At 41.4% G+C, this 72,089-nt stretch overlaps 1 protein-coding gene across 4 annotated transcripts; it reads left to right on the top strand.

The window, feature by feature from the left end:
• The first annotated feature begins 28,390 nt into the window (after positions 1-28,390).
• Positions 28,391-66,076, top strand: LOC148778207 (SLAM family member 8-like). Of its 4 annotated transcripts, XR_016037326.1 has the most exons (8): positions 28,391-28,627; positions 30,664-30,744; positions 34,099-34,479; positions 60,610-60,906; positions 62,485-62,616; positions 63,231-63,313; positions 63,586-64,952; positions 65,633-66,076. XR_016037326.1 is itself a non-coding variant. In XM_088835897.1 (7 exons), exons 1-7 carry the CDS (start codon positions 28,555-28,557, stop codon positions 63,676-63,678), a joined length of 1,140 nt encoding a protein of 379 aa, XP_088692023.1. In that variant the 5' UTR covers positions 28,391-28,554; the 3' UTR covers positions 63,679-66,076. The 4 variants fall into 4 exon arrangements, 3 of the variants coding, with proteins under 3 accessions (XP_088692023.1, XP_088692025.1, XP_088692024.1); XM_088835897.1 differs by having other exon boundaries at positions 63,586-66,076; XM_088835899.1 differs by lacking the exon at positions 62,485-62,616 and having other exon boundaries at positions 63,586-66,076.
• The last annotated feature ends 6,013 nt before the right edge of the window (positions 66,077-72,089 follow it).

Raw genomic sequence — 72,089 nt, 5'->3', positions numbered from 1 at the left:
TGATCAACATCACTAATTATTAGAGAAACGCAAATCAAAACTACATGAGAGATCACATCATACCAGTCAGGAAAGAAAAGGAAACCTTCCTAAATATTAAAACAGAGTATGTGTTGTCACTGATTCTGTGCTCAAGTCCCCAACTGATTAAACTCCTTCTTCGGGTTATAAGACATGTTTGATTAAATCTCCACACCAAGTTTCCAGGTCACTTGAGTGAAGAGGCTATGCCAACATCTAAAATAACAGAATGGCACCATTTTCTTCCCTGACAGATACTGTATTCAGAGGTGAGCATGAATCTTCTTCCACTGCGCTTGCCAGCACATATCAGGAGACTGATGACAGCTGATCCTCCCACCCTGCACCCAGCGCCAAGAGTGGTTCCCAGTAGTTTGTCATTGTGTATATACTGGACTTTCACTCTTTCAATCAGAAAAGTTGTGGTTACTTTTTAATCCCACCTGTGAGAGTAAAAAGGCATCCACAGTAGGCTTTTAACTAGCCAGCTTCTTTAAGACCCTCCAAGTGTTTTCAGGTCTACAAAGTATGCACCGTACTTCAAAAAGCAATAAGACAAATAGTACAATCATTATTCTGAAGGCTGCAAAAGTTGTGTAGGCATACATGGTGTAATTTTTAGTTACAATGTGTGGTACTGTTTCTATTATATAATCGTATGAACTGCTTTTTTCCTACATAATTATCTATTCAGCCAAGTTTTAGTTGAACATGAAACCATCCTTGTACCACTGCTGATAGCTGGTAATAGCTCTTTGATAGCAGCTTTTATTCTACTGTAGAAATTATCCTTGAACTGGAAAACAGTCCACAGTCTAAGTCCAGCCATTAAATACTTCCAAATTTATGAATAGTCTTTTCCAACTTCTGTGTCACTTTTGGTTAAAATTTTATTTTTTGTTGTAAGGAATTCTGCCTCTGTGATTTAAAGTCTCTTCATGGGGTAGCAAAGAGTCGGACATGACTGAGCGACTGAACTGACTGACTGACTCCCATTTGATGAAAGTGATGAATTCCAGCCAAAGTGACAAAAAGAAACAGTATAACAGCGATCCTCGAGGCCATCAGCACCTCCATCTTTCCTTCTTCCACGTGTCACCAGCGCTACTTTGCTAAGGGCTCATTTCTGAACTTGGATGATGTCGGGAAAGCTGGCCAGGTGCCTCTGATACAGTGCTAACAGGTCCCTGATGGGGTCCACACCCTGCCTGGGCTGCTCAGTGAGAGCTCACGAATGGCTTCCTAGCATCTCCAGTGAAGGCAATGGTGGGCCCGGGCCGCCGTCGCCTATCAGGCCAGGCTAAGGGGCATGGATCACGTTCACGCACGAGGCGAGAAGAGGCCTGGGTCCCCGTGTTTGTTGTCCCCTCAAACCAGCCCTCAATGTCCTGCTAGCTGCACAAGCTCAGCATCTCGTGTTTCCACAACATGATTGCGCCCAGTTTCTTCCGCCTGAAGTTGTTCAGCGCCTGGGTGTGCAGCTGCATGGTCCTGACGCCTCCACGCGCTGCCCCCAACTCCCCGTGCCCAGAGCCTGGCGACCGCCTGAGGAGCCCACTGTGGGGCCCGCTCTAGGGTGCAGGGAGAGGAGAGCCCCAAAGGCAATGCACACTACTCGGCCCCTGCCCACCAGAGGCGCTCTCCGCACAGCTCTGCTTGCATTTTTTGGTTTTTAGTGAGGATAGTTTTAGAATATGGATCAACACTGTTTCAAGGGCCAAAATATAGTGATACCCAGGCAGAGTAATTAGTGGTAGATATGTTTTACACGTGGGGCTGGAGATGTTCATCAATTGCCTAGATTCTGATAAACAAGTCATTCTATATCTGCCAAACCTACAGAGAACGTAGAGTGTCCTTGACTTCCCTCCTCCATATATTCCCTAGGCAGAGGCTCAGGAAAAAGAAAGGGTAAACAGTGTGACATAATAAATAATACATTATTAGACTGGGATGAGGCCAGCTGGCAATACCAGGCTTGATGAGAGTCAAAAGCAGATCTAAGTATGTGAATGGTTTCACCCCATAGAAGGAGCTGTTTTGGGGAAGAACGTATTCTTTTTTCTCTCTCTTTTTAATTTGCTGATTTTTAACTGAAGGACAATTGCTTTACAATATTGTGTTGGTTTCTGCCATACATCAGCATGAATCAGCCATAGGCATACATACCTCACCTACCTCTTGGACTTCCCTCCCACCTGCCACCCCCTAGGTTGTTACAGAGCTGGGATTTGAGTTCCCAGCAAATTCCCATTGGCTATCTATTATAAATATGGTAGTGTATACATTTCCCTGCTACTATGCATTTGTCCCACCCTCTCCTTCCTACCTCCCCCATTCCCCACCTAGGTCTGTTCTCTATGTATCCCTCTCCATTCAGTTCAGTTCAATCACTTAGTCGTGTCGGACTCTTTGCAACCCCAAGGACTGTAGCACTCCAGGCCTCCCTGTCCGTCACGAACTCCCAGAGTTTACCCAAACTCATGTCCACTGAGTCAGTGATGCCATCCAACCATCTCATCCTCTGTTGTCCCCTACTCCTCCTGCCTTCAATCTTTCCCAGCATCAGGGTCTTTTCAAATGAGTCAACTCTTAGCATGATGTGGCCAAAGTATTGGAGTTTCAGCCTCAACATCATTCCTTCCAATGAACACTCAGATCTCCTTTAGGATGGACTGGTTGGATCTCCTTGTAGTCCAAGCAACTCTCAAGAGTCTTCTCCAACACCACAGTTCAAAAGCATCAATTCTTTGGCACTCAGCTTTCTTTAGATCTAACTCTCACATCCATACATGACTACGGGAAAAATCATAGCCTTGACTAGATGGACCTTTGTTGGCAAAGTAATGTCACTGCTTTTTTTTTAATTTATTTATTTTAATTGGAGGCTAATTACTTTACATTATTGTATTGGTTTTGCCATACATTGACATGAATCTGCCCCAGGTGTACATGAGTTCCGCATCTTGAACCCCCCTCCCACCTCCCTCCCCATTCCATCCCTCTGGTTCATCCCAGTACACCAGCCCTGAGCATCCTGTATCATACATTGAACCTGGACTGGCACTTTTTAATATGCTGTCTAGGTTGGTCATAACTTTTCTTCCAAGGAGCAAGCGTCTTTTTATTTCATGGCTGCAGTCACCATCTGCAGTGATTTTGGAGCCCAAAAAAATAAAGTCTGACACTGTTTCCACTGTTTCCCCATCTATTTCCCATGAAGTGATGGGATCTGATGCCATGATCTTAGTTGTCTGAATGTTGAGCTTTAAGCCAACTTTTTCACTCTCCTCTTTCATTTTCATCAAGAGGCTCTTTAGTTCTTCTTCACTTTATGCCAAAAAGGTGGTGTGATCTGCATATCTGAGGTTATTGATATTCCTCCCTGCAATCTTGATTCCAGCCTGTGCTTCATCCAGCCCAGCATTTCTCATGATGTACTCTGCATATAGGTTAAATAAGCAGGGTGACAATATACAACCTTGACGTACTCATTTTCCTATTTGGAACCAGTCTGTTGTACCATGTCCAGTTCTAACTGTTGCTTCCTGACCTGCATACAGGCTTCCAAGAGGAAAGTCAGGTGGTCTGGTATTCCCATTTCTTTCAGAATTTTCCAGTGTATTGTGGTCCAGACAGTCAAAGGCTTTGGCATAGTCAATAAAGCAGAAATAAATATCTTTTGGAACTCTCTTGCTTTTTCCATGATCCAGCAGATGTTGGCAATTTGATCTCTGGTGACTTTGCCTTTTCCAGCTTGAACATCTGGAAATTCACAGTTCACGTATTACTGAAGCCTGGCTTGGAGAATTTTGAGCATTACTAGAGTGTGAGGTGAGTGCAATTGTGCGGTAGTTTGAGCATTCTTTGGTATTGCCTCTCTTAGGGATTGGAATGAAAACCGACCTTTTCCAGTCCTGTGGCCTGCAAATAGGTTCATCAGTACCATCTTTCTTGATTCCATATATATATATATATATTAATATATAATATCGGTTTTTCTCTTTCTGACTTATTTCACTTTATATAATGTGTTCTAGGTTCATCCATCTCATTAGAGCTGACTCAAATGCATTATTATTTTTTTTAATGGCTGAGCAATAACTCATTGTATAAATGTACCACAGCTTCTTTATCCATTCATCTGTCGATGGACATCTAGGTTGCTTCCATGTCCTTGTAAATGGAAGCTATTGTAAATAGTGCTGCAGTGAACATTAGGGTACATGTGTCTTTTTCAATTTTGGTTTCTTCAGGGTATATGCCTAGTAGTAGGATTGCTGGGTCGTATGGGGCTTCTTAGGTGGCACTAGTGGTAAAGAACCCACCTGCCAATGTAGGACATGTAAGAGATGCAAGTTCAATCCCTGAGTCAGGAAGATCCCCTGGGGCAGGGCATGGCAATCCACTCTGGTATTCTTGCTTGGACAATTCCCTGGACAGAGTAGCCTGGAGGGCTATAGTCTATAGTGTCGCAAAGAGTCGGACACAACTGAAGCAACTTGGCAAATTCACACATGGTAGTTTTATTCCTAGTTTTTTATTATTTAAGGAATCTCCATAATCTCTTCCATAGTGGCTGTGTCAATTAACATTCCCACCAACAGTGCAAAAGGGTTCCTATTTCTACACATTCTCTCCAGCATTTATTGATTGTGGATTTTTTTATGATGGCCATTCTGACCAGTGAGAGGTGATTTTGTAGTTATAGTTTTGACTTGCATTTCTCTAGTAATGAGCAGTGTTAATCATCTTTTCATGTGTTTAATAGCCATCTGTATGTCTACTTGATGGTCTTCTTGTTTCTTGAAGTAGAATTCTATTGCTATAAACTTCCCTCTTAGAACTGCTTTTGCTGCATCCCATAGGTTTTGAGTTGTCGTGTTTTATTGTCATTTGTTTCTAGGAATTTATTTCCCTTTTTACTTCTATGGTAAGCCATTTGTTATTTAGAAGTATATTGTTTAATCTCAATGAGTTTTGTTTTTTAGTTTTTTTCCTATAATTTGTTATTTAGAAGTATATTGTTTAATCTCAATGAGTTTTGTTTTTTAGTTTTTTTCCTATAATTTATCTAGTCTCTTAGCATTGTGGTCAGAAAAGATGCTTGATATGACTTTGATTTTCTTAAATTTACTGAGACTTGCTTTGCAACCCAAGATGTGGTCTACCCTGCAGAATGTTCTACGTGCACTTGAGAAGAAAGTGTATTCTGCATTTGGATGAAATGCCCTGAGGATATCAATTATGTCCATCTGGTCTAGTGTGTCATTTAAGGCTTGTGTTTCCTTGTAAATTTTCTGTTTTGATACTCTGCCTGTGGGTGTAAGTGGGGTGTTAAATTCCCTTACTGTTATTGTGTTACTGTTAAGTTTCCCTTTTATGTCTGTTAGTCTTTGCCTTATGTAATAGGTGTTCCCATGTTGGGTGCAATACTTAAAATTGCTATGTCTTCTTCTTGGATTGATCCCTTGATCATTATGCAATGTACTTTGGAAGGACATATTCTTCCATTACTCATGTGGTAGGTTTTGAGGAGTTTAGTGGTAGATGTCAGTATCATTTCCAGGGCACCATGGACTCTGAGGGTCAGTAAGGAAGAAAGTGTCAACTCCTTATTGGAGCTGCTATCTCAAATGATGGGGAAATTAACAAAACTGCCCTCTCTAAATAAAATTCCAAATGATATAGAGGAGTCTCTGCCCCATCTTATCTTTTATCTCTCTTTTAATTGTTGAGGTAATGTAGGAGCATATCATGCACTCAAATCTTCACTACAGAGGCTAGAAACCTAGGGAAAAGTTATTCAGTTCCCCATCCACTGCACATATGAAGTAATTGCATTTCTTGTTGTCTGACCTGACTTTCCTCATCCTTGTCCACAAGTATAAAATCCAGTTTGCTTATCCGTTTGCTTAGGTTTATGACATTTCTTTCTGGTAAGTGAAACATCCCCTATGTGTGAGCAAATATGTTACACAAACACATTCACATTTTCCATTAACTATAAACACTGAAACACTGGCTCAAAAAATATAGAACTGAGTTGGATGAAGGACTTAGTATGTGCCTGTATTAATTATTTACCATCCCCAAGGACCATTTCTTTAATTTATCTTTTTATTGAAGGATAATTGCTTTACAGAATTTTGTTGTTTTCATCAAACCTCAACATGAATCTGCCATAGGTATTCATATACCCCCTCCCTTTTGAACCTCTCTCCCATCTCCCTCCCCTTTCCATCCCTCCAAGTTGATGAGGAGTCCCTGGCTGAGTTTCCTGAGCCACAAAGCAAATTCCCACTGACTATCTATTTTACATATGGAAATATAAGTTTCCACATTACATCTCACCCTCTCCTCCCCTCTCCCCATGTTCATAAGTCTATTCTCTGTGTCTATTTCTCCATTGCTCTCCTGTAAATAAATTCTTCAGTACCGTTTTTCTAGATTCCATATATGTGCTTTAGAATACAATATTTATCTTTCTCTGACTCACTTCATTCTGTATAAGTTCTAGGTTCATTGACCTCATCAGAACTGACTCAAATGCATTCCTTTTTATGATCGAGTAATATTTCATTGCTAAAGCTGAAACTCCAAAACTTTGGCCACCTCATGCGAAGAGTTGACTCACTGGAAAAGACTCTGATGCTGGGAGGGATTGGGGGCAGGCGGAGAAGGGGACGACAGAGAAGTAGATGGCTGGATGGCATCACCGACTCGATGGACATGAGTTTGAGCGAACTCCGGGAGTTGGTGATGGACAGGGAGGCCTGGCACGCTGTGATTCATGGGGTCTCAAAGAGTCAGTCATGACTGAGCGACTGAACTGAACTGAACTGATACAGGGTTATCGTTACCATCTTTCTAAATTCCATATATATGCATTAGTATACTGTATCGGTGTTTTTCTTTCTGGCTTACTTCACTCTGTATAATAGGCTCTAGTTTCATCCACCTCATTAGAACTGATTCAAATGCATTATTTTTAATGGCTGAGTAGTACTCCATTGTGTATGTGTACCACAGCTTTCTTATCCATTCGTCTGCAGATGGACATCTTTTTTTTTTTAATGTTTTTGTGTTTTTTTTTTAATTGGAGGCAAATTACTTTACATTAATATATTGGTTGGTTTTGCCATACACTGACACAAATCTGCCCTGGGTGTACATGTGTTTCCCCTCTTGAACCCCCCTCCCACCTCCCTCTTCCCCATATCCTCCCTCCAGGTCATCCCCGTGCACCAGCCCCAAGCATCCTGTATCATGGGTCAAACCTGGACTGATTCATTTCACATATGATAATATACATGCTACAATGCCATTCTCTCAAATCATCCCACCTTCACCCTCTCCCACAGAATCCCAAAGACTGTTCTATACACCTAAGTCTCTTTTGCTGTCTCATATACAGGGTTAAGGTTACCATCTTTCTAAATTCCATATATATGCGTTAGTATGCTGTATTGATGCTTTTCTTTCAGGCTGACTTCACTCTGTATAATAGGCTCTAGTTTCATCCACCTCATTAGAACTGATTCAAATGCATTCTTTTTAATGGCTGAGTAGTACTCCATTGTGTATATGTACCACAACTTTCTTATCCATTTGTCTGCAGATGGACATCTAGGTTGCTTCCATGTGCTTGCTGTTATAAACAGTGCTGCAATGAACACTGGAGTACCTGCAGCTTGTAAACAGCTGGTGGGAAGGTTTTGGATCTTCTTCCTTAGTCACACTGCCCCTGGGTTTCAATTGTGGCTTTATTTCCACCTACGCATGTGGGTCATACACTAGGGTTTGCTCCTGAGGCTGCCCTGGAGGGCTTGGTTTTGTCCCTGTGAGGGCCAGGTGTGGAGGTGGTGCAGTTGCTTGGGTTGCAGAAGTTCTGGTAGCACCAGGTACTCAGGGGAGTTGGTGGCTAGGGCATCAGGAAATACAGTGCTCTACAAGGGTAGGGCAACCAGTATTGGCCAGTATGCTCCAGTATTCTTGCCTGGATAACCCCCCTCCCTGATAGAGAAGACTGGCAGGCCAGTCTACAGGGTTGCAGAGAGTCTGACACTACCGAAGCAAACCTGCACACATAGCAGCAAGACATTTTTGCCTGTGGCAGCTGTGCCCCAGTGAGAGTTGAGCATGAAGGTGGCACAGCTGCTTGGCTTGTGGGGACCGACAGCACCAAGTGTGCAGGGATACAGACTGCCTCCACCACACGAGTTACAGCCCTATCAGAGTCTTTTTTTGAGACTTTTGTAGCTGGCAATCAGCGGGCCTCTTTGGCCAGTCTTTCTCTGTAGCTCTCCCTATTTGGGCACTTAGAGGGCTCTCTTGCCCGGGGTCCTTCTCTGTTGTTCAGTACATCAGGCACATAGAGGGGTGCCCCTGGCTGGGGTCCTACTCTGTAGATCGGTGCATCAGGCACTTAAAGGGGCACCCTGGGTGGGGTCCTACTCTATAGTTCAGCACATCAGTCACTTAAAGGAGCACCCTGTCAGGCACTGGATGGGCCAGCCTCTCTATTGTTCAGGTGCCAGTGCTGGTGTGTGCAGGAAGAGAGGCTATAGTGATGGCTCCACCCGCTATTTGTGACTCATCAGTATCACCTTGCTTCCATGGCTGCCCAGCTTTCCTCCACAGTCATTTCCCACCACAATCTCCTCCCTCACAACCCCTCAAACAGTCTCTTTGCAGTCAACAGCAGTCCTCACACTGGGATTGCTCAACAATCCTGAAACTCCAACTCCCAGCCACTGCGCCTTCCAGGAAACTAGCTTTCCTGTCCAGGGTATGTATGGCTGCGGCAAGGACTGTCTGATTCTCATTCCATTTAAGCTGCCACAGATCAGCTCTTTCACTCTCAGCCCTAAATGCTTTTGCCCTGATGTGTGGATCGGACCCCTGCTTCTATTCCCCCACCCACTGAGGACAGATCCAGCCCTACTAACACTCCTGTTTTCCCCCTAGTTCCTTCATCCTACCAAGTTTTGTGTGGGTCTATACTCATTTGAAAAGACCCTGATGCTGGAAATGATTGAGGGCAGGAGGAAAAGGGGATGACAGAGGATGAGACAGTTGGATGGCATCACCAACTCGATGGACATGAGTTTGGGTAGACTCCAGCAGAAGATGATGGATAGGGAGGCCTGGCGTGCTGCGGTTCATGGGGTCGCAAAGAGTGGGACACAACTGAGCAATTGAACTGAACTATTATTTTCCGCTGGTCAGGTACTCCTGTCTGCTCTCAGCTGGTGTTCTGCATGCACTTGTGTGTCTGAAGGCATATTCCTGATGTATCCGTGGAGAGAGATGTACCCCATGTCCACCTACTCCTCCAACATCTTGTTCTCTGTCAACCATTTTATTTTTTAAGGAAAATATAGTGCCATTAAAGGGAACCCTTGGAATTCTGGCCTACTAGTACAACCAACACATTCATAATGAAAGAAATAGCTCATAGACAAGGGATTCAAATTAAAACAGGTATTTTGTTGAACACCTACAAATGATCTGACTGGTGGCATGAACAAGGGCCCTACTTATCTAACCCAGAAACTGCTGAAATAGATAAATACACCCCCCAGCTGTGAAAAGCTCACAGGCTCAAATAAGTTCAGCAATTTCCAGGGTTATTCAGATAATAAGTGAAGAAGATGAGACTAAGACATAATTCTGTCAAGTACCAAAGCCCTGGATTTTCCAGGACAGCAGAACATGTAAGCATCACAAGTAAGGAGAATTTATAACATGAAGGGCACTGGTCAGGGCAGAAGCAATGCAGGTCAGCATGTGTCCCCAGAATAAGGTGACCAGCAACCTGTGCCCCAGAGCAGTGTTTCCAGCCTGGTAGGAAATTCCAAAATGTGGGACACTGAGCCAGCTCAGGGCTTATTGACTGGAGCAGACAGTGACTGGACTGGAAAGGAGAGCCATAGCTGTGCAGAGACACAGCTGTGATCAGTAAGTATGTGCTAGGTGAAACACGGCCCAAGTTGCCACTTGCAGTGTAGCTGCAAGATGCTTGCCTTACTCAGGAACATGTGTGACACCGCAGCATTCTCACAGGAGGCCTGGGACAAGAGTGAGATGACAAGACTCCCACTCTCAAGTGTAGACCTTGCACTTGCACCAGCCTGAGAGTGGGATCTCCTTGCCTCCTCTGTGCACAGGGCCAGGGGTCTGCATCAGAAGGGGGAGGGCAAGAGCCAGTGACCTGGTCACAACACAAATGACAGACAACTTGCTGAAGTGTTGTGGGAGCCCAGCAAAGAGAGCACCTAATTCCATCTGGGGCAGGATGGGGAAGGCTCCCAGGGGATCATTTGAGCTTTATTTGAAAGAAGAGGGAAGAAAGTGTCTTACTCCAGGGAGTGGAAGCAGGTATGCAGGCTGGAGACTGATGGGGTTTCTTTACTTAGGCCCATAAGGGCTATTAACCCTTAATATGGGAAGGTTTTCCCAGTTAACTGCATCTTCTGGGGCTCTCCTTCTCCTCCTGTCCCCACTGTGGTTCTCAGGGGCTGTGAGTGGAGATCTGCAAAGCCTGCTTTCTTCCCTATGCAATAGAGTAGTGTGGTTTGAGCCCTTGGGGTGGGTAGAAGGTTGTATTGGGTGCTGTGGTCTGTTCTCCTCACACTGGAGAGAAAAGAGATTCTCAGAACCAATTCAGTCAAGAGCTAAGAGGGAAGTTTCGTGATAAAGGAAGCCCTGCAGAAAGAGGTCTGACCAATATGCCTGGGGAGAGTATCACCCACACACTCTGGTTGGGCAGGAGCCATGCATGGGGTATAAGCACAATGTGGGAGCAATCTCTCTACCATGGGGGGCTTCTCCAGGTTTAAAATGTGATGTAGTTGGTGAGACTGATCGGTTGGTGGTTAGGCTAAAATGAATAGGCCCTGTGAAAGCTGGACCATGAGACTCTCTAGGAGGACAGTTCACTGACCCAGGAAGGACAGCAGGGTCCACTAGCCTTCAATTCACAGACAGTGAGGGTCCCCAGGCCCTGCTGGGAGACCAGCTGAACTTCTTGTGCTAGTGGCTTTTGCAGGTGTGGGAGAGGCTGGAGATTCTGGCCTATCTGTGACGCACTGAGCAGAGAGGGAAGTGGCTGTGGTTGGCCAAATGTCGCTTTATTTCTCAGAGGCTTCTGAGACACACCACAGGCTTTTGTTTCTCTCCTGAGGTCATGTGAGGGAGGTGAGAAGCTGTGCTGGGACAGGTCTGGCCTCCTCCCCCTCATGTGGCTTCTCAAGGTTTGAAACCATCTTAGTGTGGGAGATTCACTGCAATGAAAGAGACTTGGATTCAGAAAGATCTTTGGTTGGAGTAGTGGAGACCTGGTCCAAGTCTTGACTTTGTCAGGAACTGACTTTCCAGACCCTGGGCTTGTCTACTAATGTCTTTAGATTCTCAATTTCTTCCCCTGGAAAACAGGAGGCAATCATAATTGTACCTATCTGCATCTCATGGGTGAAAGTGTTTCACATACTGAAAGGTGCTAGACAAATAATGGGCATTGATGGTGATTTAGCTCACTGACTGGAGACCATAGGAAATGTCCATTATGTTGATTTAGCAGTAAAAAATCAAGCAGTGACCTCATTTATCCTCATCAAGCTTTCTCACATCCTTAACCCTTTAGATCTTAGCACCAGCAGTACTCCCATTTCACTGCCATGGACCCAGGGGCCCATTTCATTAACCTGAACCCAGGACCTCTTATCATCCAACTTTGGGAGCCCAGCATCTCTACAGGAGTTTCTCTTGGACCCAGTCTTACAAAGTGAAGATAATTTTCATTTGTCACATAGAATAATATAGCTGTTTTTATTTTATCTTTGATACTGCAGCAAGTAAGTTAAACAAAATGTTCAGATCCAACTAGCCTTCAAATCCACCTGAGTCAGATAGAAATTTTATACTCTTTAGATTCTCTTACCATCAACTATCTTTTATATAATTTATTGCATTTTTAAAATTTTAGTTGAGAGTGAAGCATACTCTTAGCTAGTTCTAAGAAAAAACTTTACTAAAAGGCAAATTTTATATCAATAATTTTTTGGTAGAGTCAAAGAAACAAATTCAAGTCAGAGATCCCATAAATTACACCTGGAACCACACTGTAGAACTAGGCTGCTGACAGTTGCTTCCTCTGCCACACACAGGAATCTGCAATATCAGGAGATGCTACTCTGTAACCATCCTATCTCTTCTAGCATTCCATGCCATTAAAACCATGTCCAACTCCTTGCCTAGACCCCAATATATCTCAGTCTCAAAAGTCTTGTGTATATAAAAACATCTGTGGAAACTTAGTCATCAGAAGCCTGAAAATGGGTTTAAAACTTTTCATAAAAATTAAAATATAATATATAAAAATTCATAAGCTGAAACTAAAGTAGTGCTTAGATGGAAATTTGTAGATTCAAAGACTTGTATTAGAAAAGGAAGAAATAGCTGATTAATACTTTAAGCTGTAACTTTAGAATAAGCAGAGAAAAGGAAACAAATATAGAACAGAAACAAATAAAACTGATAAATCTAAAAACAGGCATATATTTTTAAACTATGGTGGTTTAGTTGCTAAGTCGTGTCCACCTCTTGTGACCCCATGGACTGTAGCCCACCAGGTTCCTCTATCCATGGGATTCTCCAGGCAAGAATACTGGAGTGGGTTGCCATTTCCTTCTCCGGGGGATCTTCCCGACCCAGGAATTGAACACGGGTCTCCTAAATTGCAGGCAGATCCTTTCCCAACTGAGCTGTAAGGGAAACCCATATTATATTTTTAAACTATAGTTAAAATCATATGTAATTGTGAAAAACTGAAAGTTTTTACATGATTTTAAAAACAAAACAGACCAAAAAAAATTTTTAAAGATGTTCTAGTAAACCACTTGTATTCAATGTCATACTGACAATTCTATCTCCACTAAGGCAATAAAAGAAGTAAAAAGTATACAGATCTCAAAGGGCAGGGGGGAACCAAACGTTTTTGTAGACAAAATGTTTATCTATGGAAAAAGCTTTCTAGAACTAATAAGTTTATAAGATTGCAAGAAAAAAAGGCCAAGTGGAGGAAAACACATACTTTTGTGTACTAATGAAAGATACCAGGTTTAAAAGTTTTAATTCCATGTTGTGAGGAGTCCATTGAGGTTCTTGAAGAAATCTGTAGGGACAGAGATAATCTAGCAAGCTGTGCATAGTGATTAAAAGGGTTCGGCAGGCACTGGTTGAACAGAGTCCCAACAGGATTTGAGGGTTTATCCTGGACTTGGGTACTCACCTCTAGTCCCTGATCCATCCCCATTACCAATCAATCTATATTGAAAATATGAATTTTTTTTTAATTCAAGTTGAGGCACTTCTCCCACAGATTGTTTGCAGAGTACTTAATGATAATATCGCTATATACTGTGTCTAGTGCAACTTGTATCCTGTTGAATTCTTCCTTCTTATTCCCTGCCACTAGCAGCGCTGAGCTTCTGAAAATCTTTAGGGGGAGGAGCCCAGTTCAATGCATTCACTGTACAATTCAGAGAAACAGCTCTGGTCCCTATCCAATGAGAAGTTTACAAGTACATAGAATCCTCCTTTATATTTGTAATCTGAGCTTCGGGAGTGGCTTTAGTAATAACTGACACAGTTGCATGGCTGGGGGGCTGGTGTGTCTGTGTATATATGTCTGTGTGTATGTCTGTTTATGTGTGTGTGTTCGCTTGAAGAGGCTGGGATTAGCATGATAGATTCCTATGGTTCTTTCTGATCTTTGGGAGTCTAACTTAGGTAGAGCATCCTGGCTAAGCTGGGAAGTTTGAAGGAAAAGGAAGAAACACTGTTTTGACTTGTTTGCCTTTTAAAATTGAGCAAACAGCGATCTTCCTTTGTATTTAGGGGTAATATTGGTAGTGAAAAAAGAGAATTTGCTATGTGAGAGAAAATAACTTTTCAATGATTTTTCAGACTCAGGTAAACCAGCTTAGGCTATTAATACTTTAACATCCCCTACTAAATAGAGAATACATGTATTGCCTGAATACACATGCAGTGGTTGCTTCTGCATTTATTTCCTGAAAGAGAAGAATCCTTCCTCTTTCTCACTAAGTTCAATATAATACAAAAAAGGAACGTGGAACATTGCAATACAGTGTGATGAGAAGTAATGGAGACATAAGAGGAGTATCAGGGGTCAGGGGTCAGAGAGGGGGTGAAGATGGGCAAGCCTATTCCAGGCAACCACAACATCTAGGGGTGTGGGGTAAGCTAAGAAAATATGTGACGACTTAATGGAGCTCTGCTTAAGTGTCCTCACTAAAGTATCAAAAACAACTAAAGTTTCACTATTTCTTTCTTCCCTAAGATTCACTATTTCTTTCTTACCAACAATAAGAAAAAAATAATCTCATGTGAGGTGCTTAGCACAGGACCTGATACGTTGTCTGCACTTGATCAACTGCTCTTTAAGGTAGATGAGAGAAAAGAGCCGAGGACAAGCTCCAGGTTTCTGAAGTGGGCCACTTACTGAGAATTTTTGTTGTTCAGTCACCAAGTCATGTCAGACTCTTCTGCAACCCCTAGGATTTCAACACACCAGGCCTCCCTGTCCCTCATCTTCTGCTGGAGTTTGCCCAAATCCATGTCTATTGAATAGGTGATGCCATCCAACCATCTCATCTTCTGTTGCCCTCTTCTCCTTTTGCCTTCAATCTTTCCCAACATCAGGGTCTTTTCCAACGAGTCAGAACTAAGAATGGGGCCCCAGAAATAGGTTGGAAGTTGAAGACAATAAATGCAGCATCAGACACATTGAGACTGAGCCCCAGTGGAGACGTCTAGTAAATTTGAATGCTGGATCTGATGCTTAACAGACAATGTGTGTTGGGGAAAGAGACTTGGGCATTAGCAGCATGTGAATTATAATAGGAGCCAATGGAGTAGGTGTCAGTGAGAGAATGAGAACTGAGATGAAAAGGCAACTGTCCCCAAACACTTGAAAGCAGCAAGGTTTGAGGGAAGGACAGAAGTAAAGGAAGAGGAGCCAGAAAAGGAGCCTGAGCAGGGTAACTGATAGGAAGGGGAGATCCAGGAGAGTGTGATATTAAGGAAATGGAAAGAAGAGAGACTTTACAAAGGAAAGAGGAGTCAATAGTGTCAGGTACTGGAGTGTAAGTGGGTCACCCTGTGATAGCCTAAGGAGTCCTGATGAAGAAAGGCCAAGAAGTGAGTGTCTTGAAGCAAGTGTAGAGGTGTGACTGTGATGTGGAAGAGACAGAATTAGGACAGGAGTTGTGGGTACGGAGTAAAGGATGAAGTCAAGAAAGGGGTGCGCTAAGAGCACTCAAGGGCTCCAGGAAAGAGTGAGCAAAGTGGGATCAATTGAAAATACCAGAGAGAGAAGAAATATGTAAGACAACAGTTTTCCCAAAAAGATGAGAAGAGATCAGACTTGAAGCACAGGTGGAGGTACTGTTAACCATTGAGAAGATTGCACACTCTCCGCTAATGTACATGGGATGTTCTCCAAAATAGGCCATATGCTAGGCCATAAACAGCCTTGATAAACTTAAAAGGTGGAAATCATAGAAATTATAACCTCTAACTCCAACAGAATGAAAGTGGAAATCAGTAACAGCAGGAAATTTGACAAATATGTGGAAATTAAGCAATATATTCTTCATCAACTAAAGGGCAAAAGAATAATTCACAAGGAAATTGGAGAGTTTACTGACCTGAAAAAAACTGAAAACACACAACATTCCAAACTTATGGGATGCAGCAAAAGCAGTACTTGAGGAAAAGTGTAAGTATAAAAGGCCATGTTAAAGAAGAGAGATCTCAAAACAATAACCCAAACTTCTAACACAAGAAACTATTTAAAAAAAAAACCAAACCAAAAATAAATATAAGTTAAGAAATAATAAAGATTAAATATGTCATTGTATGGATTGACATATCACATTTTATTTATTCACTCATCAGTTGTTGAGTATCTGTGTTATTTTCACTTTTTGACTACTAAAAATAATGCTGATTATTTTCTGTGAACATGGTATCAATTTTCTTGGATGTTTACCTAGAAGTGGCATTGCTGGGTCATATGGTAGCTCTATGGTTAACTTGCTGAGACACTGCCAAAATATTGTTCAAAGTGGCTGGACCATTTTATATTCTTAGCATCAGTGTATGAGGGTTCCAATTTCTCCACATTCTTGCCAACAGTTGTTACTGTTAGACTTTTTGATTCTAGTCATCCCAGTAGGTATGAAATGATATTTCAATATGAGTTTGATTTTCATTTCCTAATGACTAATGAAGTGCATCTTCTTTCCATATGTTTGTTTATTGGACCTTTATATATCCACTTTGGAGAAATGTATATTCACCTCCTTCATCCATCTTAAAAAATATTTGTGTTTTATTACTGAAGTAGAACTCTTCACATAATAATGACACTAGACTTATCGAATACGTAATTTGCAAATCTTTTGTTCCATTCTCTGGGATGTTGTCTGAGTCTGTTCATGCTGCCACAACAAAACGTTGTAGACTGGATGACTTTAAAAACAAACACTTATTTCTCTCTGTTCTAGAGACTAGGATTTCCAAGATTGCAGTACCAGAAGATTCAGTGTCTAATAAACCAGGCCTGCTTCCTAATTTATAGATGGAAATCTTCTCTCTGTGTCCTGAATGGTGAAAAGGGTGAGAGAGTTTAATACTTGGGCCACCAGATGCGAAGAGCCAACTTCTTGGAAAAGACCTTGATGCTGGCAAAGACTGAAGGCAAAGGAGAAGGGGGCAGCAGAGGATGAGATAGTTAGATAGCATCACTGACTCAGTGGACACAAATTTGAGCAAACTCCGGGAGATAGTGAAAGGCAGGGGAACCTGGCATGCTGCAGTCCATGGGGTCACAAAGAGTCAGACACGACTTAGCGATTGAACAACAACAAGGCAGAGAGAAAAGTCACAAAGATGAGACTATTTGATTAGTCTTAAAGCTTCTAGTCAAAAGTGGTGCTTGTTACTTCTGCTCACATTCTGTTGATCGAAACAAATCATCCGGGTAAGTCCAATGTGAGTAGTACAGAGAGGTACCATCTTCACATGGGAAAGGCAGTTATTAATTGGGGATAATAATAAATAAATTTCATTCTTTATGTTACTTGTCTTGGCTAGAATCTACCATATAATGCTAAATACAAGTGGAGAGAACAGACTTTTTTCTCTGATCTTAGATGGAAAACTTTGCAGTTTTTCACTACTAAGTTTGAGGTTAGCTATGAACTTTCATAGATACCCTTTATCAGGTAAGGAATTTCTCCTCGATTCCTACATTAACTTTTTTTAATGAAATGATGTTGTCTTTTGTCAAATACTTTCCTGTTGTTTACCAGGTTTATCTATGGTGTTCCCTTTAACCTACTAGTAGAATAGTCTACATTGATTCGTTTTCACATGTTCAATCACCCTTGAATTCCTAAGAAAAAAATCCCACTTGGTCATGCTGTATAATCCTTTTCAAGTAATGGTGGATTTTGTTTACTTAACTTGGGGGTACTTTTTAATCTTTATTAGGGCTTCCTTGGTGGCTCAGACAATAAAGCGTCTGCCTGCAATGTGGGAGACCTGGGTTTGATCCCTGGATTGGGAAGATCCTCTGGAGAAGGAAATGGCAATCCACTCCAGTACTCTTGCCTGGAAAATCCCATGGATGGAGTAGCCTGGTAGTCTACAGTCCATGTAGTCACAAACAGTCGGAAATGACTGAGCAACTTCACTTTCACTTTCAATGAAGGATATTGGTCTGCAGTTCTCCTTTGATATTTTTGTATAGTTTTGGATCAGAGTAATTCTGGCTTCATAGAAATAGTTGGGAGTGTCACAGATAAAGTTACTCTGTGAATTTTTTTTTTATCTTTTAGTTTCTTTTTTTAACTTATTTATTTTAATTGGAGGCTAATTACTTTACATTATTGTATTGGTTTTTAGATTCTCAGTCAGTTCAGTCACTCAGTCATGTCTGACTCTTAGCAACCCCATGGACTGCAGCACACCAGGCTTCCCTGCCCAGCACCAACTCCCAGAGCTTACGCAAACTCATGTCCATTGAGTTGGTGATGCCATCCAACCATCTCATCCTCTGTCATCCCCTTCTCCTCCTGCCGTCAATCTTACCCAGCATCAGGGTCTTTTCCACTGAGTCAGTTCTTCGCATCAGGTGGCCAAAATATTGGGGTTTCCACTTCAGCATCAGTCCTTCCAATGAATATTCAAGACTGATTTCCTTTAGGATCTACTGGTTGGATCTCCTTGCTGTCTAAGCGACTCTCAAGAGTCTTCTCCAACAACGCAGTTCAAAAGCATCGATTCTTCGGTGCTCAGCTTTCTTTAGCGTCCAACTCTCACATCCATAAATGACTACTGGAAAAACCCTTGAAGTTTTAGACTCTAAGGGTTACCATAACAAAATACCAAGGCAGAGTGGCTCAAACAACAGTTATTCACTTTCTCACAGTTCTGGAGGCTGGAAGTCGAAGTTCAAGATGCTGGTAGTTTTGATTTCTGTTGAGGTCTTGCTCCCTGGCTCGCAGAAGGTCCATTTCTTGCTGTGTCTTCACATGGACTTTCTCTGTGTGTGCATATCCCTCTTCACAAAAGGGCCCAGTGATACCTATGTAGTGCCCTACTTTAGGACCTTTTTAACCTAGCTGCCTTCTTAAAGACCCTGTCTCCAAATACAGTCCTATTGAGAGTTAAGATTTCAACATTTGAAAATGAGGGATGAGAGGATGGATTATAACTCACTTCAAAATTGAAGTGATAAATTATTCAATGTCATCGTTTGTTATAGATCTGTCTAGATTTTCTGTTTCTTCTTGAGTTCATTTTAATAGTTTGTGCATTTCTGGGAATTTTTCTATAATCTAGGTTATCAAATTCTGTCATACAATTATTCACACTATTTCCTTATAACTTTTTTTTTATTACTCAGCATTGTAATTAACAAATTTATAAAGGTTTGGGAGTACATCAAGGCTGTATATTGTCACCCCACTTATTTAACTTATTTGCAGAGTACATCATGAGGAATGCTGGGTTTGACGAAGCACAAGCTGAAATCAAGATTGCTGGGAGAAATATCAATAACCTCAGATATGTAGATGACACCACCCTTATGGCAGAAAGTGAAGAGGAACTAAAAAGTCTCTTGATGAAAGTGAAAGAGGAGAGTGAAAAAGTTGGCTTAAAGCTCAAAATTCAGAAAACTGAGATCATGGCATCCAGTCCCATCACCTCATGGCAAATAGATAGGGTAACAGTGGAAACAGTGTCAGACTTTATTTTTGGAGGGCTCCAAAATCACTGCAGATGGTGACTGCAGCCATGAAATTAAAAGATGCTTATTCCTTGGAAGGAAAGTTATGACCAACCTAGACAGCATATTAAAAAGCAGAGACATTACTTTGCCAACAAAGATCCATCTAGTCAAGGCTATGGTTTTTCCAATAGTCATGTATAGATGTGAGAGTTGGACTCTAAATAAAGCTGAGCACCAAAGAATTGGTGCTTTTGAACTGTGGTGTTAGAGAAGACTCTTGAGCATCCCTTGAACTGCAAGGAGATCCAACCAGTCCATCCTAAAGGAGATCATTCCTGATTGTTCATTGGAAGGACTGATGCTAAAGCTGAAACTCCAATACTTTGGCCACCAGATGCGAAGAACTGACTGATTGGAAAACACCCTGATGCTGGGAAAGATTGAAAGCAGGATAAGAAGGGGATGACAGACAATGAGATGGTTGGATGATATCACCAACTCAATGGACATGAGTTTGGGTAAACTCCTGGAGTTGGTGATGGACAGCGAGGCCTGGCGTGCTGTGGTCCATGGGGTCACAAAGAGTTGGACACGACTGAGCGATTGAACTGATTTGAACTGAACTGTTGTACTAAGTTCATCTTTTATCTAGTGTGCCCATTAACACGTGTGTATTTTAATTACCTTTTGCAAGTTGTCTTTTAAATAAGATTGAAGAAAAAACTGTAATAAACATCCAAAAAATCACATTCCTTTCTTAAATTTTTATTTATTTATTTTAATTGGAGGCTAATTGCTTTACAATATTGTGGTGGTTTTTACCATAATAGACATGAATTAGCCATAGGTGTACATGTATACCCCCATCCTGAGCTCCCCTCCCACCTCCCTCCCCACACAATCCCTCTGGATTGTCCCAGAGCACCAGCTTTGAGTGCCCTGCTTCATGCATCAAACTTGCACTGGTCATCTATTTTACATGTGGTAATATACATGTTTCAATGCTATTCTCTCAAGCCATCCCACCCCTGCCTTCTCCCACAGAGTCCAAAAGTCTGTTCTTGACAGCTGTATCTCTTTTGCTATCTTGCATATAGGGTCATCGTTACCATCTTTCTAAATTCCATATATATTCATTAATGTATTGGTGTTTCTCTTTCTGACTTACTTCACATTCCTTTTTATATTTACCTTTTCTTATTTTCTCTACTGGTACTCTTCCTTAGTTTATATGATTTTATTTATTGCACAGTGTTTTCTATTTTAGGCTGATAAATCAGGTCTGCAAGTGAAAAACTATTAGTTTTTGTTTATCTGAGTGTGTCTTAATTGGTACTTAAAGAATAGTTTGCTGTTATCCAGATCTTGGTTGACTTTTTTCTCTCAACACCTGTATTTGTCATCCCTGGGTCTTCTCACCACCTTGGTTTCTGAAATAAACTGTTAATCTTATTTGATAATCCTTTTTTTAATTTATTTTAATTGGAAGCTAATTACTTTACATTATTGCATTGCTTTTGCCATACATTGACATGAATCTGCCCCGGTTGTACATGTGTTCCCCATCTTGAACCTCCCCTCCCATCCCTCTGATTCATCCCAGTACACCAGCCACGAGCATCCTGTATCATGCATCGAACCTGGACTGGCGATTCGTTTCACATATGATAACATACCTGTTTCAATGCCATTCTCCCAAATCATCCCACCCTCGCCCTCTCCCACAGAGTCCAAAAGACTGTTGTATATATCTGTGTCTCTTTTGCTGTCTCCTATACAGGGTTATCATCATCATCATCTTTCTAAATTCCATATATATGTGTTAGTATACTGTACTGGTGTTTTTCTTTCTGGCTTACTTCACTCCAGCAATCACAGTCCTGGGCATACACACAGAGGAAACTAGAATTGAAAGAGACACATGTACTCCAATGTTCATTGCAGCACTGTTTATAATAGCCAGGACATGGAAGCAACCTAGATGTCCATCTGCAGACGAATGGATAAGAAAGCTGTGGTACATATACACAATGGAGTATTACTCAGCCATTAAAAAGAATACATTTGAATCAGTTCTAATGAGGTGGATGAAACTGGATAATCTTTTTTAATATGATGAATCGCTTCTTTATTTCTACTTTCAAGGTTCTCTGTCTTTTGATAACTTGGTTATGATATGCCTAGGTGTAGACCTCTTTGAATGTATCCTGTTTTGACATTTTGAGTTTTTGACTCTACAGATTTTTTATTATTATTAACTTCGGGAAATTTACCACCATTTACTGCTTTGAATATTCTTTGTGGTCCTTTTATTTTCTCTTCTCTTTCTGAGAATCCATTGCGTGTGTTTTGATATTGTCATGGTGTCCCTCAGGTCTCTGATAATCTGCTTATTTTTCATTATTTTTTCTTTCCATTCTTCAGGCTGAATTATCTAAATCGACATATCTTTGACTTGTTGGGGTATTTTCCTGCCTGTTCAAAAATGTTATTGAGTTCCTTTAGTGATTTTTTTCTACAAGTTATCATATTTTTCAACTCCTGAATTTCTACTTGGTCCTTTATCTTAATTTCTATATCTTTACTGACACTTACTATTGATGGTACTTTGATCTGTTTTCCTTTTGTTCTTCATATTTGATTTCCTTTAGTTCTTTGGATTTATTTAAACAGCTAGAGTCTTTACCAAGTAAGTTCCATATTTGGTTTTCCTCCGGGATATTTTCTACTGATTGTTTTTTTCTATGTGTGTGGATCATATATTCTTGCTTCCTTGTCTTGTATGTTTTATTGGAAATTATACATTTAAAATGATAAAATCCAGCAACTCTGGAGATCGGGATCTCCTCCCTAAAAGGATTTTTTAAAATTGAGATATAATTGACATGTAATATTGTGTAAGTTTAAAGTGTACAATATGTCGAGTCAATATATATAGTGATTGCAATAAAATTACTATGACAGCATTAGCTAACACTTCTATCATGATATGATTCTAATTGCTTTGTTGTTGCTGCTGCTTCTGTTTGTAAATTTTTGTCATTTTTATTTAAAAGTTGACTTTTCCTTTGACTTTTCTGAAAATATTCTGAATTTTGTTGTGTGTGTTCAGTGCAGTTTCTGATTGGTTGGCTTAATAGGCAACTAGTGTTGAAAGGAAATCTCCTTAAATGTCTGGAACTAATACATCTTTTAGTCTTTGGTGAAGATCTCTGTGTGAATTTTGGGCTTGTCTTCAACATTCACTCATACAGTTCACAACTCTACCTTAGGCTTCAGTTTCTACTTGCGATGATGATCTCCAAGGTCAGCTGCAAGTTAGGGAATAGGACCATCTCAGGCTTTTTCTGAAAATTGTACACAGCTGTATGCATTTTCTTGGACTTATAGATTCCTGGAATATGTCATAAATTTTCAATGTGTCTATACCAAGATTTTACTTTTAAGATATTAGTCTCTTTTTTGCATTACCAGTTATCCAACTCCTCAGGTATCCACAAAATGAAAAACTTGCTCATAATTGCTTTGATGAATGCCAGTGGGTAAAGCCATTTCACAGTGGAAGAGCTCTTGAGTTAGGTCAAATACAGACTTCCTTGCAAACAAAGTCTTCCAATTTATCACCAAATACTTGATATCATGACGATTTACTGGCAATGCTTCTGTTTGTCTTTGTTAAAGCTCCTTTTTTGTCTTTGTCATCTTGAGATGCTATAACGAAATACCATTGAATGGTATTAAACACGACATTTATTTCTCACAGTTATGAGGCTGGTTCAAAATCAAGGTACTGACTGAATCAGTTCCTGGTGAGGATTTTCCTCTTGACTTGCAGATGGCCAGTTTTTGCTGTATCTCACAAGGAAGAGACAGAAAGAGCTCTCTAGCATCCCTTCTTATAGAGACAATAATCCCATCATGAGGGTCCCACCTTCTTGACCTCATCCACCTCATTACCTCCCAATTGCCCTGTCTCCAAATAACATCATATTGGAGGTTAGTGATTCAACATAAAAATTTTGGGAGAAAACAAACATTTGGTTCATAATACTGTTCTGAATGTGATTCAGCCATTCTTCTTGACTACATGCTCCTCGGGTTGCTGCAAACCATTGGATAATTTCCAGCATTTTGAAAAAGATATCCAAAAATATAATTGGTTTTCTCACTTCTTCTATGAAGAGAATTTTGTATGATCCTAAATTTTCTACCCTCCACATTTTAATACACATGTTAAAATATTCATTGTTTTCTAACCACATCTAAAGTTTTTCAGTGTGTGCTGTGTTATTTTATGTGTTCAGTCGCTAAGTCATGTCTGACTCTTTACAACTCCATGGAATGAAGCATACCAGTCTTCTCTGTCCTCCACCATCTCCCAGAGTTTGCTCAAATTCATGTCCATTGAGTCGGTGATGCTATCTAAACATCTTATCTTCTTCATCCCCTTCTCCTTTTGTCTTCAGTCTTTCCTGGCATCAGGGTTTTTTCTGAGTCAGCTCTTCACATCAGGTAGCCAGAGTATTAGAGCTTCAGCTTGAGCATCAGTCCTTCCAACGAATATTCAGGGTGGATTTCCCTAACTATTGACTGGTTGGATCTCCTTGTGGCCCAAAGGACTCTCAAGAGTCTTCTCAAGCACCACAGTCTGAAAGCATCAATTCGTCAGTGTTCAGCCTTCTTTATGGTCCAACTCTCACATCCATACATGACTACTAAAAAAAAGCACAATTTTGACTAGATGGACTTTTGTCGGCAACGTGATGTCTCTGGTTTTTAATATACTGTCTAGGTTTGTCTTAGCGTTCCTTCCAAGAAGCAAGCACCTTCTAATTTCATGGCTGCAGTCATCATCTGCAGTGATTTTGGAGCCCAAAAAAATAAAGTCTGTCACTGCTTCCACTATTTCCCCATCTATTTGCCATGATGTGATGGGGCCAGATGCCATTATCTTAGTTTTTTGAATGTTGAATTTTAAGCCAGCTTTTTTCACTGTCCTCTTTCACCCTCATCAAGAGATTCTTTGAGTTCCTTTTCATGTGCTCCCATTAGAATGGTTTCACCAGCATATCTGAGGTTGTTGATATTTCTCCCAGCAATCTTTTTTCCAGTATGTAATTCATCCATCCCAGCATTTCTCATGATGTACTCTGCATACAAGTTAAATAAACAGGGATTTGACAAAATACAGCCTTGTCGTATTCATTTCCCAATTTTGAACCAGTCAGTTGTTCCAAGTCTGGTGCTAACTGTTGCTTCTTAACCTGCATACAAGTTTCTCAGGAGACAGGTAAGGAAGTTTGATACTCCCATAAATTGAATTTTCCAGTTTGTTGTGATCCACACAGCCAAAGGCTTTAGTATAGTCAATGAAGCAGAAGTAGATGTTTTTCTGGAACTCCCTTGCTTTCTTCATGATCCAATGAATATTTGGTTCATTGAAACCATCCTCCATCCTGTTTATGATTTTATTATAATTTTTATTGATGTATAGTTGATATACAGTGTTATGTTAGTATCAGGTGTACAGCATAGTGAGTCAATATACTGATAGCTTATACTCCATTAAAAGCTATTACAGGACTTCCCTGTTAATCCAGTGGTTAGGAATCTGCCTGCCAGTGCAGGAGTCATGGGCTCCATTCCTGGTCCTGGAAGATTCCACATGCTGCAGGGCAACTAAGCTGATGTGCCACAAACTACTGAAGCCTGCACACTCTAGAGCCCATGCTCTACAATGAGAAAATTGAGAAGCCTCCACACCACAGCTAAAGAGTAGGCTCCACTCACCACAACTAGAGAGAAAGCCCATGCACAGCCAAAACAAAAAAGTTATTGCAAAATAAAGGCTATAATTTCCTGTACTGTGCAATATATTCTTGCTGCTTACCTCTTGGATATAGTAGTTTGTATCTCTTAGCCCCATTCCCCTGGTTTGCACCCCCCTTCCCTCTCCCCACCGGTTTGTTTTCTATATCTGTGAGTCTGTTTCTGCTTTGCTACATGTATTCATTTTTTTTTATATAATTTTTGGCAGCAAATAGATACCTGGATTATAGAGTAGAAGGTAAGGAGGAAAAAATGGACAATGAAGGCAAGCTGCCACCCTGCAACTGCTGCCATCTGCTCTCCTCCCCAGCCCAGCTCTGAAATGCCCTGCTGCTTTGCTGCAAATGCTACAGGCTGGAATGGTGGCTTTCTCTCTCAAGCTAGGCAGAATGGTCAGGGAGAAGATCACAACTCAGATCCTCTCTACCAACATCTTTTATCTAAGCACCTAGCCCTTCTTATTCCTGGGTCTGAAGTTTCCTTCTACATCAGGAAGTGACCATCCTTTCTGTACTGAGGTTCTATCTCAGTTAAAACTTGAGTTTCTCAAAATCTATACTCTTCTCTCCCTCCTGGTCATGTCCATGTCTCGGCTGATGTCAACAGTGTGTAAACACCTTGCTGCTTACTTAAGATATAACCTTGGACAAGTTATGTAATAGTTTTGGACATTCTGGATACTCTTCTATAAGATGCATGTAATGATTAAGAAATAGGGTTGTTTTGAGGATTTAATTCAGCAAATAATTTTGATCAGCCAAATGATGCGTATAAATCTTCTGGTAAAGAGTAGATATTGAATCAATACTTTGGTCACCTGATGTGAAGAGCTGACCCATTGGAAAAGACCCTGATGCTGGGAAAAATTGAGGCCGGGAGGAGAAGGGGACAACAGAGGACAAGATGTTTGGACAGCATCACAGACTCAATGGACAGGAGCTTGAGCAAACTCTGGGAGATAGTGAAGGTCAGGGAAGCCTGACATGCTGCTATCTATGAGGTCACAAAGAGTTGGACATGGACTAAACAACAACAAGTTCTTCATGTAATGCAGTCCTTAGGTGGGGTGTCTTGTCCTGTGCAATTCAAATAAGATAGACATGACCACTCATGATGTTTTCTAGAGGTCCAGAGCCTTCCTATAATTTCTGGCATTTCCTAGGAATTTTCACTCTCATGGTCACTTCTCTGACTGGTTTTCCAGGGATCCCCATCTCATTCAGCTCTACATTTCTTTACTATCCTGTACCCTATACGTACACGTGTATATACTTGGTTGCAGCAGAGCCAAGTGTGCCTTCCTTTAATTCCCCAAATCATTGCCAGTACCAAGTATTTTCATGTAATAAACTCTTACCAAGGTTTCTGTCAGGGAATATGTGCATGTGTATGTACTATGCCTTAGCACAGGAAGGCTGGGATGCTGAAAATGAGATCAGACCTGTGGATATTTTTAAAGCCACTGACGTTTTACCAACATGGATTATCTGTTGGCTGACTCTCCTCCAGATGTCCCTGGTCTCCAGTGACATTGCTGGTTTCCCCTCTCCAGGGCCCTCCTTCCCACTGCTCATCACCCACATAGTTTTCATAACTAAAATGTTCCCACACTAGGATTTCTCTCAGGAGAATCATGAGGACCAGTGGAGGAGGGGATTGTGACTTGCTCTCCAATGCCCTAAAGGCAACCAGTGAATGAGAAGCCAGTATTTTAATTCAATATAAATAGTTTCTGACCACAGGATGCATGAACCACATTTCAAGCTGATTTGTCTACTATTAGGTGGAGTAGGGGGAAAATAAAACTAATTTTGAATATTCTCTTGTCTGGGATACTGCACAACAAGTTTTGGAAGGAGCACAGACTAGACTTCAGAAGATTTTCTTGGAATGGGAAAGGGGCTATGATTGGGGGGGATGTGTCTTCAGCTTGTTGTCAAGAGTCTAGGTCTTGCCCTTTGATTAGCTCTGTGACCTTTTACAGGTAAAAAAAAATCCCTCTTGGAAGAGGGTTTTACATCCATAAAGGATTTAATATTCTGTACCTGACTACCTTAAGTGCATGGTCATGGGGCCAGTCCTGTAGACCCAGCTTTGGGGCTTTCTGCCTGAGAAGCTGAGGAAGAAGCCTCAATGGGAAGGAGAAGGAGGTACATTAAGAGGATGGTGCTGCTCCTCCAGAACATGGGAGGTGAGAGTCTCGGATAATGTGGGGCATCCAGCATGGGGAAAAGAAGCCAGGGTCTGACCCTCAGCCAGTTGTGTGGAGACTGACACAGCTGAGGCTGTGGCCAGGAGGAGTGTGTAGATGTCTATCTCTTCCCCTCTGTGAGAGCAGGAATGGAACTGGCAGAGACTAAAGGGAAATGCTTTGTTGTGGCACAATTTCTACGGGTGGTCTGGCTTTGCCTTGTGTATACAGGGAGCCCTGGTGACAGCTGGGAATGCCATACAGATGCAAGCAACAGGTAAATGTCAATATAATGTGTTGGGATGTGGGAAGTTGACACTTCCCCCAAAGAACTTTGTTCCTTGCCACAGCTTCTTACATAGGAAACTGAGAGTTGAAGTTTCTGAAAAATTAGAAAGAAAATTTAACTCATTAAATAGAAAAGAGACACAGCAGCCACCAAGCCAAGATGGACCTTCTTTGTTGTTTAGTCTCTAAATCATGTCTAACCCATTTGCAACCCCATGAACTGTAAGCTGCCAGCCTCCTCTATCTGTGGAATTTTCTAGGCAAGAATACTGAGTGGCCTGCCATTTGCTTCTCCAGGGGATCTTCCCAACCCTAGAACTGAACTTGCGTCTCTTAAATCTCCTGCATTGGTAGGTGGATTCTTTACCACTGAGCACCTGGGAAGCCCAAGATGGGGCTCTGCCTAGCCTTTTTGTGGAGCATGACTTCTGTGCCTGACCACAGCCTGGCAGTGGTGAGCTGGGCTGCCCGGGGCAGAGCTGCTACCCCAGGGAATCACGGAAGAGTCTGTGAGAACTCCAAGCTGGCTCTGACTTCACTGAGTAGGGTCTGTCCAACAGTATGCCAGGCACATCACAGAGTGAGATGATTTATACATTCATTTCAAAATTACTTATTGAGTGTGTACTGTATATGCTGGGGATGAGATTAAAGGGGTTTCTCTAGACTGACAGCGCTCAGGCTTCCCAGGTGGTGCTAGTGGTAAAGAACCCGCCTGCCAATGCAGGAGACATAGACTGACAGAGAACTAACATGCTGGCCAGTGGTCAACTAGAAACAAATTTGTTAGCTCCACCCTGAGGGTGGGAAGCTGGGGCCCAAGCTTTTCTCTTCTCTTGCAGCTACCTTCATCAATATTTCCTCTGCAGCTGAACAGGCTGGCAGGCAACCTGCAATGAGGCCCTGCTCAGAAGACGTCCACCTCTGCTGGGCCTCCTGGCTCCTGGGATTCATCAGTCTCCTTCTCAGTGAGTGGCCTGGGAACCTGGGGAGGGAGGGATGTCGGATAAAGCCAGCAAATCAGGACACTACCACTTGGAGGGCTCTTTAGGTTTTGATGTCTTTGTTGAACAAAAAGGGAAAACAACTCTGTTATAAGTTTTGAAATGCAGTGTACTTGGTTTAGAGCCCCAGAGTGCAAGGAAAAAATAATATGGCCTTTTGATTTTGTGGCAAGTCTAGGACCCCTGAGCAGCCTTGTCTGCATTAAGAGGACCATTTCCAGGGAGGTGAGGTTGCTTCTGCTGCAGTAACAGGGAAGCCAAGAGAGCCTGCCCGGGGTCCTAGTGGGAGGGAGGGAAACAAAGAACATGGCTCCTTGGGGCAGAGGGCAAGGGATTGAGATTCTCCTGGTCTAGGCTCAGAGAGGCCCTGGAAGCGTATACAAGACATCATGGAGGAGGAGGCCAACTAGAGCCCCAGGTCTGAGCCCAGGTCTCAGCCTCCTTGGGCTTCTCTGCTAGAAAGGGATAGTGAGCATGCACTCTCCACCAGGGTTTGGGGTGCAGATCCTAGCAGATCTTCACAAAGGAGAAGGTCCTTGCAGTCTCCGGTTTATCTCACAAGAGTTTATAAATTTTCATTCCACCTCACTGTTAGTTTTCATTTTGAAAAGTTGAAAAATTACCTCCCAGTAAAACAAATTCTCTGCGAGGATGCCCTCTATAATGCAAAGCACTGTTTTAGGGCAAAATCCTAGAAATAATGAATCTTTATATCAATTTGGAAATGATTGAACAAGATGGGAAGTTTATGTACAGTGGAGTATTATGAAGCCTTAAAAAAAGACAGTCTACCAATTAGCTAGGAGGTATTTCTAATTTTTGATAGTGTCAGATGCATGGATTTCCATCAGTAAGATGCAGATAGCTATATATAATAAAATCTTAATCTTGTAAATGAAACAGTAGTCTTCAGTATTTAAAATCATCTCTACACCCACATATTTATGAGAGTAGGAGAAAATGCAGAAGAAAATGTAATAGATGACTAACAGGGGATTAAAATGGGGAAAAAGCGTGGAGGTGGGAGAAGATAAAGTGGAGAGAAAAGGAGTTCAGCAGAAGAGAGGAACTGAAAGAAAAAGAGGATGTCCTAAGAAGGATGCGTACCAGCAATTATCCTTCAATTAAAAATAAATAAATTTAGAAAATCACAGGAATGATGTTAATACATCTATAAATTTATGAAAGATTAGACATTTGTACATATAAAAATTAAATACAAACAAATGAAGAAAAGAAAAAAATATAGTGGATTGTGAGTTCTGGATAAAATTAAACAAATTAGAGAGCATTTGTAAAAAGGGGTCAACTTATATTAATAAAGGGCATTGAAATAAGGACTATATCCCATTTAACTAGATTGCTTCTTTCGACAGTAAAATGTAGACTTTCTTCACATTTCCAGTGTTATTTAACTGCAAAAATATGTTCCAAATTATAGTCTTATCCAAAGTCTGGGACTAGAAATTCACAAATTAAAAAATAAAGATATGGAGACAAAGTGAGATAAAGGGAGGAAAAAAGAGAGAAAAATGGTTTGAATTTCTCTTGTTAGAGACCAGACAATCTGCACACAGAGAAGGAAAATGACTTTCCCAGGGTCACCCAGGGTCTGGGAAGGAGTGGAATTTGTTGCCCCCTTAGCCCCAACCTCCACGGTACTGAATGAGATGGACACTTCCCACGGCAGGTTGGGCACCCTGGGTGAACTGGACGAGGCATCATTGGAAGGAACATTAACTTGCTGTACACATTTGAAGGGGTGAGTGGTGAGGAGTGATGCTGTGGGTGAAGTATCTTTGTCTTTATCATTCTTAACATCTTTAACCCTTTTCTGGACATGAGTTTGGAAGTAGTGGGAAAGGAAGCTTGAAGGTGAGTTCATTTCACGCTGGAATTTCCCAGAGACATAGAAGCTGCTGGTGAGGTCCTGCAGAGATGCGCTCACCTTAGCAATAGTCTCCTTCATGCCCTCAGTGTGTCCCTGTGTCTACTGGCAGAACACAAAGAAGAAACGGTCCCTACCATCACTGGCATCTTGAGAGAGTCATGGAGACGGAGGGGACAGTGCAAAGGTGCAGGTGGGTTTGGTTCTGAGTTGAGAGAAAATGGCTATTGATTTCCTGGTGTGATGACGAAGGAAAGGTCAGAAACAGGAAGAAAATTCTATGTTGATTTTTAAATTTTATATCATTTAAATAAACTTTACTCTCTTGTTTAAAGCCACAGCTTTTCTGGCTTAATTTTCTTCCTCAGGATTAGACCTTTTGTAGCTCACAGTGCTCTTACTGTCTGCCTTCTTTTTCTATGTCTTCTTTCATCTTCCTCACAGCTGGTGCTCACCACCAGCTTCTGAGTCCATCCTTCCTGCAGCATGAGGGCTGAGCCTCCTCTCTCCCTGATTCCCTCATTTCCAGCAAGTGTAGGGTCTGGTGGGGCTACTGTTTCTCTGCTGGCCAGATGTCCCTGCTCTGCTGTGTGTGCATGCTAAGTCGCTTCAGTTATGTCTGACTCTGCAACTCCATGGACTATAGCCCACCAGGCTCCCCTGTCCATGAGATTCTCCAGGCAAGAATACTAGAGTGGGTTGCCATGTCCTTCTCCAGGGAACCTTACTGATCCAGGAATCAAACCTGCATCTTTTATGTCTCCTGCATTGAAAGACAGGTTCTTTCCAGTGACACCCGGAAAGCTACACCCTGCTCTGCTGATGCTGCTAAGTCACTTCAGTCGTGTCCGACTCTGTGCGACCCCATAGATGGCAGCCAACCAGGCTCCCCTGTCCCTGGGATTCTCCAGGCAGGAACACTGGAGTGGGTTGCCATTTCCTTCTCCAATGTGTAAAAGTGAAAAGTGAAAGTGAGGTCGCTCAGTCGTGTCCAACCCTTAGCGACCCCACTGACTGCAGCCTACCAGGCTCCTCCCTCCATGGGATTTTCCAGGCAAGAGTACTGGAGTGGGGTGCCATTCCCTTCTCCACCTGCTCTGCTAAACCCCTGAAATTACTTGCTTACCTTTACGCAGGAGAGAAAGTTGGAGGATTAGCCTCCAGGAGCTGCTCAGAACCTGGTGATAAGACAGCAGTGCTGGGAGAGAAGCCTCTGGGGAGGACAGGGATGGGGTGGGGAGGTGGTGGGAGCTCCTTCAGGGACAAGCTCTGGGCTGGGAGAGGGGAGCCCCAGTGCCAGGTGTGGCTCTGCCATGTGTGACCCAGGACAAGTTCACCCCCTGGGGAGCCTTCTCCCCTGTGACAGGAGGGGTCTGGGCAGACACCCCCCTAAGGCCCTTTCCAACCTGATGTTCTGTCCCCAGAGAGGACTCTCCTGTGTGTACGTCAAGGCTCTGCTCTGCCTCTTCATCCCGTGTTGTCCCAGTCCTGTGTCACGACAGGAACTACAGCAGTGAACCTGCTCAGGGTTCCTTCAAAGAAGAGACCCCAGATCATTACTGTGGTCATGTCTCGGCCCTGTGTGGAATGAGGGGTGCTTTTGTTCAAGCATCCCCTTTGGAAGCCAGTCTGGCCCTCTGTTTCCTCTGCCTCTGCTCCTGAGAGGGGCGTTTAGACCACCTCCTGAAGACATCATCTTTCACAGTCTATGGAAACTTTCTTTGCACACCATTCTCTCAAAGTATTGTAAAGCAGTATTAAGCCTAATGTAAGGCTCCAGGCCTGTGAGGGAAGCTGAAGGGACTGGGATGGAGGCCTGACCCCAAGGAGATGCCTAATTCAGTGAATAAGTGATTAAATAAATACAAATAAATATCTGAAATACACATATATATATGAATATTGTCCTGAGTCATTCTCTGCCTCTAACGAGAGTCAGGAATGGGTATAAGTACAATAGAGGAAGGCAGGCTTGATATGAGGAGAACTTACTCATTTGGAGAGAGAACTTTTTCCCTGGCAGGTAGAGGCCACCCCAAGCGGATCCTAACCTCCTGGAAAAAGCAAACTATTGTTCCCTTCAGGATAAGGCTGTTCTGCATTACTTTCTCTGGCCCTGTTCTGTCCTACACTGACCCCAAAAAGGGTAGAGTGTATCCGGTCCCTGGGGCCTGTGTCTGAAAAGGGCGGGTGGGCTCTTGATGTGGTGGCCCTGAGGGGAATGTGCCCACTGGTCTTGGCTCTGCAGGAAAGTGATCGAGGAAAGCCCACTGCAACCTCTCGGGGGCTGGCTAGGGAAGTGCTGATTTGGCGGCAGGGACAGAAGAGCTCACTAAATGATCACTTGCTCACTGTCATATTCTAGTCCCTGGCAGTTAGCCAGGGCCTTGTGACCAGTACTGGCCAAAAAGCAAGAGCCAAGAGCATGGCACTTCTGGACAGAAGTGTGATTCTCCCGTTTCCCCTCTCTGCTGTGGGGCTGGGAGCCTGTGAGGACACTGTGGGCTCCATGGAGGTGGTGGAGCCTCCATTCTGTGTGACGGGAACCCTTGCTCACTCTCTCAAGGGGACCTGTGGTGGGGGGTATAAACTCTTCTTGTTCTAAGACCTTGAGGTATTTTAATGCTTGTTACACAGCACAGCCTAGTCTCTCTGACTACCACACTGCCTAGAAGCAAGAAGGAGAACTTATTTGTACTAGGTATTTACTGTTGTGTGAGCTGTCACCCCAAGAGTTAATGCCTTAAACACTATCGGGTAGAGTGTCACGCTTTCTCTAGGTCAGGGCCCAGGGGTGGGTCAGCTGAAGGACCCGGGGTCTCTCAGACTGAAATCAAGGTCTTGATGGAGGCTTCATCAGCTCATCTTGGAAAGATCTGCTAGCAGGCAGCTCCTGTGGCTGTTGGACTGAGGGCCTCAGCTCCTCCCTGGATGTTGACAGGAGGCTCCCTCGGGTGCTTGTTACATGGGTCTCCCCAATAGGGCAGCCGACAGCACGGCAGCTGGATTCCTCAGAGCAAACAGGGAGAGAGTGAAAGAGAGAGAGTGTGCGAGTGTAAGCAAGAGGCGAGTCACAGTCTGGTCTACTCTAACATCACGGAGTGACATCCATCGTGTCTGCTGCGGTCCATTCCTGACAGCAAGTCACTAGGTGAGGTCCACACTCCAGGGAAAGGGGTTAAACAAATGTGCAAGCACAAAGAGGCAGGGATGGAAGGAGACATTTTAGAAGCGCCTTTTACAGTTATGCACCTAATTTGTGACTGAAAATGTGCTGGGTGCTTTTCACTTGTAATGTCATTTAACTTATACTGACCTTATGAGGTCAGTAAGGAAATGTCACATTAGCAAATTTATGTTACGTATTCAACGTTAAACTTCATCAGAAAGAGGACTTGATCCCAAAAGTTGTTTCAATTAATTGTACTTGGCTGTCTTACTAGAATCAAGGAATTATCCTGGGTGGATTTCTTTAAGGAGGTTTGTGTGGGTTCTTTCCTTTATTATTGATGAAAAAAATATATATTTCCAATTTCCAATCCTTTAGGCATCTGCAGCACTGGGGCCAAGAGTTCTGGTGCACATGGTTCCAGAGTTCAAGATTCTGGATCCCATGTTCCCCTACAGGGGATCCATGGAGCTTCTGTGTTGTTTCATGTGATCAAGAAGCAAGAAGCTGAACCAGAGGAGGTCTCATGGGGCTTTGCCCATGAGTCAAACTACAGAATCCTGCTGCGAATCCATCGTGGGGCACACACCCCAACCTGGGTCAGCCTCCAGGACAAGTACCAGCAAAGGGTCCATGTGCCCAACATCTTGTCCCTGAAGATTGAGAACCTGACCTGTGAGGACAGTGGACAGTATCAGGCTCGAGTCAGCTTCCCTGGAGGATTAGAACTTACCCAGATTTTCCACCTCACTGTCTATGGTAAGTGACACCTCCTCACCATGACTTCCCTCCTGCTTTTGTCCTAGGATGGTCACATAGACCCCCATTTTGTAAGATTTTATTTAGACCCTAAGCTTCAGACTCTGTTTTCTCACCCAACAATAAGGTGTGCATGTTAGCCACAAAAGGAGAGCAGACTTGAGATTCACAAAAGGGAGAAAATCCCTTCAGTATTTTGAGGGAGGAAAATGGGAATTTATATGCTAACATTAATTGTGCTTTCTAAAACTGAGTTGCTTAATTTCTCTGTTTTCTGTTACTACTGTAACAAACTACCAGAAAAACTTCTGGCCTTAAAGCCTCTCAAACTGATTATCTTACCGTTTTGTAGGTCATAAGTCAGACTTGGGTCTCATGGGGCAGAATCAAGGTGTTGTCAGGCCTGTATTCTTACCTGGTGACCCAGGGGAGAATCTATTTCTTGCCTTTCCCACATTCAAGTGGATAACTGATTTCCTTGGCTGGTGTCCCTGCTTCATTCGTCTTCAAATCATCAAATTCATCTCACATTGCATCCATCTGATCTGTTCTTCTGCCTGTCTTTTTCACTTTATTTTTGAGAAGTATTTAATTTTTTTTACAGTATGCCTTTTACTGTGATATGTGACAAATAAACTAGATTCAGCATTGTAGTTAACAATGACAGCAACAACAGCTTGATAGCAACAAGCAAAATTTTTTATAAAGAAATTAAGAAGTCCTTGAACATTTGCAATTGCCAAAATACATAGACACTAAGCAAGAGGCCACTTGAGAAAGGAAAATTAAGATACCAAATGTTTAGCCCAATAAACAATGGTAACAGAGTCAAACAATTCAAACTAGGTATGAAGTTAATATTTTTTTAAGAAAACACTTTATTGAGGTTTGATTGACATACAAAGAGCTGTGCATATTTAATGTATCCAACCTGGAATAGGATTTCTCAGTGAATTATTTTGCACTTGAATATCTTATAGTTGCACATGAAATAGGTGTTGAGATCTGTTTGGTTAGAAAAAAAATAGTTGAGAAAAGAAATAATAGTTAGGTGGCCTTGAGTGAGTCATTTAACATCATGTAACTTGATCTAAAAAGTGAGAGCAATTCTTCATTTTTCTTAAGGCATTCACTGAACCAGGCGATTGCTTAAAATTCCTTCCAGTTCTATGAGAGACTGAATCTGTGAACTATTTTAGGGGAATGTCTCAAGAAGATATTTCCTCAAAAAATTTTAAGGCATTATCAGATATATCAGATGGACTCTTAAATTATAATAAAGTTTATATTAACTATATAGTATTATTTTTCAAAGAGCTATAAGTAATTTGTGTGTGTGTGTGTGTGTGTGTGTGTGTGTGTGTGTGGACTTCCCTAGAGGCTCAGCTGTAAAAAATCCGCCTGCAGTGCAAGAGCAGCAGAAGACATGGGTTCAATCCCTGGGTTGGGAAGATCCCCTGGAGGAGGGCATGGTAACCCACTTCAATATTCTTACCTGGAGAATCCCATGGACAGAGGAGCCTGGCAGACTATGGTCCATAGGGTTATGAAGAGTCAGACACGACTGAAGTGACTGAGCAAGCACAGGTACTAGTGAAACCATCACCATCAGTTCAGTTCAGTTCAGTTCAGTTCAGTCGCTCAGTCGTGTCTGACTCTTTGCAATCCCATGAGGCACACCAGGCCTCCCTGTCTATTACCAACTCCTGGAGTTCACTCAAACTCATGTCCATCGAGTCGGTGATGCCATCCAGCCATCTCATTCTCTGTCATCCCCTTCTCCGCCTGCCCCCAATCCCTCCCAGCATCAGAGTCTTTTCCAGTGAGTCAACTCGTCACATGAGGTGGCCAAAGTATTGGAGTTTCAGCTTTAGCATCAGTCCTTCCAGTGAACACCCAGGATCGATCTCTTTTAGAATGGACTGGTTGGATCTCCTTGCAATCCAAGGGACTCTCAAAATAACTTATACCAAGAAATCAGATTCATCCCCTCCAAAAGCTTCCTCCCACCTTCTTTATTTGATTGTTGTTGTTGCTTATGTAACAGCACAAAATTTAAGTGTAGTCTACAGTGTTATTAATTATAGGCATTATGATTCAGTTCAGTTCAGTTCAGTTCAGTCGCTCAGTCGTGTCCGACTCTCCGCGACCCCATGAATCACAGCACGCCAGGCCTCCCTGTCCATCACCAACTCCCGGAGTACACTCAAATTCATGTCCACAGAGTCGGTGATGCCATCCAGCCATCTCATTCTCCGTCGTCCCCTTCTCCTCCCGCCCCCAACCTTTCCCAGCATCAGAGTCTTTTCCAGTGAGTCAACTCGTCTCATGAGGTGGCCAAAGTATTGGAGTTTCAGCTTTAGCATCAGTCCCTCCAATGAACATCCAGGATTGATCTCCTTTAGAATGGACTGGTTGGATCTCCTTGCAGTATAAGGGACTCTCAAGAGTCTTCTCCAACACCACAGTTCAAAAGCATCGATTCTTCGGCAATCTCACATCCATACATGACCACGGGAAAAACCATTGCCTTGACTAGACGGACCTTGGTCGGCAAAGTAATGTCTCTGCTTTTTAATATACTATCAAGGTTGGTCATAACTTTCCTTCCAAGGAGCAAGCGGCATTATGATTACTTTACATATATTATATAGTATTGCTAACTTTAGGCATTATGCCATATAATAGATCTCTAGGATTTATTCATCTTGTGTAACTGAACCTTTGTACCTTTTGACTAATACCTACCCATTTCACCCTCCTCCCAGATCTGTGCAAGAACCCTTCCACTCTCTGCTTCTATAAGACTGATAATATTAGGCTCATCACATAAGTGGTTTCATGTAGTATTTGTTCTTCTCTCTCTGGCTTATTTTTCTTAGTGTAATGTCCTACTGCTTCATCTATGTTTGTCACAAAAGGCAAAATTTCCTTCCTCTTTAAGTCTGAATAATATTCCTCTAGATGGAAGTGAAAAAGGAGAGTAAAAAAGCTGGCCTAAAACTCTATATTCAAAAAACTAAGATCATGGCATCTGGTCCCATCCTTCATCGCAAATGAACAGGGAAAAACTGGAAACAGTGACAGAATTTATTTCTTTGGTTTCCAAAATCACCGCAGACAGTGACTGCAGCCATGAACTTAAAAGATGCTTGCTCCTTGGAAGAAAAGCTATGACAAACCTAGACAGCATATTAAAAAGCAGAGACATCACTTTGCCAACAAACGTCCATCTAGTCAAAGCTATGGTTTTTACAGTAGTCATGTACAGATGTGAGAGTAATTGGACCATAGAGAAGGTTGAACGTTGAAGAACTGATGCTTTTCAAATAGTGGTGGAGAAAAGTCTTGAAAGTCTCTTGGACATCGAGGAGATCAAAGCAGTCAATCCTAAAGGAAATCAACCCTGAATAGTTATTGGAAGGACTGATGCTGAAGCTGAAGTTCCAATACTTTGGCCACCTGATACAAACAGCCAGCTCTTTGGAAATGATTCTGATGCTGGGAAAGATTGAGGGCAGGAGGAGAAGGGGGAGACAGATGATGAGATTGTTGGATGGCATCACTGACTCAATGGACATGAGTTTGAGCAAACTCCAGAAGACAGTGAAGGACAGGGAAGCCTGGCATGCTTCAATCCAGTGGGTTACAAAGAGTTGGACATGACTTAGTGGTTGACCAACAATAATATTCCTTTTTATGTATATACCACATATTTATCAACTCATCTGGCAATGGACATTTAGGTTGTTTCCATGTCTTGTATATTGTAAAAATTTTTCAGTGAACATGGAAGTTCAGATATATTTTTGAAATCCTGATTTCAGTTCCCTTAGATATATACCCAAAGTATAATTGCTGAATCATAGAGTAGTTATAAGTCATAGACAAAGTTATGGTTTTTCCAGTAGTCATCAGGTATGGATGTGAGAGTAGGACCATAAAGAAGGCTGAGCATCGAAGAACTGATGCTTTTGAACTGTGGGTTGGAGAAGACTCTTGAGAGTCCCTTGGACAGCAAGGAGATCCAACCAGTCAATCCTAAAGGAAATCAGTCCTAAATATTCTTTGGAAGGACCGATGTTGAAGCTGAAACTCCAATACTTTGGCCACCTGATGCAAAGAACTGACTCTTTGGAAAAGACCCTGAAGCTGGGAAAGATTGAAGCCAGGAGGAAAAGAGGATGACAGAGGATGAGACAGTTGAATGGCATCAACAACTCGATGGACGTGAGTTTGAGCAAGCTATGGGAGCTGATGGACAGGAAAGCCTGGCATTCTGCAATCCATGGGGTTGCAAAGAGCTGGACAAAACTGAGTGAACTGAACTGAGGCCAAGATGGTTGGATGACGTCACCAACTCAATGGGCATGAGTTTGAGCAAGCTCTGGGAGTTGGTGAAGGACAGGGAGGCCTGGCATGCTGCAGTCCATGGGGTTGCAAAGAGCTGGGCACACAACTGAGCAACTGAACAACAGTGAGTAGTTATATTTTTAATCTTGAGAAACTCTATACTATTTTCCAAAATGACTGCACCAGTTTACAATCCCACCAAGAGTGTATGAATATCCCTTTTTCTCCAGCCCATCAGCAACTCATCTATTTTTTCTTTTTTGGTAGTAGCCATTACAACTGGTATAAGAGTATACTCACTGTGGTTTTGGACTTCCCCTGAGGCTCAGCAGTAAATAATCTGCCTGCAGTGCAGGAAACACAGGAGATGCAGATTTGATCTCTAGGTCGGGAATATCCCCTGGAGGAAGAAATGACAACGTGTTCCAGTAGTCTTGCACACACTGTGGTTTTGATTTTCACTTTCCTGGTGATTAATAATGTTGAGTGATTTGTCATATACCTGTTGGCCATTTTTATATCTTTTGTTGACAAATATCTATTCAGTTCATTTCCCCATTTTTAACTGGATTATTTAGGTTTTTTCCTATTGAGTTGTATGGGTCCCTTATAAAATTTGGATACTAACCATTTATCAGATATACAGTTTAACAGCTATTTTCTCCCATTTCTGTAGGTTTCCTTCTCACTCTGTTGATGTTTCCTGTGCTGTGAAAAAACTTTTCAGTTTATCATAATCCCAATTGTCTAGTTTTGCTTTATTGTGTATGCTTTTGTTGTCATATTCAAACAATTATTGTCAAGGCCAGTGTCAGGAAGATTTTTCCCTTTGCTTTCTTCTTAGAGTTTTACAATCTCCAGTATTACTTTTAGGTTGTTAATCCATTTTTAGTTTATTTTTTATATGGTGTAAGGGTCCAATTTCATTCTTTTGCATGTGGATATCTGGTTTCCCCAGCACCATTTTTTGAGATTTCCCTTTCCCCATTGTATATTCCTGGTTTCCTTGTCAAAGGTCAGTTGACCATATATGCATGGGCTTATTTCTGGGATTTTTATTCTGTTCCATTAGTTTATATGTCTGTTTTTATGTCTGTTTTAAGTAGCATTGTAATATACTTTGGAAATGTGATGCCTCCAGTTTAGTACTTCTTGCTCTAAGCTGCTTCTGCTATTTGGGATCTTTTGTGGTTCAATATGAATTTCAAGATTGTTTTCTCTTTTTGTAAAAACTCCCTAATTATATTCACACATATTATATCTATTTTGGATAGAATCTATAGATTGCTTTGGCACTGTGAACATTTCAACAATATTAATTCCTCAAATTCATGAACATGTAATGTCTTTCTATATATTTGCGTGTATATATATGTCATCAATATTTATAGTTTTGGTGTACAGATCTTTCAATCCTTAGTTAAAATTATTCTTAGATATTTTATTCATTTTGATTGTAATGTAAGTGGGATTGTTTTCTTGATTTCCTTTTCAGATAGTTCATTGTTAGTGTATAGAAGTGCAAAAGATTTTCATATGTTGATTTTGTGTCCTGCAATTTTGTTGAAATCACTTATTAGTTCTAAAAGAATTTTTTTTTTTCAGATTTTTTTTTTTACTTTAAAAAAAAGGAAAGAATTTTTCTGTGGAATCTTTAGATTTCCCTACATACATGTCATTTGCAATAAAAATAATTTTACTTCTTCCTTTCCAATTTGGGTGCCTTTTATTTCTTTTGCTTGCCTGATTGCTGTTGATAGAACTTCCAGTCCTAAGTTAAATAGAAGTAGCAAACAGACACACTTGCCTTGTTCCTAATGTTAGAGGAAAAGCTTTCAATCATTCACTATTGAGTTTGATGTTAGTTGTGGGCTTTCATATATGGCCTTTATTGTGTTAAAATAGCTTCCTTCCATTCTTAATTTGAGAGTTTTAAATCACGAAAGACTATTGTTTTTTGTCATATGCTTTTTCCACATCTATTGAATTATTGTGTGATTTTTATTCTTCATTATTTTAACGTGGTATATCACATTATTGATTTGCATATGCAAAAACATCTTTGCATCTTTAGATTAAATCCCAGTTGGTCATGGTGTTTGATCCTTTTAATATTTTGTTGAATTCCATTTGCTAGTACTTTGGTGGAGATTTTGCATTTATGTTCATCAGGGTCATTGGCCTATAAGTTTTTGTGTGGTGTGTTAGTTTGGCTTAGGATATGCCAACGTCTTTAAATGTGTTCACTATTCTACTACTTTTTTTTGGATGAGTTTAAGAGGGATTAGAGTAATTACTTGGTATGTGATTTGATAAAATTCACCTGTGACTCCATTCAGTCATGGAATTTTCTTTGTTGGGAAGTTTTTGATTGCTAATTAAAACTCCTTATTTATTATTATTGATCTGTTCGAGTTGTGTATTTTCTATTGATTCAAACTGTATAGGCTGTATGTTTCCAAGAATTTATCCTTTTTTTTTCAGGATTTTGCAGTTTGATGGTATATAATTGTTCATAATGGTTTCTTATGATCTCTTTATTTCTGTGCACCAGCAATCTCATTTTCTGATATTAATTGATTCTTCTTTGTTTTCTTCTTATCTTGCTAAGTCAATTTTGCTTATCTTTCTGACACACTCTTAGATTCACTGAGATTTTTATTGTCTTTCTAATCTCTATTTCATTCATTTCTGCTGTAATGCTTATGACTTCCTTACTTCTGCCAACTTCTGGCTTAGGTTTTTCTTTGTTTTCTTAGTTCCTTGAGATGTAAACTTAAGTCATTTGATAACTTTCTTACCTTTTAATGTGTTTATCACTATAACATTCTTTCTCAGTACTGCTTTTTTAACTTTATTTTTTAATTGGAGGATAATTGCTTTACAATATTGTGTTAGTTTCTACCTTACAACAATGTGAATCAGCCATAAGTATACATATGTCCCCTCCTTGATCCTCCCGCCCACTCCAGCTAGCCCACCCCTCTAGGTCATCACAGAATACCAGGCTGAGCCTGCTGTGTTAACTTCCCACTAGCTATCTATTTCAGACATAATAATGTATATATTGCAAAGTTACTCTCTTAATTGATCCCACCCTCCTCTTCCCCGACTGTGTTTGCAAGTTTGTTCTCTACTTTCGAATCTCTATTCCTGCCTTGAAATTAAGTTCATCAGTGCCATTTTTCTAGATTCCATATATATGTGTTAATACGTGATATTTGTTTTTCTCCTTCTGACTTACTTCACTCTGCATAACAGGTTCTAGGTTCATCCACTTCACTACAACTGACTCAAATTAGTTCTTTTTCATGGCTGAGTAATATTCCATTGTATATGTAACAATTTATCCATTCATCTGCTGATAGACATCTAGGTTGCTTCACATCCTGGATCTTGTAAATAGTGCTGCAGGGAACATTGGGGTACTTGTGTCTTTTTGATTTATGGTTTTTCTCTGAGTATATGCCCAGTAGTGGAATTGCTGGGTCATATGGTAGCTTTTGAAAAAGGAGTACAACAGGGCTGCCAGCTGTCACCCTGTTTGTTTAACCTATACACTGAGCACATCATGAGAAATGCCAGGCTGGATGAGATACAACTGGAATCAAAATAGGTTGGAGAAATATCAACAACATCAGTTATGTGGATGATACCACTCTAATGGCAGAAAGTGAAGAGGAACTAAAGAGCCTCTTGATGAGGTTGAAGAAGGAGAGTGAAAGAGCTGACTTAAAACTAAACATTAAAAAAATTAAGATCATGGCATCTGACCCCATTACTTCATGGCAAATAGAAAGGGAAAATGTGGAAGTAGTGGCATATTTCCTCTTCTTGGGCTCTAAAATCACTATGGATAGTTATTGCAGCTATGAAATCAGAAGACAATTGCTTCTTGGCAGGATAGCTATGAAAAACCTGGAAAGTGTGTTGAAAAGCTGACATTACTGTGCTGACAAAGGTCCATATAGTAAAGGCTATGTGGTCATGTATGGTTGTGAAAGTTGGACCGTAAAGAAGGTAGAACATGAAATAATTGATGCCTTCAAACTGTGCTGTTGGAGAAGACTCCTGAAAGTCGGTTGGACAGCAAGGAGATCAAACCAGTCCATCCTAAAGGATATCAACCCTGAATACTCATTGGAATGACTGATGCTGAAGCTGAAGCTCCAGTATTTTAGTCATATGATGTGAACAGCCAACTAATTGGAAAAGTCCCTGATCCTGGGAAAGATTGAGGGCAGAAGGAGAAGAGGGCATCAGAGGATGAGATGGCTGGATGGCATCACTGATACAATGGACATGAATTTGGGCAGACTTTGGGAAAAGATGAAGAACAGGGAGGCCTGGCGTGCTGCTGTCCATGGGGTTGCAAAGAGTTGGACATGACTGAGCAACTGAACTGAACTGAACTGAACTGATTCTGACCTGTGTGAGGTAATACCTCATTGTAGCTTTGATTTGCATTTCTCTAATAATGAGCAATGCTGAACATCTTTTCATGTGTTTGTTGGTTTAGTACTGCTTTTGCTTCCTTCTGTGGGTTTTATGGGCTTCCCTTGTGGCTGAGCTGGTAAAGAATCCACCTGCAATGCGGGAGACCTGAGTTTGATCCCTGGGTTGGATATTTTTTTCCTTTTCTTTTACTCAAGATATTTTTTTATTTCCCTTAAGATTTCTTCTTTGACCCAATGGTTGTTCAAAAATATGCTGGTAATTTCCATGTGTTTGTAAATTTTCCCTTTTTCCTTCATTTATTGTTTTCTAATTTCATTCCACTGTGATGGAAAAGATATCTGATATAATTTCTTAAATTTTAAGTATTGTTTCATGGCCTAACATATGATGTATCCTGGAGAATGTACTGTGTGCACTTGAGAAGAATATGAATTCTACTGCTTTGGGTATAATATTCTGTTTGCAAGATCCATTTGGTTCTAATAATATAGTTGGTAAAGAATAGCCCACAATGCAGGAAACCCTGATTCGATTCCTGAGTCAGGAAGATCTGCTAGAGAAGGGATAGACTCCAGTATTCTTGGGCTTCCCTTGTGGCTCAGCTGGTAAAGAACCTGCCTGCAATGTGCGGCACCTGGGTTCAGTCCCTGGGTTGGGAAGATCCCGTGAAGAAGGGAAAGGCTACCCACTCCAGTATTCTGGCCTGGAGAATTTCATGGAATGTATAGTCCATGGGGTCACAGAGCATCAGATGGAACTGAGCAACTTTCATACAAAATACATACATATATTCAATATATGCTTGTTCGGTTCATTTGGTCTATAGTATTGTTTAAGTCTGCTGTTTCCTTCTTGATGTCCTGTCTGAATTTTCTATACATTTTTGAAAGCAGGGTATTCAAGTCCAGAGTCATTCTATTGCTATTACTTCTGTCACTGTTTGCCCTATATATTATAGGTGTTCAGATGTTGGATGCATAAATATTTCTCGTTGTTATATCTTCTTATTGAATTGACCTTCCATCATTATGTAAGGACTTCCTTTGTCTTCATGACAGCTTTTGATTTAACGTCTATTTTGTCTGCTATAAGTGTAGCCACCCACACTCTCTTTTGGTTCCCATTTGCGTGGAATATATTTTCCCATCCCTCAAATTTAGCCTATGTGTGCCCTTAAAACTAAAGTGAGTCTCTTCTAGATATCATATATCGATATTGTATATCATATATATATAAAGTTAAGTCTTGTTTTATTCATTCCGTCACTCTATGACTTTTATTGGGGAGCTTGATCTATATTTCCACTGTTTTCCCATCTATTTCCCATGAAGTGATGGGACCAGATGCCATGATCTTAGTTTTCTGAATGTTGAGCTTCAAGCCAACTTTTCACTCTCCTCTTTCACTTTCATCAAGAGGCTTTTGAGTTCCTCTTCACTTTCTGCCATAAGCGTGGTGTCATCTGCATATCTGAGGTTATTCATATTTCTCCCAGCAATCTTGATGCCACCTTGTCTTTCTTCCAGCACACCATAGAAGTTAAATAAGCAGGGTGACAATATACAACCTTGACATACTCCTTTTCCTATTTGGAACCAGTCTGTTGTTCCATGTCCAGTTCTAACTGTTGCTTCCTGACCTGCATACAGGTTTCTCAAGAGGCAGTTCAGGTGGTCTGGTATTCCCATCTCTTTCAGAATTTTCCACAGCTTGTTGTGATCCACACAGTCAATGGCTTTGGCATAGTCAATGAAGCAGAAATAGATGTTTTCTGGAACTCTCTTGCTTTCTCCATGATCCAGCGGATGTTGGCAATTTGATCTCTGGTGCCTCTGCCTTTTCTAAAACCTGCTTGAACATCTGGAAGTTCACGGTTCACATATTGCTGAAGCCTGGCTTGGAGAATTTTGAGCATGACTTTACTAGTTTGTGAGATGAGTGCAATTGTGTGGTAGTTTGAGCATTCTTTGGCATGACCTTTCTTTGGGATTGGAATGAAAACTGACCTTTTCCAGACCTGTGTCCACTGCTGAGTTTCCACAATTTGCTGGCATATTGAGAACAGCACTTTTACAGTATCATCTTTCAGGATTTGAAATAACTCAACTGGAGTTCCATCACCTCCACTAGCTTTGTTCGTAGTGATGCTTTCTAAGGCCCACTTGACTTCACATTCCAAGATGTCTGGCTCTAGGTGAGTGATCACACCATCGTGATTATCTTGGTCGTGAAGATCTTTTTTGTACAGTTCTTCTGTGTATTCTTGCCACCTCTTCTTCATATCTTCTGCTTCTGTTAGGTCCACACCATTTCTGTCCTTTATCAAGCCCATCTTTGCATGAAATATTCCCTTGGTATCTCTAATTTTCTTGAAGAGATCTCTTGTCTTTCCTATTCTGTTGTTTTCCTCTATTTCTTTGCATTGATCGCTGAGGAAGGCTTTCTTATCTATCCTTGCTATTCTTTGGAACTCTGCATTCAGATGCTTATATCTTTCCTTTTCTCCTTTGCTTTTCGCTTCTCTTTTTTTCACAACTATTTGTAAGACCTCCTCAGACAGCCATTTTACTTTTTTGTATTTCTTTGTGGAAACAGTGTCAGACTTTATTTTTGGGAGCTCCAAAATCACTGCAGATGCTGATTGCAGCCAGGAAATTAAAACACACTTACTCCTTGGAAGGAAAGTTATGACCAACCTAGATAGCATATTAAAAAGCAGAGACATTACTTTGCCAACAAAGGTCCATCTAGTCAAGGTTATGGCTTTTCCAGTGGTCATGTATGGATGTGAGAGTTGGACTGTGAAGAAAGCTGATCGCAGAAGGATTCTTTTGAACTGTGGTGTTAGAGAAGACTCTTGAGAGTCCCTTGGACTGCAAGGAGATCCAACCAGTCCATTCTAAAGGAGATCAGTCCTGGGTGTTCATTGGAAGGACTGATGCTAAAGCTGAAACTCCAATATTTTGGCCACCTCATATGAAGAGTTGACTCACTGAAAAAGACTCTGATGCTGGGAGGGATTGGGGGTGGGAGGAAACAGGGACGACAGAGAATGAGATGGCTGGGTGGCATCACCAACTTGATGGACATGAGTTTGAGTGAACTCCGGGAGTTGGTGATGGACAGGGAGGCCTGGCGTGCTGTGATTCATAGGGTCGCAAAGAGTCGGACACGACTGAATGACTGAACTGAACTGAACTGATCTATATTTAAAGTAAATGTTATCCCCCAGAGAGAGGATAAAGGGAGGAGGGAGGTGGGAGGGGGGTTCAAGAGGGGGAACTTATGTAAACCCGGGGCGAATTCATGTCAGTGTATGGCAAAACCAACCAATATAATATTGTAAAATAATTTCAAAAAAAAAAAAGAAAAGGTAAGAGTAGATATCTATGTGCCACCTTTTGCTTTCAGATAGATTGAATTTTTTTTTAACTGTTGTGTTCAGTTTGTTACCTGGTGATTTCCTTAGTTATTCTAAAAGCTATATTTTATCTCAGATTTGTACAGATGGTATTTTAATTAAATAAGCCTATTAAATTACTATATCAAAAAAAAATAAAGTAAATATTAATCAATTTCGTTTTTGGTCTGGGGGGATACTTTTTTACTGGAGTATAATTGCTTTACAATGTTTTGCTGGTTTCTGCCATACAATGTGAATCAGCTATAAGTATACATATGTCCCCTCCCTCTTGATCCTCCCTCCCGCCCCACCCCCTATGCCAGCCCTCTAGGTCATCACTGACCTACAGCTGAGTTCCCTGTGTTTACAGCTGCTTCTCACCAGCTATCTATTTTACACATGGCAGGGTATGCATGTCAATGCTACTGTCTCAGTTCATCCCACCCTCTCCTTCCCCCACTGTGTCCACAAGTTCATTCTTTACATTATCTCTATTCCCGCCCTGCAAATAAGTTCATCAGTACCATATTTCTAGATTCCATATATATGTGTTAATATATAATATTTGCTTTTCTCTTTCTGGCTTACTTCACTCTGTATAACAGGCTCTAGGTTCATCCACATCACTATAACTTAGGTTCATTCCATTCAATGGATTAGTAGTATTCTATTGCATATATGTATCACAATTTCTTTATCCATTCATCTGTTGATGGACAGCTAGATTTTTTCCATGTTCTGGCTATTGTAAATAGTGCTACTATGAACATTGGGGTGCATGTGTCTTTTTCTAAAGTTTAATTATTTTTTAATGTTTCAGTTCAGTTCAGTTCAGTCGCTCAGTCGTGTCCGACTCTTTGCGACCCCATGAACCACAGCACACCAGGCCTCCCTGTCCATCATCAACTCCCGGAGTTCACTCAAACTCATGTGCATCGAGTTGGTGATGCCATCCAGCCATCTCATTCTCTGTCGTCCCCGTCTCCCTCTACCCCCAAAGGATAGCTTTATTCATAATCACTCCAAACTAGCAACAACCAAGATGTTTTGCTAAAAGACAACTGTCAAAAACAAACAAAATTTTTAAAAGCCATGTTATATCTATACAACAGAATTCTAGTTGGCAATAAAAGTAACATACTTAATGCATGCAACAAGTGGATGAATCATAAATGTATTTTTTTCATAAATGTATTTTTACAAGTGAAAAAAGCCACATCTAAAAGACATGTGTCTTTTTGAATTATGGTTTTCTCAGGTGTGGAATTCTGGGTCATATGATAGTTGTATTTTTAGTTTCTAGGGAACCTCCATACTGTTCTCCATAGTGGTTGTTAATTGACATTCCCACCAACCGTGCAAGTTCTCCACACCCTCTCCAGAATTTATTTTCTGTAGATTTTTTGATGATGGCCCTTCTGACCTGTGTGAGGTGATACCTCATTATAGTTTAGAGCTGCATTTCTCTGGTAATGAGCGATGTTGAGCATCTTTTCATGTGTTTGTTGGTCATGTGTATGTCTTCTTTGGAGAAACATCTGTTTAGGTCTTCTGCCATTTTTTGACTGATTCTTTTTTCAGCTGCATGAGCTACTTGTATATTTTGAAGATTAGTCTTTTATTGGTTCATTTGCAAATATTTTCTCCCATTCTGAGGACTTTTTTCATCTTGTTTATGGTTTCCTTTGCTGTGCAAAAACTTTTAATTAGGTCCCATTTGTTTATTTATAATTGTCATTTTGTTTAATTGTTTTGTTTTGTAGTTCTTTCGTTCCATTCTTACTCCCTTATTTTCTTCCCTTGCAATTTGATAATTTTTCTATATGAATGTGCTTTGATTTCTTTGTCTTTTTCTAGCATGTATATTTTTTGGGTATATTTTGTGGCTACCATGCAGCTTAGACAAAACTTATTTATAACAGCCTATTTTGAACAACTAATTTAATTTCAGTCACATTCAAAAACTCTGCACTTTTACTTCTACCCACACACACATATTTTATATTGTGTCACGATTTAAATTTTTTTACATTTTGTACTCATTAACATATGTTTCTATTATAGTTATTTTGAATACTTTTCTCTTTAACTGTTATATTAAAGTTAAAATGTGACTTATGCACCACAATTACATATTATTGCAACATTACATGTTGAATTTATCTATATTGTCAGTGAGACTTATACTTTTATATGATTTTATATATTTTTAGCATTTTTTTATTTCAACATTAAGAGCTCCCTTTGGCATATCTTATGAGGCAGGTTTAATGATGAAAAACTCTCTCAATTTTTGCTTGTCTTGGAGAGTCTTTATCTCTTCTTCTTTTTTATTTTTACAGAGTAATTGTTGTCTGCCTTAAGGAAAGTTCATCACTAACCTTCCCCATTTTGATCATATCTTTACTCTTTTTTCTTTTTGGAGGCTAATTATTTTACAATATTATATTGGTTGGTTTCACCATACATTGATATGAATCCGCCCCAGGTGTACATGAGTTCCCCTTCCTGAACCCCCCTCCCACCTCCCTCCTCCCCTTATCCTCCCTCTGGGTCATCCCCGCATAGCAGTCCCAAGCATCCTGTATCATGCATCGACCCTGAACTGGCGATTCGTTTCACATATGATAATATACGTGTTTCAATGCCATTCTCCAAAATCATCCCACACTAACCCTCTCCCACAGAGTCCCAAAGATTGTTCTATACATCTGTGTCTCTTTTGCTGTCTTGTATACAGGGTTATCATTACCATCTTTCTAAGTTCTATATATATGCGTTAGTATACTGTATTGGTGTTTTTCCTTCTGGCTTATTTCACTCTGTATAATAGGCTCTAGTTTCATCCACCTCATTAGAACTGATTCAAATGCATTCTTTTTAATGACTAAGTAATACTCCATTGTGGATATGTACCAAAGCTTTCTTATCCATTCGTTTGCAGATGGGCATCTCGGTTGCTTCCATGTCCTCGCTATTATAAACAGTGCTGCAATGAACATTGGAGTACATGTGTCTCTTTCAATTCTGGTTTCCTCGGGGTGTGTGCCCACGAGTGTGATTGCTGGATCATATGGCAGTTCTATTTCCAGTTTTTTAAGGAATCTCCACACTTTTCTCCATAGTGGCTGTGCTAGTATGCATTCCCACCAACAGTGTAAGAGGGTTCCCTTCTCTCCACACCCTCTCCAGCATTTATTGCATGTAGACATTTGGATAGCAGCCATTTTGACTGGCGCGAAATGGTATCTCATTGTAGTTTTGATTTGCATTTCTCTGATTATGAGGGATGTTGAGCATTTTTTCATGTGTTTGTTAGCCATCTATATGTCTTCTTTGGAGAAATGTCTGTTTAGTTCTTTGGGCCATTTTTTGATTGGGTCATTTATTTTTCTGGAATTGAGCCGCAGGAGCTGCTTGTATATTTTGGAGATTAATTCTTTGTCATTTGTTTCATTTGCTATTATTTTCTCCCATTCTGAAGGCTGTCTTTTCACCTTGCTTATAGTTTCCTTTGCTGTGCAGAAGCTTTTGATTTTAATTAGGTCCCATTTGTTTATTTTTGCTTTTATTTCCAATATTCTGGAAGGTAGGTCATGGAGGATTCTGCTGTGATTTATGTCGGAGAGTGTTTTGCCTATGTTCTCCTCTAGGAGTTTTATAGTTTCTGGTCTTACATTTAGATCTTTAATCCATTTTGAGTTTATTTTTGTGTATGGTGTTAGGAAGTGTTCTAGTTTCATTCTTTTACAAGTGGCTGACCAGTTTTCCCAGCACCACTTGTTAAAGAGACAGTCTTTTCTCCATTTTATATTCTTGCCTCCTTTGTCAAAGATAAGGTGTCCATCTCTGGGTTTTCTATTTTGTTCCATTGATCTATATTTCTGTCTTTATGCCAGTACCATACTGTCTTGATGACTGTGGCTTTGTAATAGAGCCTGAAGTCCGGCAGGTTGATTCCCCCAGTTCCATTCTTCTTCCTCAACATTGCTTTGGCTATTCGAGGTTTTTTGTATTTCCATACAAATTGTAAGATTATTTGTTCTAGCTCTGTGAAAAATATTATTGGTAGCTTGATAGGCATTGCATGGAATGTATAAATTACCTTGGGTAGCATAATCATTTTCACAATATTTATTCTTCCAATCCACGAACACGGTATATTTCTCCATCTATGAGTGTCCTCTTTGATTACTTTCACCAGTGTTTTATAGTTCTCTATGTACAGGTCTATTGTTTCTTTCAGTTCAGTTCAGTTCAGTTCAGTCACTCAGTCGTGTCCGACTCTTTGCGACCCCATGAATCACAGCATGCCAGGCTTCCCTGTCCATCACCAACTCCCGGAGTTCACTCAAACTCATGTCCATCGAGTCGGTGATGCCATCCAGCCATCTCATTCTCGTTCGTCCCCGTCTCCTCCCACCCCCAGTCCCTCCCAGCATCAGACTCTTTTCCAGTGAGTCAAGTCGTCTCATGAAGAAGTCGGAGAAAGCAATGGCAAGCCACTCCAGTACTATTGCCTAGAAAATCCCATGGATGGAGGAGCCTGGTAGGCTGCAGTATGTGGGGTCACTAAGGGTCGGACACGACTAAGCGACTTCACTTTCACTTTACACTTTACTCTTTCACACATTGGAGAAGGAAATGGCAACCCACTCCAGTGTTCTTGCCTGGAGAATCCCAGGGACGGGGGAGCCTGGAGGGCTTCTGTCTATGGGGTCGCACAGAGTCGGACACGACTGAAGTGACTTAGCAGCTTAGCAAGTCGTCGCATGAGGTGGCCAAAGTATTGGTGTTTCAGCTTCAACATCAGTCCTTCCAATGAACACCCAAGATTGAACTCCTCTAGAATGGACTGGTTGGATCTCCTTGCAAACCAAGGGACTCTCAAGAGTCTTCTCCAGCACCACAGTTCAAAAGCATCAATTCTTTGGCGATCAGCTTTCTTCACAGTCCAACTCTCACATCCATACATGACCACGGGAAAAACCATAGCCTTGACTAGACGGACCTTAGTTGGCAAAGTAATGTATCTGCTTCTTAATATGCTATCTATGTTGGTCATAACTTTCCTTCCAAGGAGTAAGCGTCTTTTAATTTCATGGATGCAATCAGCATCTGCAGTGATTTTGGAGCCCAAAATATTAGGTAGATATATTTCTAAGTATTTTATTCTTTTCGTTGCAACAGTGAATGGAATAGTTTCCTTAATTTCTCTATTTTCTCATTATTAGTGTATAGGAATGCAAGGGATTTCTGTGTGTTGATTTTATATCCTGCAACTTTACTGTATTCATTGATTCGCTCTAGTAGTTTTCTGGTAGAGTCTTTAGGGTTTTCTGTGTCATCAGCGAACAGTGAGAATTTACTTCTTTTCCAATTTGGATTCCTTTTATGTCTTTTTCTGCTCTGATTGCTGTGGCCAAAACTTCCAGAACTATGTTGAATAGTAGTGGTGAGAATGGGCACCCTTGTCTTGTTCCTGACTTTAGGGGAAATGCTTTCAGCTTTTCACCATTGAGGATAATGTTTGCTGTTGGTTTGTCATATATAGCTTTTATTATGTTGAGGTATATCCCTTCTATTCCCACTTTCTGGAGGTTTTTTATCATAAATGGATGTTGAATTTTGTCGAAGGCTTTCTCTCCATCTATTGAGATAATCATATGATTTTTATTTTTCAGTTTGTTAATGTGGTGTATTACATTGATTTATTTGCAGATATTGAAGAATCCTTGCATTCCTGGGATAAAGCCCACTTGGTCATGATGTATGATCTTCTTAATGTGTTGTTGGATTCTGATTGCTAGAATTTTGTTAAGGATTTTTGCATCTGTGTTCATCAGTGATATTGGCCTGTAGTTTTCTTTTTTGTGGGATCTTTGCCAGGTTTTGGGACTAGGGTGATGGTGGCCTCATAGAATGAGTTTGGAAGTTTCCCTTCCTCAGCAATTTTCTGAAAGAGTTTGAGTAGAATAGGTGATAGCTCTTCTCTAAATTTTTGGTAGAATTCAGCTGTGAAGCCGTCTGGACCTGGGCTTTTGTTTGCTGGAAGCTTTCCGATTACTTCCTCTATTTCCGTGCTTGTGATGGGTCTGTTCAGATTTTCTATTTCTTCCTGTTCAGTTTTGGAAAGTTGTACTTTTCCAAGAATTTGTCCACTTCTTCCAAGTTGTCCATTTATTGCCATATAATTGCTGATAGTATTCTCTAATGATCCTTTGTATTTCTGTGTTGTCGGTTGTGATCTCTCCATTTTCATTTCTAATTTTATTGATTTGGTTCTTCTCCCTTTGTTTCTTGATGAGTCTGGCTAGTGGTTTGTCAATTTTATTTACCCTCTCAAAGAACCAGCTTTTGGCTTTGTTGATTTTTGCTATGGTCTCTTTTGTTTCTTTTGCATTTATTTCTGCCCTAATTTTTACAATTTCTTTCCTTCTACTGACCCTGGGGTTCTTCATTTCTTCCTTTTCTAGTTGCTTTAGGTGTAGAGTTAGGTTATTTAGTTGACTTTTTTCTTGTTTCTTGAGGTGTGCCTGTGTTGCTATGAACCTTCTCCTTAGCACTGCTTTTACAGTGTCCCAGAGGTTTTGGGTTGTCGTGTTTTCATTTTCATTCATTTCTATGCATATTTTGATTTCTCTTTTGATTTCTTCAATGATTTGTTCGTTATTCAGCAGCGTCCTGTTCAGCCTCCATATGTTGGCATTTTTAATAGTTTTTCTCCCATAATTGGGATCTAATCTTACTGCATTGTGGTCAGAAAAGATGCTTGGAATGATTTCAATTTTTTTTAATTTACCAAGGCTAGATTTATGGCCCAGGATGTGATCTATCCTGGAGAAGGTTCCGTGTGCACTTAAGAAAAAGGTGAAATTCATTGTTTTGGGGTGAAATGTCCTATAGAGATCTATTAGGTCTAACTGGTCTATTGTATCATTTAACGTTTGTGTTTCCTTGTTAATTTTCTGTTTAGTTGATCTATCCATAGGTGTGAGTGGGGTATTAAAGTCTCCCACTATTATTGTGTTGTTGTTAATTTCCCCTTTCATACTTGTTAGTAATTGTCTTACATATTGCGGTGCTCCTATGTTGGGTGCATAAATATTTATAATTGTTATCTATTCTACTTGGATTGATCCTTTGATCATTATGTAGTTTCCTTCTTTGTCTCTTTTCACAGCCTTTGTTTTAAAATCTATTTTATCTGATATAAGTATTGCTACTCCTGCTTTCTTTTGGTCTCTATTTGCATAGAATATCTTTTTCTAGCCCTTCACTTTCAGTCTGTATGTGTCCCTCATTTTGAGGTGGGTCTCTTGTAGACAACATATACGGGGGTCTTGTTTTTGTATCCATTCAGCCAGCCTTTGTCTTTTGGTTGGGGCATTCAATCCATTTATGTTTAAGGTAATTATTGATAAGTATGATCCCATTGCCATTTTCTTTATTGTTTTGGGTTCGAGTTTATACACCCTTTCTGTGTTTCCTATCTAGAGAAGATCCTTTAGCATTTGTTGGAGAGCTGGTTTGGTGATGCTGAATTCTCTCAGCTTTTGCTTGTCTGTAAAGCTTTTGATTTCTCCTTCATATTTGAATGAGATCCTTGCTGGGTACAGTAATCTGGGCTGTAGGTTATTTTCTTTCATCACTTTAAGTATGTCTTGCCATTCCCTCCTGGCCTGAAGAGTTTCTGTTGAAAGATCAGCTGTTATCCTTATGGGAATCCCCTTGTGTGTTATTTGTTGCTTTTCCCTTGCTGCTTTTAATATTTGTTCTTTGTGTTTGATCTTTGTTAATTTGATTAATATGTGTCTTGGAGTATTTCGTCTTGGGTTTATCCTGTTAGGGACTCTCTCGGTTTCTTGGACTTGGGGGATTATTTCTTTCCCCATTTTACATTTTAGGGAAGTTTTCAACTATTAGCTCCTCAAGTATTCTCTCATGGTCTTTCTTTTTGTCTTCTTCTTCTGGGATTCCTATGATTCGAATGTTGGGGCGTTTAACATTGTCCCAGAGGTCTCTAATATTGTCCTCACTTCTTTTAATTCATTTTTCTTTTATCTTGTCTGTTTCATTTATTTCTACAATTCTATCTTCTAGCTCACTTATCCTGTCTTCTGACTCCGTTATTCTACTGTTTGTTCCCTCCAGAGTGTTTCTCATCTCATCTATTGCATTATTCATTGTATATTGACTCTTTTTTATTTCCTCTAAATCCTTATTAAACCTTTCTTGCATCTTCTCGATCCTTTTCTCCAGGTTATTTATCTGTAACTCCATTTTGCTTTCAAGATTTTGCATCATTTTCACCATCAAAATTAGAAATTCTTTATCAGGTAGATTCCCTATATCTTCCTCTTTTGTTTGTGTTGGTGGGCATTTATCCTGTTCCTTTACTTGCTGGGTATTTCTCTGCCTCTTCATCTTGCTTATATTGCTGTGCTTGGGGTGGCCTTTCTGTCTTCTGGCAGTTTGTGGAGTTCTCTTTATTATGTAGTTACCTCACTGTGTATGGGGTTGGACGGGTGACTTGTCAAGGTTCCCTGGTTAGGGAAGCTTGAGTCAATGTTCTGGTGGGTGGAGCTGGATTTCTTCTCTCTGGAGTGCAATGAAGTGTCCAGTAATGAATTATGAGATGTTAGTGTGGACAAGGGAGCCTGGTGGGCTGCCGTCTATGGGGTCGCACAGAGTTGGACACGACTGAAGTGACTTAGCAGCAGCAGTGGTTTTGGAGTGACTTTGGGAAGCCTGTATATTGAAGCTCAGGGCTATTTTCTTGTGTTGCTGGAGAATTTGTGTGGTATGTCTTGCTCTGGAACTTGTTGACCCTTGGGTGGTGCTTGGTTTTAGTGTAGGTACAGAGGCGTTTGATGAGCTCCTATCAATTAATGTTCCCTGGAGTCAGGAGTTCTCTAGTGTTCTCAGGATTCAGGCTTAAGCCTCTGGCCTCTAGTTTTCGTTCTTAGTCTTGGAGTAGCCTCTAGACTTCTCTATATGTCATTTCCAAGGTGGTTCCCTCTGTTTTAGCTTCTGTTTGCTGGTCTCTTCAGTGTCTAATTTCCACCCTGACACTAGGGGGCAGTGGTGGACACTTTTTAAGGCTCACTTGTTCACTCCTTTTCTGGGAAGAGAGGAACGCTGCAGGCAAATATCTCTGGCGTCTGTGGGGAGTGCTCGCAGTGTCCCGGCCACACTGGGTTTGCCTCCGCTCATGGCGCGTGTGCTGTCCCAGTCTACACTGCATAGGCTCTAGGTTGCTCTGCCGGAAACTATCTGAGGCCGGCGCTGGGTTGTACGCACTTCCCAGGTCTGAGCAGCTCAAGTTCAGGTTCTCAGGTACTCCACAAAGGCGCAGACTTGGTTGGGCCTGCATTTTGTGCCTTCCCTGGTCCAAGCAGCTCAGGTGACCAGGTGTTTGGCAAGCACGGTCACTGAAACTTATCGCCTCCCCAGTCCCTGCCACTCGGTTTTCTGGGTGTACAACCGGAGCACCTTCTCAGGTGGATATCGACCAGCCCGAACCCAAGAAGTCTTGGTTAGCAACGAAGCCTGCCTGCAGTTTGGTATCGGATGCCTCTCTGGGGCCGCAGTTGCCCCCTTCCCTCTTCTTTTTTAAAGAACATTCTTACCAGGTATAATAATCTTGGTTTTTTCAGTACTTTGAATACATCATTCCAGTCTCTCTTGGTCTATAAGGTTTCTGCTGAGAAATCTGATGATATTCTTTTTTTTTTTTTTTTTTTTGGATGAGCAAACAGTTTAGAGTGTCACTAACAGGAAACAGATAATAGCACTATTAAAATCATAACTTGTAGCAATTAGCAATTCATTCACATTTCACAGTAGATGCCCCCTCCTTTCAGTTTATGTTGACTATTACCATTAAAATACACTATAGCAACCATTAATTGAGCATTTTCAATGCACCATGAGCTTTAAAAGCATTCTATGACTGAATATTTAAACAGAACTTCTTATTTGCCAGACATTGTTCTGAGCACTTTATATGTATTAACTTAGTCCTCACAAAAACCCCATGAGGTAAGTACTATTATTATCACATTTTTCAGATGAGAAAACTGAGATGCAGTGAGTTTAGATAATTTCTCCAGGATCATATATCTAGTTAAGAGACAGGGCAAAAGTTCAAAATCCTTGCAAGTCTGTTCCACGGTTCATACTCTCAGTTCTTACCTCATAATCGCATCTTCAGAATATCTCCAAGAAATATATGTTGTAATTCTCTCTTTCTATATGTAAGGAAATTGAGGTTTTGAATGCTTAAGTGATTTCTTTAATCACCCTGCCAGAAGGTGGCAGAGCCTGGACCCAGAGCACAGGCCTTTCTGATCCCCAAAGGCTAGAGGCCAGAGGTTTATGTTATTTCTTATATCCATTGTGGTTTATTGGCTCTTAATAATCATTCTTCCTAAATGAATATTAGGTCATATATCTAAATGACTGTTGTGTTCTAGACACTGTGCAGGCAAAGATTAAATGGCCCCACCCTTCCAAGAGCTTGCACTATAGCTACAGAAGTGCTGATGTTGAAGCTGTCATTCAAGTATATAGAGAGGCTGAACAAATGACATCTTCCCCATGCTTTTTTGTCACCTGCAAAGACTTCTGGTGGCTGGGGCTGTAACTATGAGTGTAGAAAAGAACACTGACCGTATCCCTTACTCAGTCAAAAGTATCTGTCATAATAAAGGGATACTTTTGTCGATGCTAATCACCAAATTCTCCTAGTCACGTTATGTTGCTTGAAGCTATTGTCAACAAATTTTTGTGGTGGTCTCACTTCTGCCCATTCTGAGTGAAAGTCCTTCTGCATCTCCCCACTCTGGCCTTAATGGGTATAGCCATTGCATTGCATTGAGTAAGGCACCACTTCTAGAGGTGGCCATGCTCAGACCTCAATAATAGTACCAAGAGACATTAACAAACCATCTAAGGACATGAACAGTGTCTTGTTGGTATTGGCCATGGGATCTCTGTTTACTCATTTTGGGTGTGCCTAAGTGTCCTCTTGTATTATGTGAATAAAAACAGTATCTTTCACAGAGTTTTTGTAATAAGCTAATACATGTAAAGCACTTAAAACAACCCTGGAGGATTGATGCCCGTAGATGTTAGCTGGTGCTGCTGTTTCTTCTTTTCGCCCTTCTCCCTCCTCCTTTTGTCTCCCCTCCTCCTTCTTTTCTCCTCTTCCTTTGATGATATTCTTATAGAGATTCCCTTGTATATGATGCTCTTCTCTTGCTATTTTCAAAATTCTGTCTTTCTCTTTGACTTTTGAATATTCAATTATTACATGTCTTGATTTATACTTCTTTGATTATACCATCATGGAACCATTGGGCTTCATGAATCTGAATGTACATTTACTTACCCAGACTTAGGAATTTTTCAGCCATAATTTCTTTAAATAAGCTTTCTACTTTTTTTCTTTGTCTTCTCTTTGGAACTCCCATAATGTGTGTGTTGATTTCCCTGTGATATCCCATAGAAGTTTTTCACTCTTTTTACTTTTCCTGCTCTGACTGCTTAATTTCAAATACTCTATCTTTAACTTTCCTGGTTGTTTCTTCTGCTTGATCAAGTCTGCTGACGAGACCCTTTATTGAATTTTTATTGCAGTCGTATTTTTAGTCCCAGAATTTCTGTTTGGTTCTTCTGAATGGTTCCCATCTCTGTGTTGAACTTCTTATTTTGGTCACAAATTGTTTTCCAAATTTTGCTTAGTGGTCTGTCTGTGTTCTTTGGTAGCTTGCTGAGCTTATTTAACATTACTATATTGAATTCTTTGTTAGGTATTTCATAGATCTCTATTTCTTTCTGACTGGTTATTGGAGATAGTTTTGCTCCTTTGGTATTGTCATTTTTCCCTGATTCTCCATTCTTGTAGCCTTGCATTGGTGTCTGTGTATTTGAGCAAGCAGTCTCTTCTTCCAGTCTTTTAGGGTTGGCTTTAAGGGGGGGAGAAGAAAAAAGACATTCACTGTAAAGCTCAACAAATGTGAGGCTTCAGCTGTAGAGGCATGTGGGATGCTGGCTGCAGGAGTATGTGAGGTTCTGGGTATAGGGTTGCATGGACCACCGTCTGTGGGTATATGTGAGAAACGGTTTTCGGGGCCATGTGTCCCAATTCTGAGATGCCCTTCCACTTACATTTGTTTGGTAAAGAACCCACCTGCCAATGCACGAGACATAAGACATGTGGGTTCAATCCCTGGGTTGGGAAGATCCCCTGGAGAAGGGCATGGCAATCCATTCCAGTATTCTTGCCTGGAGAATCCCATGGACAGAGGAGCCTGGTGGGCTACAGTCCATGGATTTACAAAGAGTCGGACACGACTGAAGTGACTTAGCACACGTGCACGCACCCTGGAATAATGTCTTCACTGTTCTGGGTGCAGTGAGACAGAAGCCAGCTTCCCAAGCAGTGCCTCAAAAATTATGGGGAAGCTAGACTGTCACTTCATTCTCTCTTTCTCCTGTGGGAAAGGTCACAGTATAGAGGTATCTGTCTCAGCACTGAGTCATGATGGCATGGGATCAAGGTGATGAGGTAAAGCGAAACTGTTCTTCTTACCCTTTCCCTGTAGCCGACCTATGATTTTTGGTTCATCAAAGTGCTGGAATCCCCCAACTGAACTCTGAAGATCTCATAAAGGTATTTCTGACCATGGACAGTTGTTAAATCATATATCTTGGTGTCTTGCTGGCATCCGTGCCTCTTTTCTCTTTCAAGGAAATTTATGATTGCATTTTGCCCATCCAGATAATCCAGAATAATCTCACTGTTTTAAGGTCAACTGATTAGCAGCTTTCATTACATCTGCTACCTTAATTCCCCTTTTTCATGTAATGGAACATACCCACAGGTTCCAGGGATTAAGACATGGGCATTTTTGAGGGGCTATTATTCTACCATGATTTGCAAATCCAAGTGTAGTTAGTATCCCCTGTACACTGTCTTCTCGCTCAGAGCCAATCCATTAATGGCCTCACTCAGAAAAGACACCACAGTTTAGCTCTTAAATGCTACACAAGCATAGAGAAAGTTTACACTGCAATGCTTATTAAGGAAGTCATTTAGTGAAAACTGTCTTTTACTAAAGACCCTCCCTGCATAGGAAAATATCCTTCTATGGAGAAGATGACTCATAAGTCCCCATGGGATTTCAAGGCAGCTTGTAAATCTGTCACTTTTCTTCCTGTCTATACCACAAGTTCAGTGACATGTTCTAACCACATTTGGAATTGTCATTCCTAGTTGTTACTACTGCATCTCCCACAAATCTCTCTAGGAAGCTAGTGCCTTTCTCTGGTCTTCCATAACTAACCAGATGTCCTTCCCCATAAGAGCTATGCTGTGCCATGCTTCATCTCAGCTGGAGACACAGTCCATGAACCAGGACAAGCCCTTTTGTCCCAAACTCAAAAGCTTCTTTCTCTTCTGGGAAAAATTCAATTTTTAAAAAATAATAGGCCCTAAGAAAATGGAATCCAAATTTTATTTTCTTGTGGATGATTCCTAAGGCTTGTGAAACCTAGTGAAATTACATAGGGCCTAACCCAATGGCCCCATTCCAAGCTCTTGGTGAATATTTAGCTTTAGGAAAATTATGTTTTAAGTATAAAATGCACCCACTTTCTTTATAGGAGAAGGAAATGGCAACCCACTCCAATGTTCTTGCCTGGAAAATTCCATGGACAGAGGTGACTGGCAGGCTACAGTCCATGGGATCACAGAGAGTCAGACATGACTGAGCAACTATCACTCACTCACTATTTTTATAAGGATTCCTTATACACCTTGGCTTCAATGAGGTTATAGATATTAAACTGTGGCATGTAATGTTTTCCACATATGTGAAGCTTAATTCTTTTGTTGCCTCCTACCCCAGAGCCTGTGCCCTTTCCCGAGATTCTGATGGGGTCAGCATCAATCACACCAGACTGGTGCAACCTCACCCTGGAGTGCAGAGCCTCTGGGGCCACAGAAGACTTGGATGTGACCTGGGAGAACAAGGGCCTCCCCAAAGAATGCGAGCAGAGAAGGACATTAGAACCAGCCTCCAACTCACGCATCCTGGCTGTGAGCTTGCCTAGAGGCCAGACCCACGCCAGCCTCGTCTGTGTGGTCAGCAACCCGGTGGGAAATAAAACTGCCTCCTTTGACCTTGGGGGAGTCTGCGTCCATGGTGAGTGCAATCTGCCACAGGGGAGGAGCACTTTCAGAACTCAGATAGCACTGAGGTCTGGGGGTTCAGAACTTTTCTTCCCACCATTTTGTTAGCACTGCTTTCTATCTGGCCACTTCATACAGGAGTCTAGGAAAAACTTCCAACTTATTTTTGCTTTTGAGTCTGTCTCACACCCATGACCTACTCTAAACTGCTTACCTCTGCTAGTCTAGTACCTCTCTCCACCACTATCCAACATCCACTGTGCATTTGGCATGGTCTTCAGGAAAGTAATCAAACTGGGTCATTTGTGGCTTTTCTTCAAGTCTGACCTCCATGACTTCCTGTGGGATGTCATGGAGGGGCTCAGATGCTCCTCTGTCCACATTTCTGATCTTATTTATATATTTACCTCTGAATTCCTTGTTTGTTGTTCCAGAATGTGCCCTGTTTTTGCAAGTTATTGCACTTCTGGACATGTTGTTTCCTTGACCATCAGCCCTTCTTCACCCTGTGTCCTCAACTTCCTGTCTTATTCTTCATGGAGAATTCTCCTCAGCCACTGCAGAATTGTGGCCATGTGAAAATGCATTCACACATGGCCCTGCCCTAAGATAGGCCCCATAATTGGTCTAAAAATCTACTGATGTCTTGAAATTTTAATAATTTTTAACAAGGAGCCTGGCTTTTCATTTTGCACAGAGCCCTGCAATGATGCAGTCATCCTGCCTTCAGGCATCAACTCCCTCAGGGTGTCTGTGGCCACCCCCATCCTGAGTGGTGATTATCTGTTTATGGATTTGTCTCCTCCATGGACAGGAACACTAAGAAGGCAGGAGCCATGTTTTGTTCTCCTTTGAATCCCTGTGCAAGCACAAGCTTCTGGCCAAAGTTTATGTAATCAAAGTTTCATTGAATGAATGAATAACCTTATCCTGCGTGCGGTCTCACCCTCTGTAAACCATCCTCCATGAGCTAGTACAGGGGTCTGAAATGTCAGGATCACTTAAAACATCTATTAATTGGACCTCTCTACCCCAAGGCTAGAGTGTCAGGTACTTTTCAATACTCAGAATTACCCACAAGCCCTCACTAATCCCCCTTGCTTACAGCTCATTCCCTGCCCAGTCCTGCCTGCTGCAATAAGGTGTTGGCACCTCCCAGGGGCTGGCTTTAGGTACTGCCATTTCCCAAATGCGGTATCTCTCCTTTCTGGAATGCTGTACCCACCTTGAATATCTGGGAAACTGCTACTCATCACTCAAGGTCAGTTTATGCATCACTTCCTCTGGGAGGCCCTCCCTGAGGACCTCTGTGCAAGCGGTAAAGCTCTGTTTTACTGCAGTCCCTCTGGCTAGCAGACTTTGACATTTTCTCAGTCCTCTCCACCCCATCTTACTCATCTCAGTGTCCCTGTCACCAAGCAGGTGTTCAGGACCTGGTTGAATGAATGATACTACCAGGCCCCTCCTTCTTCAGCTTCTGAATCAGGACTCTTTAGACTTCGCCACCTGCTGTCTATCTTCCTTTAGCAATGAATATCTCAAGTTCTCTCTTGACTTTAACTTATTTGCCCTCTGTGTTTGAGGAAAACAGATTCAGCCAAACAAGAAAATGCTAACCTCCGGCCAGGCATCCTTGGAGCAGTTGCATCTGTGTTATTATTGTTCCTTGGAGGTGGACTGTACGTTTGGAAGATATGTAGGAAGAAGATGGAGACTGGAAGAGGCAGGTTTCCCTTCTCCTTCCATGCCCACATACCTCTCTTTCTCACTGCATTCTTTTTTTTCTTAATTGGAGGCTAATTACTTTACAATATTATATTGGTTGGTTTTGCCATACATTGACATGAATCCACCCCGGGTGTACATGTGTTCCCCATCTTGAAGCCCCCCTCCCACCTCCCTCCCCATCCCATCCCTCTGGGTCATCCCAGTGCAGCAGCCCCGAGCATCCTGTCTCATGCATCGAACCTGGACTAGCGATTCATTTCACATATGATAATATACATGTTTCAATGCCATTCTCCCAAATCATCCCACCCTCGCCCTCTCCCACAGAATCCAAAAGACTGTTCTATACATCTGTGTCTCTTTCGCTGTCTCGTATACAGGTTTATCGTTATCATCTTTCTAAATTCCATATATATGTGTTAGTATACCATATTGGTGTTTTTCTTTCTGGCTTACTTCACTCTGTATATCCTTTCTCCTACAGTTTGTTGCCTGGGAATGTCCCTGCAGAGGGTTTAGTAGGTCTGGCCATGGTCTGTGTCCATTGCAGTGGGTGAGGGTACAAATTTCCAAGTCTCAGATTCAAGCTCCACTCTGCCTGTCTCTCAGGTGCAAGATCACAAGATGATGAGGATGACAGCATCCAGTATGCAGAGCTGAGCCAGCAGGAATCTCAAGAGAGCTCGAACAAGGTGAGAGCTGAGCACTGTGCTCTCCCAGGTCTCTCACTGCCTGGCCTGGGTTTGTCAAATCTTGTCACTGATGTTTCTGTTCCTACCGCCTCTTTAACACTTTCCAGACAATCAACAGTGTTAACTAAGAAAATTTGCGCTTGGGACCAATCTAATGCTGGGCACTTAGGAGAATTCATAAGCATTGCACGTCATCCACTGGTTCTATTCTGATCCTTCTAGGATTTCTCTATCCCTCAGCTGTTTCAGGAACCCTATGTCTTGCATTCCAGGTTATCAGAGAACAGCATCTGAAAGAAAGGGTACCTCTCACTACTATCTACAGTGAAATCTGTAAGCCAGGTCATGCCGTGAAGATTATTTAATTGGAGGAAACAGAAGAACTGAAGTTCCTAGGACAACTCCACCAGGAGCTTGATCCCTGCAGACACCTGCCTCTTCCACCCTGGTCCAGTTCCAACTGCCTTTGGTTTGCTGTACTCTGAGCCTCCTGGCCACAGTTACCTGGGCCTATGTGGTCCTACCACTTCCTCTGATACCTCTGCAAGCTGTCCTCCCACTCAGGATCCTCACAGTTGCAGAACAAGCACTCCTCCTCTGCCATTGACTCAACTTCTGATCCCTCTCCTCCTGAAGTTTCCCAAAGAGGACCTTCCTGACTGTGTTAATCCTCATGGCCTCTGATGTGTGGTTGGTGTATGTCTTTCTGAGAACATGACTCCAGGCATGGGGACTGTGTGGAGATGGTCCATGCCACAGAGGGAGGAGTTGGTGTTGGATGCTGAATTGGGGGTCCATGGAGGCAGCATGTATAGGTGGGAGCCCATAAAGGACTGGCCTGAGGCTTTCTTTGTGTCTCACACAGGGCGAAGTCTGTATGTCCCACAGTACACTTGTGTTGGGAAGAGTGTCTATGTACATTATATACCTTATTCTTGGCTATTTGTGTTAACCTGGACTTTGGCTCAACTCGGCCCAAGGGCCCCAAAGGTACTTGGTCATGAAGATGGATGTCAGTATCCTCTGACCATCCTTGATGAGGATTCCAGGGGATAGGAAGAGTGAAGTTTGCAGGAAGATCTGAACCAGACCTCTCCAGTTGCTTCTATTGAAGAGTCCTGCTGGCCTCAGTCTCTAGGTCAGCCTCCTTTTTGCTCACTCACATCCCTCTGTCGGGAATGATGGTTCTCTTTCCCTGCTCCTTGCTCCCACCCCTGACTATTGGAACCCTACTATCCTACCCAAAGTCCTCTTCCTAACCACATGTTCCATGAAGCCTGTCTGGTTCACAGAGGTTTAGAAATGGTCTCTCCTATACTGACCTTTTCAAACATCTTGGACATAACTGAGGCCCTGCCACAAATCTGCCGTGAGATTGGTCATGAGTCTTCCCTGCTAGACTCACTTAGGGCTTCCTCAGGAGGGTGTTGGGGCCACAGGAAACCAGTGCCAAGGAGACAAGGGCAAGCCCTTCTGACTGTGAAAGGTCTGAGCAACCCTTCTTCCCAGCTCCCAGGGGGACTCAGCAGACTGAGACCCAAAGAAGAGGTTGCTGAAGATTTTTCTGGTAGTGAGTCTACAGGGAATCAAAGATGGACATGATGACCTCCAGCAACCCCACCTGTCCCAGAAGTTGGAGGTGAGGACATCCCCACTCCACCAACAGCCTCACACTGACCAAAGACAAGTTTCAGCTGCACTTTGGTGTAGGGGAGCTTCTCCTTTCTCTGGAGGTCTTCACCTCTTGGAAGCCCCTGCTTCCTGCCTTGGGTCCCAGCTCTTGGGTCAGAAATGGGCTCAATCTAGTACTGTGAGTTGCTGTGGCTTCTCAGCTGGCCCAGATTCTTGGGTCACTTGATTCTTCTCCTTGCTCTCCTCAGTTCAGCTGCTTCATATCTGCCTTCAGGCTGTTTAAACATGGTCCCTGCTCAGGGCTTGAGCATTGTGAAGCAATACTAAGAGCCTGCTGGATGGTGAACAGGTGAGGGAGGAGGTGGAGGATGTGTAATAGGATACCATTTCTGATCTCCTGTCCCTCAGGTGGAGCAGAAAACTGAGGGAGAGATAGGCTCCATCTCCTCATGGACTTCAGGTAACTGATCATAGCTGGGCATCAGTTTCCATAAGCCCAAGAGCATTGTAAGATGGGGCCATCCAGTAGCCACTCCCACCCCACCAAAATTAGAAAAAGATAAAATGAAGGGACCTGTTTTTTTCTGAACCTGCAATGAACCAGGGTTTGTTCCATGCATTTTAGAATTATTATTCTAATTCTTACAATGACACTCTAAGGTTGGTATTATTATTCCCATTTTGCAGGACAGAAAACCAATATCTCAAAGCAGTTGGTGGTACAGCAAAACCTTAATCTAACAAAGTTCACAGCTTACCCCTTCACCATTAGTCACTGAAGACCTTGGAATTCTCAAGTATTCAGGTGGGAATATTCTCCAATTTTTCTTCTCCCAAGGATCTTAGACTCTGACTGAGGTGCCTTAGTATCCTCATTGATATGGAGCAGCTGGTGGTTATAAAGGAATTACTCCTGAAGTGGACAATGCAGCCTTTGTGGGTGGGAAACAGAATGAGAGACCTTGACTTCTGATGCAGATGAGACATTTTAAGGGAAGATGTTTCTGCCCCTTGGATCTCTGTCTTTCCTTGTAAGGTACGTGTGGATGTCATCACCTCATCTTCAAACCAGCTTCCCCTTTGCAATGTTATTCATAAAATCATTCAACATTCAATAAACTTTCCGTAAGTCTCTCATTTATGCCTTTGACAATTCTGTGAGCAAAGATTTCTATCATACAGATGAAGATACATAATCCACAGATATTAAGTACATCCACAAAGTCTCCTGAGTGTAAATTATTTGGGTCACAGGGAATCATAATTTCATTCATTTTGACTCCTTCTCCTTCATCCAAGACACCCAACCAATCACCATGTGCCTTTGAGGTAATCCTCATTAAGTTTCTTGTATTCCATTCTCTTACTCTTTTAACCAAATTGTCTACCTAAAATATCTACTACTTACATGGCATCTTCATTTGGATGTCTAGAATGTTTAAATTTGAACTCCCTAAACACACTTTCCATATACATCCATTCAGTAAATATTACCTCTCCTTTCTTTTGTTCTGGCTACCAAACCTTGGTGTCACCCTTGACTTCATTCATTTTTATACCTCAAACTCTCTCAGCAAATACTGATTATCTTTTCATGTTATATATATAAACTCATACACATAATATAACTTTTCACTATCTGCTGCTGCTGCTGCCTACCTGATCCAATATGACCATCATCTCTCACCTACACTACTGCAATAGTCTCACAGTCTCTCTGTTTCTGCTCTTGGTCCCTTAAAGACTATTCACAAGATACCATCAAGAGTGATCCCTTCAAACATGTTTCATTTCATTACTCCTTAGCTGAGTATTCTTCTTTCACTCCCACTTTTCCCACAAGGCCCTATACCACCTAACCCCATCTCCCACACTCCCTTCTTTCCTTAACCCCGTCTAGGACACTGGGCTTTTTGCTATACCTTTAACACAACAGTCATGCTCTTGCCTCAGAGTCTTTGTTTCTGCCTAGAATTCTATTATTCCAGTATCTATATGTCTCATTCCCTTACCTTCTTCAGGTGTTTGCACAAATTTTGTCTTCCTCACCCCCTCTATTTAATACTGCACCCTTCTTCTGGCACCTTCTCACTCTTCCCTGCTCTGTTTTATCTATAGCACTCATCATAAGATTGAGGCAAAATGTACTTAATCTAGGCTGTCCTCTAAAACAAGTGTGCAAGTCAAGTCTCAAAAAGTAACCTGCAAATGCTAGTATACAAATATCATTATCATTCCCAGGAAAGAGAACACTGATAAGTTAATAAACTTGCCCCAGGTCACATAGCTATTAAGTGGGCAGAGCTATGATTCACATGTTGGAGTCAGATTCTAAGGTCCCTGATCTTGACCATTATATTATATTAACTAAATAAATTATAGTCTATCTACCTGAAGGGATACTATTTAGGGATAAAAATAGTAAAGTACATCTTTATATATTTAAACTGAACAGGGTCTATGAACATTAAGTGTTCTAACCTGTTGGTGATTCCTTTTAGTGTAATTTTTAGTTCAGAAGAAAAAAATGTATGAACACAGTGAGATGTTGAACAAATAATTTTTTTTAAAAAAGAAGCAAACAGAACTGAAAAACATAATAACTTAACTAAAAATTACACTATAATGAGTCAATAATAGAAAAAATGATACAAAAAAATCAGCAAACTGGAAAAGAGAAGAATGGAAATCACTCAAGCTTAATAGACAAAAAAAATATATTTAAATTAAGACCATTTAAGAGACTTCTGAGACAACATCAAGCATACTAGCATTCACCTTACCAGGGGTCCTAAAAGAAAGAAAAAGGATTATAGAGTATATTTGAAGACATAATAGCTGAAAAGTTCCCTAATCTGAAAATGGTCACATGCATCCAGCTCCAGAAAGACAGAGTACAAAGGATGATAACCCAAAGAGAATTACACCAAGACATATGGTAATTAAAACAGAAAAAATTAAAGAGAAAAGGAGACTATTAAAAGCAAAAAGGAAAAGACAACAAGTTATGTGCAGAGGAAATCACATAAGACTATCAGCTGATTTTTCAGCAGAAATTGTAGGTCAGAGGGTATGGCATGGTAAAGTGATGTAAGGGGAAAGCCTACAACCAAGAGCACTCTACCTGGCAAGGCTCTCACTCAGATTTGATGGAGAAATCAAAAGTTTTATAGGCAAGCAAGTTCTAAAAGGGTTCAGCACCAACAAACCAGCTTTACAACAAATGTTAAAGGAACTTCTCTAAGGAAAATAAGAAAAGACCACAACTAGAAATATAAAAACTACAAAAGGAAAAAGCTAATCAGCAAAGGCAGATATATAGAAAAGACATACACAAAGCCAGGAAGAAAGTTAAAAGAGAAAAGTAGTAAAAAAAAAATTATCTATATTCACAATAAGTAGCTAGTTCAGTTCAGTTCAGTGTCCTCAGTCATGTCCGACTCTTTGCGACCCAATGGACTGCAGCACGCCAGGCCTCCCTGTCCATCACCAACTTCCAGAGTTTACTCAAACTCATGTCCACTGAGTCGGTGATGCCATCCAATCATCTCATCCTCTGTTGTCCCATTCTATTCTCGCCTTCAATCTTTCCCAGCAACAGGGTATTTTCAGTGAGTCAGCTCTTTGCATCAGGTGGCCAAAGTATTGAAATTTCAGCTTCAACATCAGTCTTTCCAATGAAAATTCAGGACTGATTTCCTTTAAGATGGACTGGTTGGATCTCCTTGCAGTCCAAGGGACTCTCAAGAGTCTTCCCCAACACCATAGTTCAAAAACATCAATTCTTCGGCGCTCAAATTTCTTCAGTCCAACTCTCACATCCACACATGACTACTGGAAAAACCATAGCCTTGACTAGACGGACCTTGGTTGGCAAAGTAATGTCTCTGCTTTTTAATATGCTGTCTAGGTTGGTCATAACTTTCCTTCCAAGGAGTAAGCGTCTTTTAATTTCATGGCTGCAGTCACCATCTGCAGTGATTTGGGAGTCCAAAAAAATAAAGTCTAACACTATTTCCACTGTTTCCCCATCTATATGACATGAAGTGATGGGACTGGATGCAGATGCTATGATTTTAGTTCTCTGAATGTTGAGCTTTAAGCTAACATTTTCACTCTCCTCTTTCACTTTCATCAAGAAGCTCTTTAGTTCTTCTTCACTTTCTGCCATAAGGGTGGTGTCATCTGCATGTCTGAGGTTATTGATATTTCTCCCAGCAATCTTGATTCCAGCTTGTGCTTCATCCAGCCCAGTGTTTCTCATGATGTACACTGCATATAAGTTAAATAAGCACAGTTACAATGAACCACTCTGTTGTTCCATGTCCAGTTCTGTCTGTTGCTTCCTGACCTGCATACAGATTTCTCAAGAGGCAGGTTAGGTGGTCTGGTATTCCCATCTCTTTCAGAATTTTCCACAGTTTATCGTGATCCACACAATCAAAGGAGTGGCGAGTGGCCGAGAGGAGATACCCCACATCCAAGGTCAGAGAAACCCCAGTAAGACAGTAGACACTGGAGGGTCTGTGAGTAGATACCCCGTGTCTAAGGGCAAAGGAGAAGCCCCAGCAAGACAGTAGGAGGAGTGAATTTGCATTTAGAATCAAATCCCATTCCCGCCAGGGATGCTCAGAGGGCTCAAACAAACCTTATCTGCACCAGGACCCAGGGACCCCACAGAGACTGAGATAGAACTGTGTTTGAGTGTCTCCTGTGGAGGTACAGGCTGGCAGTGATCTGCTGCAGGGACAGGGGCTCTGGGTGTCGGTACGGCATAAGTCCTCTTGGAGGAGGTAGCCATTAACCCCACCATAGAGCTGACAGAACTTACATAGGACTGGGAGATAGACTCTTGGAGCACACAACAGAACCTTGTACACCAGGACCCAGGCAAAAGGAATAGTGACCCCACAGGAGATTTGCCTGTGAGTGTTCAGGAGTCTCCAGCAAAAGCGTGGGTTGGTGGTGGCCTGCTGCAGGGTTGCAAGCATGGACTGTAGGAGTACATGCACGGGTTATTTTGAGGGAGGTCACCATTATCTTCATTACCTCCACCATAGTTTGGCCCCAGGTAAATAACAAGGAGGGGACACAACTCCACACATCAACAGAAAATTGGATTAAAGATATACTGAGCATCTGAATGCAGAGTTCCAAAGAATAGCAAGGAGAGATAAGAAAGCCTTCCTCAATGATCAATGCAAAGAAATAGAGGAAAACAACAGAACGGGAAAACAAGAGATCTCTTCAAGAAAATTAGAGATTCCAAGGGAATATTTCATGCAAAGATGGGCTTGATAAAGGACAGAAATGGTGTGGACCTAACAGAAGCAGAAGATATGAAGAAGAGGTGGCAAGAATACACAGAAGAACTGTACAAAAAAGATCTTCACGACCAAGATAGTCACGATAACAAGATCACTGACCTAGAGCCAGACATCTTGGAATGTGAAGTCAAGTGGGCCTTAGAAAGCATCACTATGAACAAAGCTAGTGGAGGTGATGGAATTCCAGTTGAGCTATTTCAAATCTTGAAAGATGATGCTGTGAAAGTGCTACACTCAATATGCCAGCAAATTTGGAAAACTCAGCAGTGGCCACAGGACTGGAAAAGGTCAGTCTTCATTCCAATCCCAAAGAAAGGCAATGTCAAAGAACGTTCAAACTACCGCACAAATGCACTCATCGCACACGCTAGTAAAGTCATACTCAAAATTCTCCAAGCCAGGTTTCAGCAATATGTGAACCGTGAACTCCCAGAGGTTCAAGCAGGTTTTAGAAAAGGCAGAGGCACCAGAGATCAAATTGTCAACATCTGCTGGATCACGAGAAAGCAAGAGAGTTCCAGAAAAACATCTATTTCTGCTTCATTGACTATGTCAAAGCCTTTGACTGTGTGGATCACAATAAACTGTGGAAAATTCTGAAAGAGATGGGAATACCAGACCACCTGACCTGCCTCTTGAGAAACCTGTATGCAGGTCAGGAAGCAACAATTAAAACTGGACATGGAACAACAGACTGGTTCCAAATAGGAAAAGGAGTACGTCAAGGTTGTATATTGTCACCCTGCTTATTTAACTTATATGCAGAGTACATCATGAGGATCGCTGGGCTGGAAGAAGCACAAGCTGGAATCAAGATTGCTGGGAGAAATAGCAATAACCTCAGATATGCAGATGACACCACGCTTATGGCAGAAAGTGAAGAGGAACTCAAAAGCCTCTTGATGAAAGTGAAAGAGGAGAGTGAAAAGTTGGCTTGAAGCTCAACATTCAGAAAACGAAGATCATGGCATCTGGCCCCATCACTTCATGGGAAATAGATGGGGAAACAGTGGAAACAGTGTCAGACTTTATTTTTGGGGGCTCCAAAATCACTGCAGATGCTGATTGCAGCCATGAAATTAAAAGACGCTTACTCCTTGGAAGGAAAGTTATGACCAACCTTGATAATATATTAAAAAGCAGAGACATTACTTTGCCAACAAAGGTCCATCTAGTCAAGGCTATGTTTTTCCCGTGGTCATGTATGGATGTGAGAGTTGGACTGTGAAGAAATTTGAGCGCCGAAGAACTGATGCTTTTGAACTGTGGTGCTGGAGAAGACTCTTGAGAGTCCCTTGGACTGCAAGGAGATCCAACCAGTCCATTCTAAAGGAGATCAATCCTGGGTGTTCATTGGAAGGACTGATGCTAAAGCTGAAACTCCAATACTTTGGCCACCTCATGCGAGGAGTTGACTCCCTGGAAAAGACTCTGATTCTGGGAGGGATTGGGGGTGGGAGGAGATGGGGACGACAGAGAATGAGATGGCTGGATGACATCACCGACTCGATGGACATGAGTTTGAGTGAACTCCGGAAGTTGGTGATGGACAGGGAGGCCTGGCGTGCTGTGATTCATGGGGTCGCAAACAGTCGGACACGACTGAGCGACTGAACTGAACTGAACGTTATACCTGAAGAAACTGAAGAACATACAAAACCCAAAGTTAGAATGAAAGAATATTAAAGAGCAGAGCAGAAAATAGAAACTAAAAGGACGATATAAAAGATCAATGAAATAAGAGCTTGTTCCTTAAAAAGACAAACAGTTTGGGTAAACTTTTAGCCACATTCATCAAGAAAAGAATGTAGGCACAA

This window comes from Moschus berezovskii, chromosome 4 (genome assembly GCF_049115385.1).
Source record: "Moschus berezovskii isolate FMDL1 chromosome 4, NW_MosBer_1.0, whole genome shotgun sequence".
Lineage (NCBI taxonomy): Eukaryota > Metazoa > Chordata > Mammalia > Artiodactyla > Moschidae > Moschus > Moschus berezovskii.
The sequence above is the reverse complement of the archived record's forward strand: the minus strand, read 5'-3'. Positions and strand labels throughout refer to the sequence as shown.

What these genes read in the sequence shown, in the direction of transcription:
- LOC148778207 (XM_088835897.1), top strand. Translation starts at nt 28,555, where the DNA reads ATGAGGCCCTGCTCAGAAGACGTCCACCTCTGCTGGGCCTCCTGGCTC. An exon ending in ATTCATCAGTCTCCTTCTCA is followed by an intron (nt 28,628 to 30,663) that starts GTGAGTGGCCTG and finishes GTCTACTGGCAG; the next exon opens with AACACAAAGAAGAAACGGTC. An exon ending in GGGACAGTGCAAAGGTGCAG is followed by an intron (nt 30,745 to 34,098) that starts GTGGGTTTGGTT and finishes CCAATCCTTTAG; the next exon opens with GCATCTGCAGCACTGGGGCC.